At 30.0% G+C, this 72,089-nt stretch overlaps 1 protein-coding gene across 1 annotated transcript; it reads right to left on the reverse strand.

Moving 5' to 3' along the window:
• Positions 1 to 22,538: 22,538 nt before the first annotated feature.
• Positions 22,539 to 25,379, reverse strand: LOC117930342 (replication factor C subunit 3-like). The gene is made up of 5 exons (XM_034850961.1): positions 24,759 to 25,379; positions 24,420 to 24,530; positions 23,456 to 23,650; positions 23,215 to 23,351; positions 22,539 to 22,638 (listed from the first exon to the last, which is right to left on the reverse strand). Exons 1-5 carry the CDS (start codon positions 25,377 to 25,379, stop codon positions 22,539 to 22,541), a joined length of 1,164 nt encoding a protein of 387 aa, XP_034706852.1.
• Positions 25,380 to 72,089: the final 46,710 nt, after the last annotated feature.

Genomic DNA, 72,089 nt, shown 5'->3' on the forward strand with positions numbered 1-72,089 from the left:
TGAATGTTTAAATATTAGGAAAGTTGAGATATTAAGAATATTGAGATATTAGGAATATTGAGATATTAGGAAAGTTGAGATATTAGGATATTAGTTGTTATTTCCTTATATCATTCTTTCCATGTATCATTCATTCCCATTCTTAGAATGGTGATTACCCTCTATATATACTCTGTACATGAACGAATGAAAGAATGAATGGAAAAAACTACCATTTATCAATTTGAAGATGGTATCAGAGCCATGGAACTGAAATCCTGGATATTTTGTTGCTATGGTAGTTCGACAACGATCATCCATCCTAAGATAATCCCTAATATTGATAAGTCAACCTTCAAATGCACTCACTGCAATAAGATTGATCCCACCAATCTGGATATCCCACAATTTCAAAGCAACGATTCTTGGTATGACCAGGAAAACAATGAGGAACCGAGGGTTTGAACCATGGACCTTTAGATCATGTTTAGGCTATCAACACTTTGTTATTAATGATAATAATCGTGATCAACGGAAGAAGGATTCCAAGAAAACCTCGATTGCAACTATTGCCGAAATAAAAACAAAGGCTAATGTTGCTGAGAAAGCCTCTGCATTGGTAGCCGCTACAGATCATGGTGGTAAGTTTTTAAATACTTTTACACCTATTATTAATAGTGCATGGATAATTGATTCTGGTGCTACAGATCATATGACTTTTGATTCTAGATAGGTTTCACCCCTTAGACCTTCCTCACAAAAAATTGTTTCCACAGCCAATTGTAACACAACCTCAGTCATTGGGGAAGGATCCTTAACTCTTACTGATATTTTGAATTTGGATTCTGTTTTAGTTGTTCCATCTTTAGATTACAATCTTTTGTCAGTTTCTCAAATCACCGCAACCTTATCTTGTATTGTCATTTTTTGGCCTGAATTTTGTGTGATTAAGGACATCCAAACAAGACAGACGATTGGTTGTGGTATTAAGCGGGGAAAACTCTATTACTTGGACTTGCAGTCAAAGGATTCAAATAAGTTGCAACAAGCCTTGATGGCAGATGGATCTGAGGGGGAGAAGAAAAAGTCTAAAATTTGGCTGTGGCATCAACGTTTGGGACATGCTTCCTTTGGTTATTTAAAAAAATTGTTTCCTAGTTTGTTTGCAAAGAGTGATATTTCTGGTTTCCGTTGTGATATTTGTGAATTGGCTAAAAGTCATCGTGTTTCGTTTCCGTTAATTTTGAACAAAAGTCTGTTTCCTTTTATGGTTATATATTCTGATGTTTGGGGCGCATCCAAAGTCCCAACTTTGAGTGGCTCACGTTGGTTTGTTACTTTTATTGATGATTGTACCAGAATGACATGGTTATGCTTGATGAAGACCAAAGATGAAGTGAACTTATTGTTTCAAAATTTTCATAAAATGATTGAAACTCAGTACAATGCAAAGGTTCGGGTTCTGCGTAGTGATAATGGTGGAGAATATCAAAATTCTGACCTTCAAAAGTATTTGGAAGGACTTGGCATCATTCATCAGACTACTTGTTCCAATACACCCCAGAAAAATGGAGTCGCTGAACGGAAAAATCGACACTTGTTAGAGGTTGTTCGTGCTTCCTTGATAGCAGCAAAAACACCGATATCTTATTGGGGAGAAGCAATCACATCTACCGCATACTTGATCAATCGGGTACCTTCCAGCTCAATTAACTTCCAAACACCTCTCCAAGCTCTTACTAATGCCGTAGTTGCCCCAACTGTCCCAAATCTACCTCCTCATGTTTTTGGTTGTGTGGCATTTGTGCATCTACACAAACACCAACGCACCAAGTTAACTTCCCATGCATTGCAATGTGTGTTTGTTGGATATGCATTGCACAAAAAGGGATATCGATGTTACCATCCTCCAACTCGACAAATGTATATTACAATGGATGTGGTGTTTCATGAAGATTCGATGTATTTTTCATCTGAGTCTGAACTTCAGGGGAGTACCATAAGGAAATTCAGACTCTCGATTATGATTATCATATCTCTGAGGAGAATGAATTTGGACAATTTGAACTAGTGAACCAAGAAGCGGGTGAGTTGGATATGAGTGGTCAACAATTTGGGTCCGAAGATGTCTTCACTGAAATACCAAACCAATCGTCGTCTGTTGAAGGTGTTCTTAATTTGGAACCTGATCCATTCATGAAACGGTTACCACACCGTCATAATAGAGGTATTCCTAAACCCACATATGAACCTGAATTGTCCACCAAAGTCAAATATCCCATAAGCAACTATGTGTCTAACCATTGTTTGTCTGAATCAAATAAGTCATTTGTAAATCAATTATCTACTGTACCTATTCCTAACAGTGTGCAGGAAGCCTTAGCTGATCCAAGGTGGAAAGCAACTATGAATGAAGAGATGAAATCATTGCAGAAGAATGAAACATGGGAACTCGTAGAATGTCCACCAGGAAAGAAGCCAGTTGGGTGTTGTTGGATCTATACTATGAAGTATAAGACAGATGGTAGTATTGAACGATTTAAAACAAGACTGGTAGCAAAAGGGTACACTCAAACTTATGGAATTGACTACATAGAGACATTTGCACCTGTAGCTAAGATCAACACAGTTCGAGTATTACTGTCTTTAGCTGCAAACCTAGATTGGCCATTACAACAGTTCGATGTGAAAAATGCATTTCTGCATGGCGAGTTATTTGAAGAAGTATATATGGATCTTCCACCAGGATGCATGGTGTCAGAAAAGCAATGTCAGAAGGTGTGCAAATTGAAGAAGTCATTGTATGGGTTGAAGCAATCCCCGAGAGCATGGTTTGGAAGGTTCACAAAGTCAATGAGAGCTTTGGCTATCGTCAAAGTAATTCAGATCACACTTTGTTCCTGAAAAAGCAACATGGTAAGATTACCGCACTCATCGTATATGTGGATGACATGGTAGTTACAGGAAATGATCCTGAAGAAAGAAAAGCTTTACAAAATTATCTATCTAGATAATTCAAAATGAAAGATCTAGGTCCTCTGAAATACTTTCTTGGGATTGAAGTTTCTCGATCAAGTGAAGGAATTTTTCTGTCTCAAAGAAAGTATGCCTTAGATTTTTTACAGGAGACTGGAATGTCGGGATGTCAACCTGTTAATACACCAATAGAAGAAGGTCTGAAATTGTGTATTGAGCCTAATCAAGTATCAACCGATAAGGGAAGATACCAGAGACTTGTGGGGAGATTAATGTACTTAGCTCATACAAGACCAGATCTTACTTATGCATTGAGTGTAGTGAGTCAATACATGCATAATCCTGGAGAGCAACATATGAATGCAGTTATGCGTATTTTGAGGTATTTGAAGAATGCTCCTGTGAAGGGAATTTTGTTTGCTAAAAATGTTAATCATCAGAGTATAGAAGTATATACTGATGCTGATTGGGCAGTGCAGTGGATGATAGACGATCTACATCTGGTTACTTTACCTTTATAGGTGGTAATCTTGTGACATGGAAAAGTAAAAAGCAAAATGTCGTTGCTCGTTCAAGTGCAGAAGCAGAATTTAGAGGTATGGCTCTAGGACTTTGTGAGGCATTATGGATAAGACTTCTCTTACAGGATTTAGGTTACCTATCTAGGCAACCAATCCAATTGTTTTGTGACAATAAAGCCGCATGTGACATTGCTCATAATCCAGTACAACATGATCGTACAAACCATGTTGAGGTGGATAGATTCTTCATTAAGGAAAAGTTGGATGATAAGATTGTGGAATTGCCTAAGATTCGATCAGAAGATCAATTGGCCGATATCCTCACCAAAGCTGTCTCAAGTCAAGTGTTCTCAAAATTTTTAGACAAGTTGGGCATGTGTGGCATCTATGCACCAACTTGAGGGGGAGTGTTGAGATATTAGGAATGCTTTCCATATATCATTCTTTCCTTATATTATTTAGTGTTGAGATATTAGGAATGTTTAAATATTAGGAAAGTTGAGATATTAAGAATATTGAGATATTGGGAAAGTTGAGATATTAGGATATTAGTTGTTATTTCCTTATATCATTCTTTCCATGTATCATTCATTCCCATTCTTAGAATGGTGATTACCCTCTATATATACTCTGTACATGAACGAATGAAAGAATGAATGGAAAAAACTACCATTTATCAATTTGAAGACTAACATGTATTAATATGAGTTATATGGATAATTGTAATATAATCTATATTTTGTGATTCCATAAAGAATCTTTGGGAATATTTTATCATAGGAACTATTGTAAAAATTTAGATAATATCCTCGGGTGGTAAGATGATAAGCAAATTTATTATAGTTGTGAGCAAGTAATGGTTGGTTTGGACAAAAAAATTATTTAGGAAATCCTAATTTAATAAATTTATTTGAAATTATATTTCAATTTATTCCAAAAAAAATTAGGGTGTTTGTCATATGTGATTTATGGCTTTCCATTTACAATTTTGACAGCTTTTAGTTTGTGATTTTGATACTTGTAATGAGCTTGTTAGGGTATTAAAATTCCTAATAATGTAAACGAGTGTAAAAAAAAAATTGTACAAAAAAATTATGTGATACATGGTGCATATTGGTGATTTTATGGTTATAGAAGATTATGAATTACGTGGGTAAAATTGATTCTAATAAAATATAGAATAAGATTTTATGTTTATAATGTAATAGTGTCATTCTAATATTAAATGTGAGAGACTTGGAAATATTGCTACTTTGTGGAGATCACAAACAAGTTTGAAGTTTTCCTAAATTATTTATTTAATAAAAAAATTATTTTGTTAAATAGAAAAACTCAAGTTTGGGTTGCAATCTTCATAAATGTAGGTATCTGAATTATATAGTATGATGTCATTTCAAACATTCAAAGTTGATGAAAAAAAAAATTATTTTAAAGTTAGGTGACATGTTTGTGTGATTGATTGCTTAGTTGCATGATATGCATATTAATGTACTTAATAATGTAAAGATAAATTACTGTGCATATTGCAATGGATATGAGGATGAGTTAAAAGATGTGATGAGGCGGTCTAGAGATGGGATTAGGATGTTCAACATGTCAGCTCAAGTGGCATACCACTAGATGGTAATGAAAAATGAAAGAAATATGAAATTTCATCTCTTGATATTTGTATATGTGAGGTTTTGCAAAAATGAATTGTAATATTGGAAATGTTTATGAAGATACTTTCGTGTGTTTAAAATTTTAAGATATAATTATATTTTAATATTGTATGCCATGTCATTACATTTTAATAAGGGTTATTTGGACGGGTGGGTCAAGATACTCAACAAATTGCAAAAATGACTTTCTTATTAATTTTGTTAAAATTTGACATGTGGACAAGTTTACCTTTCTACTTTATTCCCCTCCAAAAGCATTTTTTTTCCCTTTCATTTCTTTTTATCCACTTTAATCTTTCTACCTATTTGTATTTTCGGATCTTCAAAAGATCCAACATAAATTCATCTCTAAATTGTCTCTCAATACCAAAACTTTTTTTCTTTTTTCTTTTTCAGCTACCTATTAACTCATTTTCATTCGTTATTGTCTCACTATGTTTTTTTCTAAATTGGTGATGCTCTAAGATCTTCTCTCATTTCATGTTGTCTTGGTGATTCTCTCTCATAAATCATGGTTCCAGTATTATTGTAACCATTAAAAAAATTAAATAAATAATTAAAAACAAGTTGAGAGATATATGAGAAATCACTTTTCTTTTTATTTTCATTCAAGACATTGTTAGTTCATAAACTTAATCTAAATTAAGAAAAAGTTTTCATGATATACAATGATTAAGTTCATTTATAAAAAAACATAACTAGGGTTGAGTTTTTAATTATAACGATTACTTGAACTGTACTATAATTAAATTTCATTTAAAAAGATCTTGACTTGATTTAAGTTTTGCTTCATCCACAAAGAACTTGATTAAAATTATGTTTTTAGTCAAAATGTTCTTTCAAATGTAAATATAGTTAAGTTTCGTTTATGAAATCATAGAGTATTAAGGTTAAAGCCCCAATTCTTTAATCAATTAAGTGTGATTTAAGATTTTTGTTAAAGAACATGCTAAAAATCAATATATTTCAAAATAATTCCAATAATACCAACAAAAATCTAGGGTTATTTGGTTAAAAGTGCCAAAATAAGGTGATATTTGGAAAAATGACCTCTGCCTTTTTAAAACCTGAAGAATGACCCCTTTTGGACTAAATTACCCCTAAAAACAGAGAAACCTTTGAAATTCAAAAGAGTAGAAAGGAAGAGAAAGAGAATGAACCAAGGGTTCTCTCTTGAATGGTAGATTGCAACGCACTCTATGGTCTTCTGATATTTTTTTTTTGTTTTTTTGTTTTGTGCAGATTTGTGTATTGTTGCTTATTATCTATGTAAAAGGATTCTAAAAGGATATTCATTTGATTGAAATGTGAATTTTTTTCCTCTAATTTTTGAAAAAATGCGGGAAAAGAAGAGAACAAAATGAAGTGGAAGAGAACTGAAAAGGATCTTGAAAAAAAGAGAAACCTTTGAAATTCAAAAGATTAGGAAGGAAGAGAAAGAGAACGAACCAAGGGTTCTCTCTTGAATGGTAGACTACAACGCACTCTATGGTCTTCTGATTTTTTTTTTTTTTTTTTTGTAGATTTTCGTATTGTTATTGATTATCTGTGTAAAAAGATTGTAAAATGTTATTCATTTGATTGAAGTGTGATTTTTTTTTTCTCCAGTTTGTAAAAAAGACATGGGAAAGGAAGAGAATGAAGTGGAAGAGAACCGAAAAGGATCTTGAAAAGTATGTTTATTACTTTAAAATAGTTTGTTTTTTTAAATTCTCCTCTTTATTGATTCCATACATTCGCTTGAGGTGTGTGTTTTCTTTCTGCATGGTTTCAGAAAAAATGAGGGAGAAAGTAATGGGTTTATACATTCAATTTTTGTTAAGCATAAATATAAGGGTTTTTCTTAAATTTGTTAGCATATTCCTCTTTGATTTTGAACTCTGAAAATACATTAGTCTACCAAAGAAGATATCTAGTTGAATTGAAAAAAAAAATGTCTTTAATTAGATTTCTTGGCTATTTTATTTTGATGTTTTGCTCTAGTTGTTAAGATTTTGAAGCATGATGTTGTGGCAAATGTTCTGTTTCTATAGTGTAGAAATATAGTAGAAAAGTGACAAATGTGTTGACCAATTTGGTCTTCTAAAGAGTTGAATCATAATCAGAGAAATAGAATTTTCCTTCATTTTCATATCTCCTCCCTGGTGATTGGAAGAAACATTTCATTCGTCCCATAGGAAAATAAATTTGTTTCCTTAAACCCCCCAGGTAGAGATATTGAAGATGTTGCTGAAGTCTTTTTCCATGAGTAATGTTGGAAGAATGGTTTTGATTTCTTTTCCAAAATTCAAAACCTTTTTTTTTAGAGTAGTTTTGGCTTCTATCAAAAAGTGAAAACAATACTTCTTCTATGAGCATTCATGTCAATTATTCTCCTTTTGTGTTGCTTAACTTTTAAGTAATGGAACCAATATGATACACATGAATAGTCATTCTTTTCTATTAATAACAAAATTGGAGATCATTGTAATAATTGTAGTCTTTGTCAATTGGGTGTCTAGTTTTTTAGCAGTTTGGGAAAAAAATCTTTTCCTATTTGTAGTTCTTTTCCCAAGGGATAGGAAGTTGGTTTAACTGAAAATCTCAATTTTCATCAAACAATTTGCATCCCTTGCCTATCTATAGTTTCCATTTTGCTTGTATAGATTGAGAAGAAAATCCCTGTTTTCCCTTGGATATGAACCAACATTAAGAAACACTCCATCAAGGTCTAAACCTACTTTGCTTTTACTAGATCATAAGTGACATTTGCTAAATTTGGGACTTAGTTGGTCCTACAATGCAAACCACAACATTGAAATAGTAATCTCTAACAAAAGTCATGACAAAGAATAATCCCAACTAAGGACTGAAATGTTATTTACAACTAAAATTTTGAGTTAGATGATGCATATGCATAGCCAAAATACTTATACCATATGCTTTTTATAAGTAAGAATGGTCCTTTAACATTGCTAACATCACATTTTTTGTGTTCATGCAGTGGTGATTGTGGTATTTTTTTTTTATCAAATTTGCAGAATACCTGATGCACAACCATCCAATGGATACATTAATAAGAGAACGAATGGATTGGTTTCATGAGAAGATGACAGTGGAGTTATTTTTCCATAAAGAACTTCCTATGTGATCCTACTATTGTAAATGGATTGTAATTGGATAGTGGAAGATGTTTTTATGTAATGACATTGAAGTTTTTTGTTTAGCAAATTCCTATGTTATAGCACGTATTTAAATAGTTACATGTTTTTCTTACATCTAAAGAAATGAATGGTTGCAATTTTTATTTTATTTTTTATAAATGTGACTGCGTTATGATTATTAACATGTTTGAATTTATTGTAGTAAGCATAATAATAGAAACTTATATTTCAATGTAGAGCTCATATTTTTTTTGCTCAAACTTAACGAGTGTTAAGTTACTTGTAACATAAACTTAACCCTAGTGCAGTTCAAGTGAACATCCTCAATTAAAACTTAACTCCTATTAAGTTATTTATTAAAAAAACTTAACTACAGTTAAATTCAGGACATTTGTTTTAATTCAAACTTAACGAGTGTTAAGTTACTTGTAAATTAGACTTAACCCTAATGCAGTTCAAGTGTATATCCTCAATTAAAACTTAACTCCTATTAAGTTCTTTATTAAAAAAACTTAACTTTAGTTTTGTTCAGGTAATTTTTTTTAACTGAAACTTAACCACTGTTAAGTTCTTTGGAAAATAAACTTAACCCTAGTACAGTTCAATTGAATATCCTCAATTAAAACTTAACTCTTACTAAGTTCTTTAGTAAAAAAACTTAACTTCACTTTCGTTCAGGTAAGTTTTTATAACTTAAACTTAACCATTGTTAAGTTCTTTGTAAAAGAAACTTAACCCTAGTGCAGTTTAGGTGAATATCCTCAATTAAAGTTGTATATATGAATGATCTCAACATACATAATGTGTCTGATCTCAACATCAATAAAAGATTAAAACATCTCCAAATATGTATGATCAAATACTAACAAGACTAGTATTCCAAAAAAAAAATAAAGAGTTCACTTGTCATTTCAAATGAGTTGGTATTGAGGGATAAACTTAAACTTCATTTTTAAGCTTTAAGTTCATCATTCAATTAAAAGAGACTGAATCAAACTACGATTACATGTTTTGTGCCCCTATTCACAATATACAAAAAAAATTACAATATCAAATCTTTTATATGCCCAATCATCATCTACAAAAAATTCACCATAAAATTGGCTTAGTGACAGTTTCATTCATTCTCTGATTGTAAGAAGCAATCTTGCATGCCTATTTTAGTGTGTCCACTATTATCATTCTGATAATGCAGGGAGAGTGGTCACTTGCATGACTTTTGATTATGACCATAATCACTACATTGACCACATTGTCGTCTGCGCTTATCCTCTCCACCCGAAGGGATTCTTTCCTTCCTTTGTTTTCCTGTTGGCCGCCTCATTTTTTATGTTAATAAAACTCTATTGCTTATATCATCAGGTATCATCCAATCCCTTTGATGTCCAGAAGGATAGATGGACTCAGCATATGAAGATAATAATCAATTCACTGTGTAATATTTGGAGCATAAAGGATAGCATGACATATGTGCATATCTACAAGCAGCAATAGCATGTGAACACAGAATGTGATCAAGATCAAAACGTCGACATGTGCATGAATGATTATGTAAATTCACATGATCACTGACACCATTATATTTAACATTATACTCCATCGAGTTGATTGCTTCAACTTCATATGTTGATGAGGTATTGTACCGTACACGAAGCTCTCCATCAGCCCATGTTGTTAGCTCAGTTGTCATTGACAATGCTTGTTTTTTATGGTTTGCAAACCATTTTTGAAGTAAATTTCTTAACTCTTCAATTAACTACAAAATAGGAAGATCTCTTGCATCTTTTGAATATTGGGTCTATATTGATTTCTTTCTCAACCCCAGATAAAGTATGAGAGCCAAAATCAATGTTGATGATTGATTCATACCCATTATTGCCACTTCTTTTCTCTATTGTGATACATAATGGAATTGGCAACTTACCATAAGTACAATTTAAACAAATGAAAATTTTCACATCTCTTAGCTGTATAGGAGTGGATGGTATATTGCCATTGAATACATACTTCATTGAAAGATTGTTCTTTGTTGGATCTACTTTCAAAATGTGACAAAAATCTTCAATATTTCTTCATATGTTGTAGTCTTCTTAAGTTCAATACCTTTACCTTGGAAACCTTCAAAGTAGTACATGTTTCCATTTTTCACCTAATCTCCTTCATACAAAAGCATTATTCCCACTTCATCAATCATTGTAACAAAAATAAATAAATAAATAAATTGAATTATTGATACAAAAAAACAATATTAAAATAGTAGTTATTTGGATAAGTAACTCAATCCCGTAAAGTTGTCGATTAACATCTTGAACTGTACTCAACTATCTTCAAGTTTTATATATAAAGAACTTAACACTAGTTACGTCCAATTTTTGCATGTTAAATACGAACTTTACTATTTTCATACAAATCTTTTTAACAAAAAATTTCACTCATGATTACTCTAAAATTTTCATTTTTTTTCCCTACAACCAAATAATGTTGAGAATAGCAAAACTAAGGTATTTTTTTTTCCCAAATGGGTTTACATACCTTCATTCGACCTCGCTATATGTTTTTCTTTAAATCTGCTCTGCTTCTATTACCTCAATTTTGATGATGGGTTGTAGTAATGGTGTATAGGGACGTACTCACAATGTTAGTGAGAGATATGCAAATAGATGTAGTACCAATGAGAGAGGTAAAACTAAAATGTTTTGCTTTTGGAGAGACATCATGTCATTGGTGAGAGATCTTACTTTTCTCTGTTTCTCTACTCTTTTTTGCTTCTCTTCACTCAGTTTTATTGATTAGTTACAAAGATGGTGTATAGGGATGTACTCACAATGTTGGTGAGAGAGGTAAAACTAAAGTTTTATGCTTTTAGAGGGATATCATGTATTTGGTGGGGATCTTATGCGTTATTGGAAGGAAATAAATAAGGGTTAAAATGTCCAAATTAGGTCATCTCTCAAAATAATTAACTGGTGAGGTTACTTTTACAATTTTACCTTTATTTTGAGTCACCTATCCAAATAACCCAAAAATCTAAAGATTTAACCATTGACACCTTTTTATTCAACCTCATCGTCAGCATTATTGAGGTTCATATAAAACACCAATAAACCCTAACCAAGAACAAAAGGAAAATTGGAAGATAAGAATAATCTTAGAGAAGAAAGAAATATGAGAGAGCATTGCTCTTTATTTTTTTACATGGTAAGACTTTAATCTTCAATCCATTGACTTTTGTTCTAGGTTTGAACTTCACTGAAAAAGGAGGTAGCAGAAATAAGAGGAAAATGGGTAATAAATGAAAGAGAAATGGTGTGAAAATAAGGTAGCAGAAACAGAAGGAAAATTAATAAGAAATAAGAAAGAAATGGTAGGGTTATAGAATGGTCAAAATGTCTCAAATGAGTCATTTCCCTGAAGAATGAAAAAGACGGGGTCATTTTTCTGATTTCAAACTTATTTTAGCCTTTATACCCCTTTTAATAATATATATTATGACATTAAATTTTAATAAGGGTTATTTGGACAAATAGGCTAAAATAACCATAAAATTATAAAAATGACCTCCCTCTTATGTTCTCCATAGCCTTGATCCTTCTATTATAGATTCATTTCCCACTTTTATATATTCAACTGTTAATATCATGAACAAAAGTACGGCCTAGAATGCGACATTTGCCTATCCAAATTCAAGGATGAAGATATGCTTTTCCTTTTGATAGTTTGCTGCCATGTTGTTCATCATGATTGCATCGACCTTTGGCTTGGAGCCCATAACACATGTTTGGTTTGTCGTAGGAGTCTGGATGTGCCATTGAAGTTGCTAGAAAAGTCCCAGCCAACAATAATACCATGCACAACATTGATGAGAATGAGTCACTGAATGATGCTTGTAGCATTGTGATTAAGGACGACAACGAGGACTATAGAGGAGGAAGCAGCATAGGAGGAGCTACCAATGCCCACAATTTAAAAATTGTAGAGAATACGGTGGGGAAGTTTTCAAGGTTACATCCCACAGGGCATTCCATAGCTTGGACAAAGGAGAGAAGGATAAGCATACATTGATATTGCCTGAACATGTGAAAGCGAAGATTACAAGGGGGCATAATTCGAGTTGCACCACATGTTGTGCTAGCATAAGCTTTAATACCAACAGTGTTAGATCAAGAACACAAAGATAAAACAATCACACATGGTACATGAGGTTTTAATGTGATTCGGCCAACCATGCATATATCCATAGATGAGACAAAATATTTTCATTATACCATAGAGAATATTACAGAAAAGAGAATCAAATATAACTATTGGGTTCTTGAAACATTTCATATTTTCCCACTCCTTGTATCCACACCCTGAATCACAAAAGGGCCTAAGCCACGAATCCTCTTGCTCCACTGGGTATTTCCTATTCTTCCTCACATCTCTATCCACCTCATATAGTCTTTACAAGCTCATCTTCATCTCATAACTTTTTCTCCTTATGGCCTAAAATATTTATAAAAATGTTCTTAACAATTTTCCTTATTATATAAGAAAATCTAATATTATAATAATATACAACTTAGGAAATATTCTATACAATATTCTTTACAAAAAAAAACTTTACTAATTAGGAATTTGAAACACTTCCCAATAGTGACTACTCTAGTTATTAGAACACAGGTAAAGGTGGCTTTGGTGAGGTTTCAGGATTTTCAGGCAGCAATGAAGACAATGTGTAAAATTTTTCCCTTTTTCTTTGCTCATTTGTTTTTTTGGTTTCTTTAGCACTAGAGATATTAAGGTAGTAGATAAATTCATCATCTCTTGTTTTGCTTTTAAAGTTAAGTAGGAACCGTTAGCATAGCTTGTTAAAAACACTAAAATTTAAGGTTTAATTCAGTTATAGATTTTTTTTTTTTAGTTGTTTCCTTTTTTTGCTTCTCGTTTGTTCCATTTTTTTCCCTTCTTTTTGAATGGAGAAAAGCAAAACCAAACTCTTACCACATTTCTGATGCAGGTGAAGATGGTATATTAATGAATGAGAAGTAGCTCTTCAGGAGTTAAAGTTTTGAAGGTCACCTGTAAAAGAAAATTGAACAAATTAACCAGCCCATGTTTCAGAAAATAATGCTAGAAATCATTTATCAGAACCAAAATGTGAGAAATGAGGATGATTTACCAAAGTTTTTTCATCATAGTACCGTATTTTGGATTGTTTATTCTGATTGTACAGGACTTAAATAGTTATAAGGACAAGATTAAATCATAAAACATAATATAGATTTCTGCTAAATAAGTAGCTTCCTGCTTGCTTTTTTCCTTTTTTTCCCTTCATCAAACCAAGTTTCACTGCAATTATTATAGATGGATGATTCCGGTTGCGAGCATCAATGGATTTGCTTCATCTAGTTTCATTGCTTGCTCTGATACATCTAAAAGAATTATATGCCTTTATTTTTATTTTTTGTCAAGACTTACAATCTCCCTTTCCTTTCCCATACTACCTTACACTTGTTATTATACCTTCAAGTATCAGTCCAAGAAGAAGCCACTTTCACCATTCCATTCAACTTGGTTGCATCACTTATATATATGAAAGCTGGTTAAACCTTACACTCAATTTGAGAATTCTTCTGTCCTCTTTGTCGGGAAATAATTTTGTAGAGGCTCATGAACTTCGCTATAGATTCTGTCAAAGAAAAGCACAGGCTGTAGTTAGAACTGTCAATGAACACTTGAGAAAGAAATGATATCCAATAACACCCTTCTTTGAAATCCCTTTGTGTATACACTCTGTGCTAACATTCAAATAATTATATACACCTGAGCCAAGTATTAATCGCCACTACTAGAAGAAGATCCAATTACCTTCTATCCTCAAAAATAGAACAGCATTCCTTTTCCCTGGTTCTTCAATTCTTTTACCAGCTACTAATTCACTTTGAACACTACTCAAGTTCTGACCAATAAAACCTCCATCCTGATTTTCAGTGCAACACCGACGTCCAAGTGTTAGGTGAGTAGACTTCTAGTATAGTGGAAACAGGATTATAAAGTATTAATTTCAGTTAGGTTGACACGATATACCTGCCATAAATGAGTGACTATCACCTGGAATTGGTAATTCAAAAGCTTGTTTAATTCTTCCACGAAGCTCTGCAGATTATGAGATACTTCTCATTGCAATAATTGAAGAACTATCACCAAAAAGCAGCTTAAAAAAATTTGGAGTCGACAGATTTTACCTTACAAATGATCTCAGGAGATACATTGTGGACCATAAAATTTTTAAGCTTTTCTCTGACGATGTACAACCTGTCGTCCAATGCATTTGTTGTGAAAAAATCATAACAAAAAACAATAATAGGAGGAAGAAAATGAGAGGATGAACATGAAGAATACATAAATGGTTTGGTCTAGAGCCTATATCTATGGGTAAAGATGAATAAGAACTTTCCTGTTGGAGGATATTAGTGGCTTAAAATGTTCAAAATTTAAAGCTCTAATTACACCAAAAAGATAATCTCTTTCTACATTTTCTTACATAATAATATTGCATGTTGTAAACTGATTGCATAATTATAAAAAACAAAAAAAAAAAAAAACAAAAAACAAAAAACCAAAAAAAGAACTATTTTAAAAAGAAAATTTCATATTTGGATACTTCCTTTATGATAATGGGAAAGTTTGTCACCAAAGAATATCTTAACAAGAAAACATCAATGAGTTAAAAATTATCTTAAAATGAAATTTAAGGGACTATTTGATAATTGTTTTTGAAAATAATTTTTGAGAACAGTTTTTGAAAACTTTTCTCTAATGTTTTATAAAACAAAAGTCTATTTGGAAAATTAAAATATTTTTTACTTGTTTTAATATTTTAAAAATAATTTTTATGTTTAGTATTTTATTTTTAATCATTCAAAAAATAGTTTTTGTTTGCCAAACGCGTTTTCTTGATTTTTTTGTTCTAGAAACAGAAAACTGTTCTCAAAAGTAGTTGCCAAACAAGTCCTAAGTTTCTAATAATTTTTATCTTGACTCAAATTTCTAGGTTTTGCACAAACTCAAATCTTCCATATGGTTAGAGACCTTATATCCAAATCTCCAACATAATTAGAATTAGTTTGACCAAGAACTCTCTTAGAGACGTCATTACTTCTCTCATATCCTAAGCCAATATAAAATATGCCTTTCAAGTATTTGAAGATCCATTTCATTACTTGCTAGTGGATCTTGCCCCAACAATCCATATATCTATTTACTTCACTAACTTCATGTGAAATATATGACTTGTTGGCATCTTAGATCTATGCACAACATAAACAATATCAATTTTAAATATTAATTCTTTAGGGTTAAAATACTGACCTTCTTTAGGTTTGGATGTTCCCAAACCTTAAGTTCCAAGAGTTGAAAATGACCTTAAATACCTAGAGATCTTTTGCTTGATGACTTCTCATTCCTAATATGGAGATGGTGAAGACCTCACAAAGGGTGGAGTCTAAGGTTCCTTTCTCTAAGTGGACAGGAAACAAGACTAAAGCTATAACCCTAAGAGAGGTATTTATAAGCTTCCCATGAACTTAAATGACTTAAACCCACCTTGGGCTTTAGTCTTAATCTAGCTTAAAAGGGTTTTAATTGATTAATTAGCCTAATTAGACTCCAATTAATCAATTAGCTCAATCTAGGAATACCATTCACAAACTCATGCATAACCTTGCGTATTTACTAAAGCACTCTTATGCACATAAGTGAACTAAAAACCCATATAACCCTCATGAACCATGATATTCAAGAATATGAGCTCAAACGGGGACCATTGGAACCCATAGGAAGATACTAGCTCCCGCATAATCCAATTTTAAAGTTGACTCAACATCCCATTACAGAGAGTCAATTGCACTCTAGTATCCTATGTATATTACAATAAGATATAAGAACTTCGGTTTGTGACCTATTATTCATTGTGTACAATCTTCCCATGAACTGGCGTTCATAATCTAACAAGATGAAAGCTATGAACCTCTTATGATTGCCTCTATCATCCTTGAGTTACAAATCTTTCTATTATGTGTTCAACTTATATGTCTTAGTTCATAAAGAGCTTATGTCAAGTTCCATTTAAGGAACTATTATGACCATAGTTTACATGAACACATCTCTTTAGGATCACTCAAGGGAACACATTGTCTAAAAGTTCAAGAGATATCATGGTACCTCTATTGAGAATACCATAGTAACCCAATCCATAGTAAATATATGGTCACTTTAAGATCTCACTAATAGATTAAAACCACTGCTAACTTTGGCACAAACTAAGTGTTCTCTCAAGGTAGAGAGACAATACCACATAGCATTTAGGTTAAATCATGATTACTTGATAGCTTTATGTTATGACTCACTATAGGTCTTATCCAATATGTAACTATACACAATAGTATACTCACCATGGGAACCCCATCTCAATGCCCAAGATCGGTCATTTCTCTTATTAGGAGGTAATATACTATAGTCTCAAATGGATTACCTAAGTACTTCACGAACTGGCTATGAACAAATCATCAACATGTAAGGAACCCATGATTTGGATCTTTAGTGAAACTCATAATGTATCCAATTTGTGTATAACATAAGAGATGTCGTGACAAACTACTCAACATATATAATGCATAAATGGGATAGAGAAAGGAAAAATAGAATAATCCATTTATTATTACATCATGTTATGCTTTTAAGGACTCTGTCCTAATATAAGTCATAATATGCATATTTCTTCCAACTATACCAACATAAAGAACACTTGACATGTGCTCTACCCTTCTCCTTGGTCTTTGGTGATAAAATACCTGAAAGTTTGAGATAATCTGCCAATGGAGAAACCATAAGCTTTGATCCTTGCATTCTAAAGTATTCCTACATTTTCTCAATGTACTTTTCATGTTATTAGTAAAACTTGCCCACTTCTTGATTTTGATGAACCTTTATATCTAATATTTCCTTTAAAGTTTCAAGGTCTTTCATTTTAATCTTTCCATAGGTTGAGTTTTCAATTTGTTGATTTCAAACATAGTCTTGTAAGTAATTAATAGCACATGATAATCCATCAATCATATTCATTGCTATAATAGCTACTACAAGTCATAAAAATATCAAACCTTTTATATCATTGGGTAAGAGATTTCTTCAAGTCATAAATAGATATCCTCAATAAGAAAATATGGTCTTTTTTTCTTGGAATGATGAGTTCCTCAAGTTAATGCATAAACTGTTTCTTCTAATTTACCATACAAGACATCAAGATTTTTCCACTTTAAATCACATATGGTAACCAAAAAACGTAAATTCTGATTGAGTTGTGCTTCACAATGGTTGAAAACATTGCGTTGAATTTGACACTCTCCTTTTGTGTGTAACCTTTTTCCACCATGCATACTTTCAACATACTGCCTCCACTCCTAGAATTCATTCACTTTTTGAAAACCCATTTGGAACCAACAATTTTTTATTTACTAGAATTCTCAATTAGAGACTAACTGTGGTTCTTCTAAAGAGATTTGATCTCCTCATTCACCAATAGTAATCTATTGTGCAAACTTTCTACTATTAATGAACTCATGGTAAATATGAGGTTCCTCATTCCCTATTTTTTTTCTATCATATTAAGTGCATAAGCAATCAAATCTACATAAGCATACTTTTGAGGTGGTTCAATCAATTTTCTCATTTTGTATCTAGCCAAAATATATTGTTGATATTGTGTTGCATTTTCTTTCTCACCGAGATATTGCACCTTTTTATAATTCAACTTCTTTGAAAACCTTGTGTGTGTGTGTTTCTTGAAGCTTTATTCTTAAAGTCCACATTTCTTTTCATCAAGGATTGTTTTTTTTTTTTTTCATCAAATTATCCTTCCACAGACTCAACATATCTAACTTATGCAAAGGTCACATCCCTACTCATTTGAAAGGATTTGAATCTAATAACCACAATCTATACATTTTCACATCATTTGAATCTAATAAGCATAATAGCAAAAAACTCTCAAATTTTTGTACTTAGTAGGGGAGCTAGACCATACTCTTTAAGAGTCTTACAATCAATAGAAATTAAGTGAAATATATTTACAAGACAATATAATAAATTAATTGCACTTCATCCAAAATTCCTTTAACCCTAAATTTGAAAGCATTTTATAACTGTAATACCCCAAACCCAATTTAGGAGTAAAATCGTAATTTAGAAAATAATTAATTAATTAAATTAAATTAATAAGGGTATAAAAGTCTTTTCACTTTTAAAAGACTTAGGTATAAATTAGATTTTCCTTATCTTCTCTGTTCAGAAAACCCTTTTACACGGAGATCAGATAGCAAAGTGATGAAGATTTTGAGGTTTAGGGTTTGAAGATCAATTTTTCAGGTAAGATTTTAATCATTGAATTAGTATTTTATATTCATTAATTAGATTTGAATACTTTAGAAATCCCAATCTAAATTAGGGTTTGTTTATTTAATTTTTTAGATGAAAAGATTGGAAATTTATTAATGCGGATTAATTTATTGATGAAAATAGGAAAATTTCAATTGAATAGAAAATAAATAAATGAAAAAATTAGTGGAAGAAGAGAAATTTTAGATTTAGAAAATAAATAAATAAATCGTTTGTTGAGGCTTTAGATTGGAAAAAAAAAAACGTAAATTAAATTAATAAAAAGAATAAGAGTTGCATGTTTCTGGATTTTGGAATTTCATGAACTATGTTGGGCGGCAATTGGAAAAAAAAAAGGAACGAAGACTTGGGGTGTGAGATTATTGAGTGGAAAAAAAAAACCGAAATCGTGAGAGGCGATAGAGTGGTGGTTTGTAAGTTAGAGGGTGGAATAAATTAAAATAATAATAATAATAATAGATGTAGTTAGTGGTTTGGAGTAATGGTGTTGTAGGTAATTGAAAGTAATAATAATAAATGTGTGTGTGTATATATATATATATATATATATATATATATATATATATATATAATGGGTGAAATGATGGAATTGTGGTTAAGTGACAGTTGGATGATGGGAATAATAATAATAATAATAGTTTTTGGTACAAGTTTTAATTTAATTTAAGTATATGAAGAAATAAATAGTTAGGGTAAAATTAGGAAGGAATATGAATTTGATAAAAAAAATTGGAAACTTGCTAAATTAATTTATTATTGTTTATGAAGTTGAAAATAATATTATCTCTAATAATGTTAACATATGAAATTAATTAGAATTACTAAAAAAACTATATAAAATATTGTTAGGATTGTTAAATTTATATCTTTAGATAAATAATCAATAATAAATGTTGTGTATGATATTATGTTAGGTGAGGAGTAAATTCTTCAAGATTTTGAGTGTTTCTTCAAGGTAAAAGAAATTAATGCAAATTTTTTAAAAGAAATAATTTTTTTTTTATATTGTATTTTGAAATATGTAAAAATATTATTTTTATGTTTATGCATGGATCAAATATATGTTTTGTATGAAAAATATGTTTGAGTATTTTCTTGGTTTATGAAAAATGAAAATTGTGGAGATATGATATTTTGTTTTGTAAGTTTGAATTAATGAAATGAAGTGTTTGACTCTGGTTTCTATAGCCCTAGTCAACGGGTTACCATAGTTGACCTTATGGCCTTAGTCAATGGGTTATAATAGTTGACCTTATGACTATAGTTAACGGGTTATAATTGTTGACTTTCAGTTTTGTTCACCTTAAATTGAACAAATTTGAAACTAGTTACTCATTTGTAAAGTTCCACTTAATTGGGTATAATTTGTTATTTGATAACTATTGTAAAGATATTTTGAATGTATTTGATTTGGTTTTGATGAGAAATTGTTTTGGAATAGATATAAGAAAGTTTTATTAAAAAGTTTGATTATATTAACATTTTGAACTCAAAAGTTTTTATGAAAATAATTATATGTTATATCTCCGATTTGTAATTGTAATTGAAAATGTTTGATCCACGAAACTATATTGATGTTCCTTATTGAGTTTTAAGTTCACTCTCCTTCGTTGATAATTTTTTAGGTACTCTTAATTCGGGCGAGGAGTGATGGCTAGGCCAAGGAATTTTTTTTCTTTGATAGGATTTTGGTGCAACTTTATTTTGGACATTGTTTAGATGTTAAAATTTAATTCTCATTTGAATTATTTGAGTTTGGAGTTATTTGGATAATAACACTTTGGTTGATGTGTTAGTTTTTAAAGTTGAGAATGGGAATTATAAAATTTATTTATTTTACTACTCTGAACAGAAATTTAGTAATTGGTAATTTCCAATTACAAGATGAATGTTTGTGTTGTTTCCACTTTGAGCCTTTAGGCTTGAGATGTGAAATGACTGTCATGCCCTTAGAATGGGTTTTGGGTCGTGACAATAATTGTACTTTTTTTAAAAGAGTTCTATTCATCTATTTTGCAATAGCTATGGAGAATGCTTAATTATGTGATGTTTCACAATACATTTATTCTTGCTAAACTTGTTGAACTCTTTCCCATAGAACTCCATATCATTATTAGGTCTAAAGTGCTTGATCTATTTTCCTATCTACTTCTTGACCATAATTTTTCATTGTTTAAATATCTCAAAGACATCATTTTCATGCCTAAAAATATACATCTAGTCATTTCTAAAGTAGTCATCAAAAGGTCAATCTATATCTTCCAAATGATGCAACTTGGGAAGGACCCCCAAAGATCTAAATGTATGTAATATAATATACATTTAATTCTTTGAGCAATTATTAAATAGAATCTAATTACTACCATCAACTGAACCCACCAAGTTGAAGTCCTATCTTTAACTATCACCAAAAAAAAATCTCTAGTTTTCATCAAACATTATGTGCTCAATATCTATATTTCCATAGGCACATTACACTTGTTTTTTTTTTTTTTTTAACTAATTCCAACAACTCTTCTATTGATTAAAGGTACGTTTCACAAAGCAACTCAAAACTATTCCTTTTAAGATCATTTAGCTATGAGAACAAAGAATGTCATCCAAGGATGCCCTTAAATTTGTTGTAATTTCTATAATTAGATGATTGAACTGTTATGCTAGCGTAAGCTTTAATGCAAATAATGTTAGTTTAAGAACATAAAGATAGGACAAGCACACGAGGTTTTAATGTAGTTCAGCCAACCATGCCTACATCTACGGATAAGAGAAAATCTTTCCACTATACTATAAAGATTAAATATTACAGAGGACAAAACCAGATACAATTATTGGGTTCAAAACATCTCATGTTTCCCTACTCCTTGTATCCACACCTTGAATCATGAGCCTCCTCACTATACCGAATGTCTCTCATTCTTCCTCACGCCTCTATCCACCTCATATAGTTTCTATAAGCTCATCTTCATCTCATAACTTTTTCCCCTCATGACATAAAATATTTATAGAGATATTCTTAACAACTTTCCTTATTCTATAAAGAAATCTAATATTACAACAATATATCAACTTAAGAAATATTCTATACAAAAAAAAAAATCTATATTAATTAGGAATTTGTGACATGTTCCTACCATTTCCACCTTGGAGCAAATTTCATTAAGTCAATATTCCATCTCTCCATAATAGATTCTTTTTATATTACATCCCAATGGGAGTGCAATTGACTCTACCTTCAACTGAAATTCCTTTTGTCTTCATCATGTGCTTTGTAATCTTTTGCCCTCTAGAAATCTTCAACTTAGGCTCTAATACTAGTTTGTTGGTGCCAACAGATGCTTTAATGCAAATAATGTTAATTCAAGAACATAAAAATAAGACAAACACACAAAGGTACATGAGGTTTTAATGTGATTCGACCAACTATGCCTACATCCACGAATGAGAAAGAATCTTTCTACTATACCGTAGAAAACTAAATATAACTATTGGGTTCCAGAAACATTTCCCACTCTTTGTATCCACACCTTCAACCATGAGCCCCTTTACTCCACTGGATGTCTCTCATTCTTCCTCACATCTCTATCCATCTTATATAGTCTTTATAAGCTCATCTTTATCTTTTTTTCCTCAGACTTAAAATATTTATAAAGACATTTCTAATAACTTTCCTTTTTTTCATAAGAAAATCTAATATTAGAATAATATATAACTTAAAAAATATTTTATACAATATTCCTAACAAAAATAAATGTATATTAATTAGGAATTTGAGACACTTTCCAACATGAACAATATTTAATTAAATGATGATCATCAACTACTTACTGTTTTGGGCCTTGCTTATCAACGATATTTTTTGCAATATTTGCAAGTTCTTCTTCCCAACCAGTCAGAATCATCTGATCTTCCTTGAAGGGATAGCTGCAACCATAGCATGGGGCTATTGCTTAGGCACACAGACAGAAAGAATACAATGCTTGAAATAAATGGTTTTATTAATTTGGAATTCCATTATATTTTTCACATAAAAGTGTCAAATAAATGAGAAAGAATATGATCAAAGGAACTTGTTTTGTAACAATCCATCAAAATATTAGAAGACACTATAATGAGAGTGGCAAACAATTAAAAACTTGGAAGAATATATATACCCCTCCTGTGAAGGACTAATGCAGCCTTACTTCATTAAACTGACACAGCAATGCCATGGCCTACGGGGTAGGGATTTAAGTTAATATCTCGGTGTCACGTGCCATCAAATTTGATTCCAAGTATAAAATATAGAGCTGTATAGTTATAGTCACCATTCCAATGCTTGAAAGAGTGAAAGATCGTGGAAATTAATGAAATGATTTGGGTTTGGAACTGATGGAAGGCCTATATCGTGGATGCCCCGATTTACAAACAAAAGGTAAATTCTAAAATTTTCTCCCAACTCTTGCATCGAAAGAAACTGAGGTTTAAAGTAGCATTTGCGAACTTATTTAATTTGCTTACTTCAATTGCCAAGTGGCCTCAAAGGAACGAATAGCTTGTTGAATACTATGCTTAGACTTCTCTGCTATATTCTCAGCCAATCTGGGAGGTAGTTCTATGCCTTCGCATTTAGCAATGAACTCCAACACTTTAATGATCTAAAGAATAAAAAAGAGAGATCAGTTAGAAAAATGGCGCAGAACCTAATATACCATTAACTGAATTAGCATCTCGACAATGGAAATTTGTGGCAATCAATCACCTGCTCCTTCGATGGTGGTAGAATTTGAATAACTGTGCAAAGGGACTCGATATGTTGAAGCTTGGAAGCCCCAGAAGAGCAAAAGTAGACTTTGTAATGGCCTTTGTAAGTCTCTAAACAACTCTGAATTTGGAGTTGATCATTCATGGATAGCATTCCAGCCCCATATAGAATTATTGCTGCAGAAACATGTATCTAGAATGGTTATACATTTTTTAAAATTTAAGACCATTACCATTTTACCCTATGATCATTGGTTACACAATAAGGTATGTATATATACCTTGGTTGCTTGTATCATCATGGTTGAATAATGTGTGTGTTTCTTTGATCAGTTCCACAACAACATGAGCTGCATAACTTTTTAGTTCTGATATATCGACCTCTATATGTTTTGAGGATACTTGGACACTTATTTGGATGCTTGAAACCGGTCCTTCCTGTCAGATAGTATAGCTAAGATCATGAAAGATGGATCTCAGGAGTGCATTGATCTAAAAGTAAGTTTCAGAAAAGAACTTTGACTAAAAATTATGTCACAAACTAGAAAAGAATCGGTTGTCATTATGGTGAAGTTAAAAATGGGGACATGGTGAAGGGTGAGATGTATTCTGTTGCTGAATTAGGTACAAAGATGGTATTTGAACTGGGCATCGGACATTTCCAGTGGATACTGATAAAAGCCATTCCCTCGTGAACTTTCATCCCAATGTATGCATCCAAACAAACCCTTTTCCATGCAAACCCAGAAACAACATAGAAATAAGTTTGTAAGAGCAAGTCACCTCTACTTTGAATTCCTTAACTTCCTCCCTTGTCTGATAAAAAAAAAAAAAAAAAGTAATAATCAAATAACCATTAATAAATCCAGAAAACAGGCAAAGAAGAAAAGAAAGAAAATGGCTAAGAAAGAAAAAAATTACTATCATAGCGCACATTGTAACTGGAATTTGCAGCTAATTACCTCTATTCCATGAGTTCCAAAATCTTCTCTAAGCAATGCCAGGGCCATGGTTCTCTTTCCGACCCCTGGAGATCCTTGAAATATGCAATGTCTAGATAGTCCACTGCTTACCTGAGGAATCACCACAAGCAAAAAAAAAAAAAAAATGTAATTAAAGTCCCATTTTCCGTGTTATAGCGAACTTAATACTGTCCTCATATGTTTTAGTCTAGGGAAAATTGTTAGGAATACTACTAATTCTTATGTAATATTTCTATCCATATCTAGGTTTAAGACCTGGATTTCATGGAGAATACGAAGGAAATTTGACAAGGTGCAAAATAATAATGTTTAGCATACCAAAAGACGGAGCCTTTCAGCTACTTCTTGATGGCAGATGAAGTCACTCAAAACATTGGGTCGATATTTAGCTGCCCAGTTGAATTTCCCATCATCCTTAGGCTTTTCCGCATTACAAACCAACACAATAGGCATCGGTTGAGCTACTTCTGATGCTCTCTCTGACAAGGGCTTCTTGTTCAAATTGACATCGACTCCCTTCTTCTTTTTCTTTTTCATCTCACTTGTTGCGGACTTATCTGCTAATTCTCTAGTTCTCAAGGAATTCTCAGTTGATGAACTATATGGACCTCCTCCACCTTGGAAGCAAGAACTCCATTTCTGGAATCCAAGGAAAGTAGACCCCATAGAAGCTGAAGTAGCTGCAGTGTAATGGTTTTCTATTCCTGGATTAATGTTACGCCCTCTAAGATCAGATACGGTGGAGTCCAATTGCCCTCTGTTGTGGGGATCAGTGCACTGAACATCATACGCAGCTTCAGTTGTTTGGGTCAACTCGCTGAGATAGATGTTTCGAGTTTTCCTTCTGGCCTTGCAACACCACATTGAAGGAACTCCAGACGTACTTGATTCGGAGGAAAAACTCCTCGAGGAGAATGGGTAAGGATCAAGCTTCGGCATTCTAATGGTATTGCTAGCTGGTGATTCAGGAGAAAATGTGAGAGAAGATTCACTAGTCGATTACCTTTAAAAATTAAACACATCACCAACATATCTAATCTATCCATTGTTAATTGGGGCAACAGTAATGACAAATACGGTCCGGGGAGGAATACAGAATTCAATGAATTTCTAAAGTTAGGACGTTAGATAATCACTAGACAACTCCGATGCAACCTAGGTGGGAGCAGTTTGGCTCAACTCGATCAAATTATTAATGTTTTTTTTTTATTAGAAATTTAGATACGATGTACTATATTTTATTGAAATGGAAGGAGTTTCTAACAGAAGGGACAAGTGATCAAGCAACACATGTCTCTTGATTTGGATTTTTTTTTTTTTTTTCTGTTCAGACTTTGATTTGGGATATGTCAAAAAAAATGCGCAGTTCCATAAAATTTTCCTTTGGTGTCTACAAAACCTTAGTCTTTAATTATAAAAATAAGAAATTTTATTGATATGGAAGGAGTTTCTACCAGAAGGGTAGTGTAAGCAAGAAACGCATGTCTTTTGATTTGGAATTTTTCTTTTCTGTCTGTTCACACTTCATCTAGGATATGCGAAAAAAAAAAAGGGCCGTTTGATAAAAGATTCCTTCCGTTTCTACACAACCTTAGTCTTTAATTATAAATTAAGAAATTTTAACATTGGTTTCTCCCTTAATTTCCTGTACATTAATTTCAAACTTCATCTCCATCTGCTCTTTACCTTCTAGGCTTCTTATCCATCTGTACTAGTAGACACATTCAGGTTGGTATCTGCGTTAGCTTCTTCACACAAGAAACGTTGACAGAAAGCAATGAACAAATTTGATTGATCAATCATGTTTAATTAGAAATTGTTATGATTAGAAAGTAAACTTAAGTTCAAAAAGTTTTAAAGGTGTGTTTGGAACGTACTAGCTAGGAATAGAAATGAATATTTGTTTTTATTTTCATTTATCTTTGAATAGGAATGTATTTGATTATTGCAATTCTAGCATTTAGATTTATTTAGAAATGTAAGGTTGAAATGATTATTTGTTTTTATTTTAATGTTAAAATATTTATTTTCATTTAAATAATAATAATAATAAAACTCTCTCACTATGTTTTCAATATAAAAAAAATTAAAAAAAAAAGCCTATTTTGGTGTGTGATTTAAAAACATACTTGTTTTAAAATTTTATGTCACGATTGATTGTTGTTCTTGAGAAATAATTTTTCAAAATAAAATAAGAAGTTTAATAATTTTTAAAAATAATTTCAAACACAAAAATATATATAATGCATATACAAATTAATAGACATAATTAATGTTTTAAATTCTTTAATAAATCTTCTAATTTCTAAGAATAATTTGAAATTCAAAAACTGATTAATTAATTATAGATTAAATAAAAATTTCCAAAGATTAAATAAAAAAATTTAGAATATCATGCCCATAGTTGAGTATTAAAAGTATGCATGTAATGGAAATTTTGACTTATTTATACCTTGAAAAATTAAACTTTGTTTGTTTTTAAATTCATTTAAAATAAATAGTATTAACAATTATTAATTTTACATCATTATTATTTATTTTTATCAAAATAAATCAATTAAGCTTTCATAAGATATTAATATCCATATTTTTATAATATTTATAAAAATATAATTTATGATTTTATTATAATATTAATATTCATATTATATTAAAAATATTTATTTATAATTACAAAACTATTTTTATTTTTAATAAGACTTGAATTAAAGTTAGTTTATATTATATAAATAGAATTTACAATTTATTTTTATTTTTTTACAAAATCTAAATAAAAATAATTTATCCAAAAAATGTTTTGATTTTTAAATTTTTTAAAAGCGCTTTTAAAAATAAGTTGTATTAGTGAATCAAAATACCTCCTATTAAGAGATCAATCGAAATCCTACTTATAAGTGGAATTTTATTTCCTTTAGAATCATTTTTTATTCTATTTCATCTTCACTTGAATTATCCAAACATGAGAATGGATGAAAAGAGGAATGAGATACTCATTCTCACTCCCTATTCTCATGTACGAAACATGCCCTAAAAGCTTAGATTTGATTTATTTTTTAAATATCAACTAAAATATTTTTTTTAGCTTATTGATTGATAGATTTTAGTTTCTCTGTCAATAATTGACTCATAAATTGTTTCTATATTTTTGTTATTGAGAAATTTTAATTTGTTAGTTATGACTATTTATAGGTATAAGGTTGGGTAATAGTTGAATTACAACGCTGATTGATGACAAAATCATCTTTCTTCATTAGTTTTCTTCTATGTAATAGTTATACTCTAATAAATTGGTATTAGAGCAATGATAAGTAGAATATAACCATCTTAGTACCTAATAAAGATCATTTCAACAATTGGAGTATCAATATGAAACTAAGTTTTATTTGATTCACAAAGTGCATGATAGATTGTAGAGAAATGTTACAAGGAGCCACAAGGAAATAAGACAACAAAGGTTTTATCCTTATCTATGAATGGATAGATAAAGACACCTTTAAGAATATTTCAAGTGTAATCATTAATGTAACAAGAAAGCATAATAGATATTACAAAACACATAAAAGAAGTAATAAAGTAAGAAGTTCATCTTCAAAATCCTTAGAGGAGAATTGGAATGTTTAATTATGAAAGAATTAGAATCAATTTCTAATTATATTTCAAGATTGTTAATATTTGTGAACCAATTAAAAAGAAATTGTATAAGTTTAAATAATATCACACGATTTAAAAGGTATTTGAATCTTTAGATTCAAAGTTTGATTGTGTTATTGTAATTATTGAATGGTCTAAAGATTTTAATCCAATAACCATTAATGACCTATATGAGATTATTGTGAGCCCATAAAGAGATCAAATAGGAACAACTAAGAAAAATGATAAAAAAAATTCTTCAAAACAAAAGTTATCATTAAAGGATAAGAAAGAAAATCTTAGTAGTCATAAAAGAAGTTAAAATAATCATGACCAAGGAAATAGAGAAAGAGGTGGTTTACAATGAAGAAACAAGCCAAAATTCATATTCTTCAAGAGGGTGTAAAAGAAAGTTCAATTCATGAAAAAAATTGAAAGAGAAGTTATGATAAATTTGAAATTGATCAATATTGTAATTGTAAAAAAATTGATTATTATACTTATAAATATAGAAGTGCTACTAATTAATAATGTGGACATAAAAGTTTATTACATTGAAAAGAAAGATTAAGAAGAACTCAATTTATTATTAGCATATAAATTGAAGAAGTATAGAGAAAAATACATATATCTTGACACCAAAGTAAGCGGATGCATAAATTCAAAAATATTTTCATAGAGCTTGATGAATTAAAAAGCAGTCATGTGACTTTTGGAGATACATTTAAAATTTTAGTAAAAGGCAAAGGTATATTGATTTTATTTGTTGGAGAAATGAAAGACATCAATTTATTTCACACATCTAGTATATGCAAAACATGAAGAAAAAAAAAACAATATATTAAATTCAAGCCAACTCTTAGAGGGTGTGTGATAAATCAACTTAATGAATTAAAATGACTTAATAATTTAAATTAAATTACTAAGTAAATTAAGCATGTTTGGTAAAATAATTTAATATCACAATTTAAAGTTAGAAATGTCTTTAAGTATTAAGTCAAAATAGTTAACTTATTTTTAATTTCAAATTTTTTTTCTCATTTGTCCATATCTAACAATAATGTATTTAACAATCATAACTCTAAATCCATGACTCATTTTTTATAGTAAATATTTAAAATTTATCTTATATATCTAAAATACTTTAAATATGGATGTTTAATAAACAAATTTATTTCTTAAGATCAAAGAAAATAAATATTAGTTAAAATTAATGATGATAAACATTAATTACATCTAATGATGGTAAATATGTCATTTGATATTTTAAAATATTAACATAATTTTACCAAAGAATCTTAATACTTAAAGTAAAAAAATAAGTAATAGGTTTAAAGTTAATAACTAAAGTATAATTTAACTAAAAGTCAACTTAAGTCATTAAGTTTTACCAAACACTCACTTAGAAAATGAAGAGCCCTACAAGTGGAGAGCCCAAAGTCCTAAAAAAATCTCACCTATAGGAAATCGAGTGTCACGAGACACAAGTGGAGAGCCCTACAAACTTGGGGTAGTCTCTCAACCATCCACAAATAAGGCCAAAAAGGTTTGTACACAGAGATTTTGTTATTAAGACAAAACAAAGAAGTTATAGATGCATTATAGTGCTAAAAGAGAGAGTTAAGGGATGGAGGGAGAAACAGAGATCTATTTGGATTAACATAACCACTCAACTTTCTTGCTACCCTCATGTGAACAAATAAATAGATAAGATGATGTCCTACAAAAACTACACCATTAATAGACAAAATCTTTAGATTCATTCCTATCATTTTCCTTTCCACTTCGTTTGGTTATTGAGAAAGCGGAGGGAAATGAGATAAAAGTTGGAACCTCATAGTCTTTTGATAGTTCCCGGCCTTCTTTAAGATTCCAAAGTTTTTATTTATTTTCCCAAGCTTTCTTAGGAAATTATTGTCGTGATTTAGCTTTTTGTCTTCAAGTAAAGCTCCATATCTTAATATCCTTTTTTTTTTTTTCTTTTTATTGATGTTTTCTTATTGTTTGTGTTCCTTAATTTTCTTAGCATTTGAGGATATATATATATATTAGGTTAATTTGCTATTGTAGATTCAAATCTTCAAACTCATCCACCATCCTAAGATTAAGGGAAGATCACTGGTTCATATCTTCTTTTCTTAACTAGAGTGGATTTGGTTAAGTAGATTTGTATTTTAACAAAGATGGTTCTGTTGTTAAGAAGCTATAGGTGAGTTTGTTTGTTAAGCACCATTGATCAAGATGTTTTGAACTTTTTGTTGGTTCATATGCATTGTACTTTCTAACATTATCTCTTAAATTTTAACATCTTTTAATTTCCTTTTGTTAATCGGAGTAAATCACTTGTTGATCTAGTGGGATTTACTCTTAGTCCAAAATGCAAGAATGTTGTCCTAGAGAGCAAGAATGCAAAAATTGTTAATGATGGTGTAACTTGGCCAAAGAGGTATAGTTCTTAGTTTTAAGTTCTAATTTCACCCTTTTAAGTTGAATAGTGGAGCATGCCAACAGGCTATAATTTTGTTAATTTTTTATTCAATTACTTTTTAGCACATACTTCAATTTCATAGCCTCTTAAAATAAGAATGAAAATAATTAAGAAATAGGTCTCCAATATTTTTAGTAGATCCAAGCATTAATTTTTAACTCATTTGCATAATATATATTACAACTTTCTATCACATACAATGTGCTTGTTGGTTTCCTTAAAGACATGCATATCAAATTCAAGTTCTTATTCCATTATTTCATTTATTTAATCTAAATTTCTGTTCATGAAATTAAATTTTATGTACTAGTTATATTTGGAATTGAACTTTATAGAATTATAGAACATCAAACATAATTGAACTACAATTAAATTAAGATTAAATTATGTTATTTGAATTTAGGAATTTATATAAAAATGTAAATTGATTAAATGAAAATATTATTTTTTTTTATTAGATTTAATTCTAAAGGGTGACTTCAATACAAGATTAAATTAGGAGTATGATAGACTTTGTATTTTTGTTATAATGTGGGGTTTAATTAACTTAGTAAAATTATAGGTATATAAGACAATATTTTTTTATGGGAGAATCGGTGGGTTACAGGTGATAATGGTTTTAAAGGTTACTATGTTTACAAATTCCTAACAACTCCTCCAGTAAGATTTGAAAAGTTGACTATTTCAAAATTCCAATTATACTTTTTTTCTTTTTGTCTTCTCCTCTTATTCTGATCTAACTTTACCTTTTTATTGCTTTTCATTTGCATTCTTTTAAATATTATTATTATTAACTATTAATATTATTATTTATGATATTAGTATTTTGAATTATTCATGTTATTAGTAATATCATTCTTATTATTTTTATAATTATTATTGACCTTATTATTCATATTTTTAATATTATATTAAAAATAATATTATTATATATTTATTATTACTACTACAAAAAAAATCCTAGAAGATAATCTATATATTTTTTTAATTCTTAAGGCTTGTAAGATTTATTTAAAAATTATTATTTTTCTTTTTTTGCTTTTTATGCTTTATATGCTACATTAAGACTAATTAAAGTATTATTGTTATTATTATTTGTTGAGATATTAGGAATGCTTTCCTTATATCATTATTTCCTTATATCATTTAGTGTTTACATATTAGGAAAGTTAAGATATTATGAATATTGAGATATTAGGAAAGTTGAGATATTAAGATATTAGTTGTGATTTCCTTATATTATTCTTTCCTTGTATCATCATTTCCCATTCTTAGAATGGTGATTATCCTCTATATATACTCTGTACATGAACGAAATAAAGTATGAATGAAAAACTATCATTCATCAATTTGAAGATGGTATCAGAGCCAGGGAACTGAAATCCTGGATATTTTGCCGTAAGGCTAACAATTATCCCTCCTTTGTGAGAGAGAAAAAAAAAATGAGTGAAAAAAGGTATATTGTTTTTCAATCTGAAGGTACTTTCAATCCAGGAATTATTTTGACTGAATCAAACTATGACGTTTGGTCACAACTCGTGGAGATGCATATTGCCGAACGGGAAAAACTTTCCTACATCCAAGTGTGCAGGAAGCCTTAGTTGATCCAAGGTGGAAAGCAAGATTGGTTAGCTGATATCTTCACCAAAGCTGTCTCAAGTCAAGTATTCTCAAAATTTTTTTAGACAAGTTGGGCATGTGTGACATCTATGCACCAACTTGAGGGGGAGTGTTGAGATATTAGGAATGCTTTCCTTATATCATTATTTCCTTATATCATTTAGTGTTTAGATATTAGGAAAGTTAAGATATTATGAATATTGAGATATTAGGAAAGTTGAGATATTAGGATATTAGTTATGATTTCCTTATATTATTCTTTCCTTGTATCATCCTTTCCCATTCTTAGAATGGTGATTATCCTCTATATATACTCTGTACATGAACGAAATAAAGTATGAATGAAAAACTATCATTCATCAATTTGAAGATTATTAACACCTCATTGATATGATTATCTATGATATTAGTTTTATATCATTAATTTTATTATTAATATTATTAATAGAGCTAATTTTATATCCAAGTTATGGGTATGAAAAAAAATACATCGATCTAACAATATTAATATTTCAAATATATAATATATATTAAGACATAATTTAATTTTAAATTTTTTTAAAACAAATGCATGTGAATAGTTGCTACATACTCCATAAAATTCTCTTTACAATAAATTAATCTTAGAAGTCATTTTTTTTTTAAATTTATGATTTTTGTTATAAAATTATTGCTATTGATAGTTATATTACAAAATTAAACATTTCAAAATTTATGAAATTTATATAATAAAAAATATAATAATTTATATTTTTAATTATCAAAATGAAACCATAATTTGTAAAATTATTATATTATATATTGTTATTATTATTATTATTATTTTGGATAAGTTATTTATATAATCTTTAAAATAATAATTAAAGAAACAATAATTTATGATTAATTATTATATTATTTATATGCATTAATATTAATATTATTCTTATTTAATGGGTTAATAATAATTATTAGAAAAAAACAAAAAGGCAAATTATTGGTACAATACTTATATATTGAACTTACAACATCTATATTAAAAGTATAATATATTATGACATGTTTTAATTTTGTTTTTTAAAAATTATAAAAAAAATTATTATAATATTTTCTTAATAATTATATAGCCAAGTTAAACAATTCAAAATTTCTAAATTCTATTTAATTATAATATTTCTTAATAGTTATATAGTAAAACAAGTAACAAAATTTATGGAATCTATGTAATAAAAAATATAAAAACAAATGTTTTATTGTAATATTCTCTTAATAGTTATATTGCAAAATTAAACATTTCAAAATTTTATAAAATCTATATAATAACTTTATATTTTTAGTTATAAAAATGAAACAATAATTTGTAAAATTATTATTATTATTATTATTATGGATATGTTATTTTATAATATTTTTAAAATAATAATTAATGAAACAATAATTTATAATGAATTATTATATTATTTATATGTATTAGTATTAATATTAATATTATTCTTAATATGATTGGTTAATAATAATTAGAAAAGAAAAAGATAAAATGAAGAAAAGACAAAGTAGAGAAAAGATAAAGTATGGATATGTTTAACTTTAAAGTGGAAAGTATTAAGGGTATATTTGAGTTTTTATATTTTGAAGGCTTATCAAAGTTTATAATCCTTTTAAGTCATTATCAATAATAACCCACCCTATTTTGGTAATTCTCTTTTTTTTTAATTTAAAAATTAGATTTGGTTGATAAGTGGAAAAAATAAATGAAATTATTAGATTATATATGTAGATTTTTAAAAAGTGAAAATATGATAAAATAAATTATATAGTTGACATGATTAGGATTTAATGTAAATTAATGGTGGGGAGTCTTTATTTTAAAAAAATAATAACAAAAAATAAAATGAAAGTGATGAAAGAAGAAAAAAAGGTGGGCATAAAAAAATAAATAAATAAAATGACGGGTGAAAATGATAAAAAATGATGTGAAAGCCACACTTAACTAAAGGGAAAAGGGACATAAAAAAAAAATTAAAAATTATAGAATGCAAGAGACTGGGTTTTTGAGCCACCAAACATATTTTGATCTATACGAAATTTTGAGAGGGTGTTCAATTCACCAAGATGAACATTGCTATGACATCTGATTTAAAATACAACGGTTAGATTTTTGGATTTTAGTAGGGTGATTTGTCCCCAAAACTTTTTTTAAATTCATTTTAGTAGAAAATTTTGTTGTTATTGTTTTTTAAAGTTAGATATACTTATTATGCTAATATTTTAGAAGTGGTTTTATATATATGATTATTCTTTTAATTTTTTATGAATATAAGATTTTTTTTTTTTTATTGCTTTTAATGGAAATAATGTTAAAGGAAAATGTAGTAAGTAATAGTTGATAACATAGTATATATAAATTAAAGAGGCATATTTATGTGAAATATTGGAATTATTTGGATTGTCGTTGTGATTGTAGAAAATGAAATAGTGATAATTTAAATTGTAGAAATTTCGAGTTTATTCTATATCAAAATTGTGTGAAATTTTGGGTGTTGTTATATGTTTAAAATATTTTTTTTATATTATTGGATATTATTATTTGATTTAAAATTGAATAACAATAGTATATCACATTTATTTTGGCATCTATAGTTATATATATACAAAAAAAAAATTTTAAATAGTTGTATGAATTGGAATGAGAATGAAGAGACCTTGAAAAGAGTAAAAATGAAAAAAAAAAAAAAAAAAAAAAAAAAAAAAAAAAAAAAAAAGGAAATGAAATGACCTAGAGAGGTTGAATTAAGAAGTGAGTGAGGGTGAATTATGGATGGGAGAGGATACAAAGTGGTGTGAAAGCCATAGCTAACTATGAAGAAAAAAAGGGGAAAAAAAAAAAACAGACAAAAGAGGGATATGCAATGCAAGAGGCTATGGGTTCTCCATGATAAAATTTTTCATTTTGAGCCACCAAACATGTTTTGATTTATATGAAATTTTGAGAGGGTGCTCAATTCATTGAGATAAACATCACTATAAAGTCAGATTTCAAATCTAATGGTTAGATTTTGAATTTTCATAGGGTAGTTTTTGTCCCCAAAATTTCGTTTAATATATCTTAGTAGAAAATTTTGTTATCATTATTTCTAAAAGTTAAATTTATTTATTATCGTGATATTTAACAAGTGGTTTCATGTATGATTTTTCTTTCTTTCTTTTTTGTGAATATATGAAATTTTTTTATTGTTTTTGAGTGGAAATAATTTGAGAAAAACATAATAATTAGTAGTTGATAACAGAGTTTATATGAATTAAAGAGGGATACTTGTGTGAAATATTGGAATTATTTGGATCTATCTCTATAAGAGTAAATTAAATTTTAGGATGATTATATATTAGTGTTGAAATAATGAAAATTATTTGTGGGAAAATAAAATAATGATAATTTAAATTGTAGAAATTTTAGGTTTATTTCATGTCTAAATTATGAAAAATTTTGAGTTTTGTTATGTATTTAAATTGTTTGTTTTATATTATTAGATATTATTATTACTTGAGTTGAGATTAGACAATAATAGTATATTGCATTCATTTTGCATATAGTATTATATGTATGAAAGATAAAGAAATAATTGTTTAAATTGGAATGAGAATGAAAATACCTTGAGTAAGGCAAAAATGAAAAGAAAATAATATAAAAGAAAATGAGAAATAAAATGACCCAAAGAAGGCAAATTAAAACAGGAGTGAGGGTAAATTAAGGAGTGATATGTGGACCCACATTTTTCATGTGCATTCCCACTTATTTTTATATTTTTTTATAGGAAAAATAAAATAAGAAACTAAAACCCTAAGAAAAAATGACTCCTTAAACTTGGCAAAAGCCTATCTACGAAAAACTCGAGTCTAGGTATGAAGATTAGGATACCTATCAAAAAGGTACCTCCAAAGAGGTATCACCCCTTTAAGCCCTAACGAGGTCTCTACTAGCTAAGTTGAGGGGAACATGACAATTAGTCAATTGATTATAGAGACCTAGATGGGTTAAGGTGATTTCGAAAGTCTATTAATTCTAACATACGATTCAAACCACAATCATAAAGAAATGATAATATATGTACCTGGATTTGTAACATACATACTATCACAAACACCAAAGTTTCAAACAGCAAGATGTATAACATACAACATGCATTCTATTCTATTCAAAAGACTAGGCACTAGTCAAAGCAAACCAAAACACAATCAAGCATGAGGATAAGGATAAAAGGGGGAGAGGAACACTTGGATAGCATGCATAATTTAGGGGATGCTTCCAAAAATGCTAGAATGGGTTAGAACAAATATAATGACAAATAATAATGATGGTGAATCTTAATACATATTGTATATACATAATTCAAATGAAGTAGCAAGAACTTAGCAAGATTGAATGACAAGAAACAAATAAATTTGAAGATGTACATCTCATGCAATCAACAAAACAAGCCTTTACAAATGCAACAAAGGGCCAAAATAATAGCATTTACAAGAAAAGTTTTAATTAAATACCTAGAAGCATTATTTGATCATGGAATGAATTATACAATACCCTCATTATGTTCAATATACAATAACATGGCCAAAGTTGAGCCAAGATAACTCAAATATCTCCAAAATAAATAACAAAGTCAAGCAAAGTACAAGATCATGTAGTTAGAATGGGGAGCATCACAAAATAAATCCTAAAAAAATATCTTGAAGTGGAATTTAATGAAAAAACTTTCAAGAAACATCTCTTAAATGTCTAGAACAACTTACAAAAATGCAAACATTCATTCAAATAACATATTTAAGCAAAAAAAACATCCAAAAGTTCCAAAAGGTCCAAAACTAGGCAAAAAACATTAACTAGTGTACACTGAATTTTAAAAAATACCTAAAAGCCTTTTAAATTCATTAAAAAAAAATTATACAAGTCAATTAAGATGTCTAGATTGTAAAAAAAAAAAAAAAAAATCCAAGGTTAGAAACCATTCAAGAGAATTTTTAGAACACTATAATTGATCAATTGTCCAAATTCAGTCATGTGCAGTAAGTGTGACTTTGAAAAATCATATCTCCCTCAATAAAACATATTTCTTTAATATTTTTTGTGTCAAAATTCAATTTTAAGAAGTCAATAACTTGGGAAAATATTAATTTACATTGATAATGTAATGACCGGGTATTTTAGGCCACGTTAGAATTTCTAGTTTGAAAAGTCTTATATTGAATAGTGGTTGAAAAGTACAAAAAAAGAAAGTGATTGGAGAACACGTGTTAATTTTGGATTTGAAGAATTCGAAATATTTTATTGGTCAATTAAGTGAGTTGAAATTTTTGTACCACGTCAGCTTTATGGTAGAAAATTTCTTAGGATCTTAGAAATTGAAAATTTCCAAAAATGAAAAGAGAAAACGAAAAAAAAAAAAAAATGAATTCATTAAAATTAACTAGAACCAATTAAGTAAAAATTAAATTAAATTACTTAATAATAAATTTGAGAAAATTAACATTTTTGGACTAGTGTTTAATAATTTATTTTGTGTGTTGTTTTAAAAAATGAAAATGAAATGAAATGAAAAATGAATTAAGAAAAGAAAGTGAAATGAATTGAAAAAGAAAAAAAAAATCAAAATAGTATTAAGGTTTTTTGAATGGTGTTGGGTCATGGGCCACTTGGTGGCTGTAGGGTAAGAAATGAAAAAGGAAAAAGAGAATAAAAAGAAAGGGTTTTGCGGTGGCTTTCCGGGTGCAGGGGGAGAGTGACAATGTCGTCGCCTTTGGCCGGCCGTTTGGATGACTGAACGTCGTCCTTTTCGCATGAAATTTTGAGGGAAAGTTCTACTCAATGCAAGGAACATCTCTACGATGGCTGATTTCATTTTCAACAGTCAGATTGTTAGATCTGTGGTAGGGAAACTTAACCCTAAAACTTTTATTTAATGCACCTTTCTTTAAAATAAAAAAAATTATAAATCTCATTGTTTGAAGGTAAATAAGTAATATTTATAATGTGAGAAAGTTTATTGGGTGATTTAGAAATTTCCCTTGGGATTTTTGTATGATAATGAAAGTATTTAATTATGAAAAATAATTATGTTTGATTGTTGGAATTATTAGGATTGTTGAGAAATAATGGAATGTTGGTGGAAATTATGCTTAAGTGATGTTTGAATTATTGAAAATTTATTTGGTTGTTTTTGGTAATTTTATTGTAGAGAAAATAATTATATTTGATTATTGAAATTATTGGGGTCGTGGAAAAATTATAGAATTTTGGTTTATATTATGTTCAATTGAGATTTGAATTATTGGCAATTTATTTGATTGTTTTTGGTAATTTTACTATGGAGAAAATAATTATAGTTGATTACTGGAATTATTAGGGTTGTTGGAAAATTATGAAATTTTTGTATGATTGTAATTTCAATGATATTTGGACTAGTTGGAATTTTATTTGATATTGTGATATTTATGAATGAGGATAATTAACCTCATTGCATTTCATTTGCATCATGGTTGTCTGAAGAAAAAATAAAAACTGTGAAAAGTGTATGAAATGAAAAAAGAAAGAAAAAAATAAAATAGTAATAAAAAATAAAGGCTCGTGTGAGGCAAATTAAGAAGGGAATGAGATCCCTAGGGTGAAAGACCCAAAAATCTACCCTGGGAAGACTCCGAATGGGAAGTTTATTTGGGTACGGACACGTATCCTTCAGTGAAAGCCCGAGAATGTCAGTGCATTGTATGATTGTATTTCACATATCTACATGCATTTTATTTAATTGTTAAAAATTATTAAATTGTTATAATTATAGAAATTAAAATATATGGGTTGATCAATTCTGATGGAATGTTTATTTTGTGTTCACTTGAAACTTAGTAATTCCAATTAATCCCCTTAGGTGTAAGACACCCTACTAAGCAATGTGGAATGCTCACTCATTCCTTCTTATATCTTTTTAGATGCAAATGTAACTTCTAAGGATCCACAGATGGGGCAGGGAGGGCTTCAGGATGCCCTAAGAGATTTTGGAGCAGCCTAGTGGATTGTAGTGTATTTGTTATGTTGGTTTATTTTGGAATTTGTATTAGCAAACTTTAAAACTATATTTTTGTAATGAAACTTTTTTCTGATTAATTTGTTCAACTGTGAACTCTTATTTCTAGACTTTAATGATAATTATTATATCTTGTTGCTCTTGAGTAGTGGTTGGTATATTGATAAATTGGATTGTTAGTTGGAGAGAGCTCTAGTGTGATTTATGTTTAGAAGAAGAAAAAAAATCAGAACATTTTGGTTGACTACCAGCGTGGATTAGGAAAAACCCTTAAGGTCAAACCTTTGACCTAGGATCATGGGCCAAACTCTGGGTCACCCGGAATTTGCGTAGTGATAGATAATATCAAAAGTAATTTAATTTTTCAAAGTTCTCTAGAGTGTATAGAAGTAGGCATAAATAAAACATGTTAAAAGAGATTATCATAATTCGACTTTAAGAAAAGCTTTGTGACTCAAATAACATTCCAAAATCAAGTTCAAGAAGTAAGGAACATTGTACAATTTTTGGAAAATTTTTTAAAACATTATAAAATTATCAAAACGAATTTTTAAAACTAAAGGGTCAGTTGTTGAGTTGAAATTAGCAACAAGGATAAGTTTTGAAAACAATATTTCATGTTAGGGTTCCATCAAGTCCCCATTCAATATTCATAAGTTTAACCTATGTATTCCCATTAACTTGGGAGCACAAGTTCAAACCTATATGAATAAAAAACAAAGTTTAGAAAAATAGGGAAAAAAATGCAACTTGGATAAAATTAAGTTGCATATTTTTTAAAAGAAATTAAAGTGAGATCTTTGCCCAAAAAACCTAGAATGGATTTCTTTAAAAAAAAAAATTAAAATGATTTGAATTCCTTTGAAATGATTTTAGGAAAGCAAAAGGAACCATGGGAATCAATAAATCCCAAAACATTAGGTACAAAATAGACATTTTCTATTTCTAACTTAAAAGGATTTGAAAATAGGAAACATCGACTTGGATTCCCCTTTTTGACTTCCTTTCATTTGGAATCAAGGAGCCACATCCATGATGGAAAAAATTTATTTTCGACTAAAGAAAAATAACTTTTTTTATCTAACTCAAAACAATTATTTTATTTGAACCAACCAAAGTTGTAAAACAAATAGATCAGATTCAATTAAAACAATTATTATTCACATTAACTAAAATTGAAAAGCGAAAAAATAAGATTCAATCAAGATGACTACTAATGAACTCAAACTACAAATTAAATATTATGGAGTCAAACAAAACGATAACCAAAATTTTGAAAACAATTAAACTAGGATAGGGCTTAATCGAATACAAAATAGTGAACTCAACATATAAATTACATATCATGGAACCTTTGACTAAAATTTCCCAAGGCAATTAAACTGAGATAGAATTTAATCAAATGAAAAAACCTAGAAGAAAGAATTTGATCATATAGGGTTGGTTAACTAATAAGCTGAAATGACTAGAATATGATAACATGGAATTAATTTAACTAAGAAACTACAATTCTAAACACTCAAGAACTAAATGAGACTAATAAAAATAAATAAAGTTATCAACTTGAAAACACAAATATAATGACATGGAATTAATTAGGCTAAGAAACTAAAACTCTAAAACACTCAAACTGAATATTTATGGATCAAAATTGAAATTGTCATACATGAAACATGGGAACAAGAACATGCAATTGACTAAATTAATTAACTAAAACTCTAAAAATTCAACTTCATATTTTATGGATCAAAATTAAAATTAACAAAACTTGAAAAACACCAAAACAATAACAAGTAATTGACTAAATTAATTAACTAAAAATCCAAAAAGCTCAAATTAAATATTGATAGATCAAAATTCAAAAATAATGAACTTGAAACATGAAAACAATGACTTAATTGACTAAATTAATTAACTAAAACTCTAAAAAAAAAAAAACTCAACTAAATATTTATGCATCAAAATTAAAATTTAAAAATTCAAACTCATAGGCTATTAATTCTCTCACATGAAACGTGCATATATTATAGGGAAAATTGGGCTTTAGACCCATTTGGCTTTGATAATTAATATAGAGTCCTTCAAATACCCATAATTAATTACAAGGATGAGATAGAAATAGACAAAAATACTCACTTGACTCATTTTTGTCTTTATTCTACTATCACATGCCACCATTCTTTCTTATTTAACCATTTTTGGATTTTTCATTATTTTTTTAAAGTCTTTTATAAATAATTGAAAAATCAACATTATTTTTTTTTTAAATTATAAATAAACAAAAATTATATTAATGATTCAAAGACTATTTTGGAAAATACTTTCTAAAAAAATATTAATTTAAATAAATAAAAATTATATTTTATATTTATTTTTATCTTTTACATTTTAGAAGTAAATAATTTAATGATTAACATACTATTTAAAATAAATATATTCACTACTTTAATTTTTTTATTAAAAAGTATTTTAAAGTTTTTTTTTTACTATTATAAAATAAAATTTTTAATTTTTGCTAATCTTCTTTCTTCCTTATTTTAATAACTTTTTGAACATGACTTTTAGTAATAAGTTATATAAAATGTTACAAATTTGTGTATTAAGGATTTTTTTTTTCATGATTTGAATTAATTGAAAATTTATTAAAATAAGAAAAAGAAAAAGAAAGAAAGAGGATGGATGGAAAGTTTTTATTTTAAGTACTCAATTAAAATGTTTTCATATAACCTAACTTTACAAGTGGATTATATCAATACATAGTAGAGATTGAATTTTTCTTATATAAAAAGGTTGAAAGGTATATTTACTTATTTTAGATGAAAACAAGTAGTTAAAAATTATATAGATTATATCAGAGTTTGGTTTTAAAATATTTTTCTATTTTTTCTTTTTTATTTTTAAAAATAATTTTTATTTTCTATATTGTCTCTTTTTGAAAATACTTTTAATTAAAAAATGAAAACTATTTTTTAACATGAAAATTGAAAACCTTGTTTAGTACTATTTTTTTATATGAAAATAAAAAAATAATAATTTTTTTTAATTTATTTATTATGCCACTGTACAATTGTATTACACTAACTGTATAAGAGAAATATACTAAGTGTACAAAGGTGTACAAGGCTACCCTTTGTGAAATATCATAATCGATTATGAGTCATTCTTTTATTTTTTTTATCACTCACGAATTGTACATATATGTCATGCACTTTATTTAATTCCCGTATGGAAATTCCAATATTTTTTCTAATAATAATATTTAGAGAAAAAAAAATTTTAACCTTAAATCATTTACCATCTTCTCAACTAAATCATTAGAAATATGGTTAAACACTGCTACGTTGACACATAACTTAGGAGGGATATAAAAATTATGTCATTGTACAAGGGTATTACACTAACTGTACAAGAGAAATGTACTAATTGTACAAAGGTGTACAAGATTACCCTTTGTGAATGATTTTAATTGATTCTAAACTACTTTTTTTTTTCCTTGTCACCTAATGATTGTACACCTATGTCATGCACTTTATTTAACTCTCACATGAAAATTTCAATATTTTTCCCAATAATGGTATTTGGGGAAAAAAAATTGACCCTAAGTCATTCACCATTTTCTCAACCAAACCATTGAAAATATGATTAATACACCTACATGGACATATAAATTAGGAGATATATGAAATTTGTGTCATTGTATAAGGGTATTACACTAACTGTACAAGGTGTACAAGGTGTACAAGGCTTCTAATAGGTTTTGTACGATTTTTAAACAACTTGAATTTGACATTAAGACAATTATTGATAGTTTTGTTTTTTTTTTTTTTTACCAAACTATGTCATTAAGACATTCTCTACAAAAATTAACACATAAGAAATAAAATTAAAATCAATCATGTTTGAATTGTTCATTATAAGTAAACTAAATGAAATATATATTTTTACTATTTTGCCTTTATAAATATAATTTCATTGTTATCAATAGAGATTTAAAAAATCATATTTAAATAGCATTAAAAATAAACAAAAATTATTTTTATAACATTTTTATTTTTTAAAATCATTAATTTAAATTATGAAATTAGTTTTAAAGTTAAAAATATTTGTTATAATTATAGTTTTGAAGATTTCATGATTTTTATCTTATTACTTTGAAAAAATTGCTTTAAAAAGAAAGTATTTATTTTAATGGTTTTAAATATTTAAATCTTTATTGAAAAATATTTAGGATTAGTGTGGAGAGCAATTTTGGAATTGAGAAATTTTGAATATTTTGAAGACCTTAATTTGGTCAATTACCCTATTTACACTTTCAAAATTATTGGAAGGTTGGTAAATTAGTCTTAGAAATATTGTCTTCTTGATTAATATTATATATATATATATGCATGCGAGTGTTTACATTATTTACGAAAAAATAATAAACACCATGTGTTTAATTTGCAAGTTAGAAAAAAAAATTAATAATATTTTATGAGGTATTTAAAAAGTATTTATTATATGTTTTATAAATTTGAAAAATATAATATTTGATGATATCTAATTTACAAGTTAGAACAAACAAAAATATTAATATTTATGAGGTGTTTAAATATTATTTAATATATATGAGAATAATATAAGTTTGAAATAAAATAATATTTATTATATATTATGTAAGTTTTCAATATATTTAAAAAATATTTATTATATATTATGTAAGTTTGAAAAAAAAAAGAATAATATTTGATGAGGTATTTAAAAGTTATTCACTTCAAAAATACATTTGGTAATAATAATTTTTAACTATATTTCATATTTGATAAAGAAAAATGATTCTAATTAAGTTGGTTCCACTATTAAATAGGTGAGAGAAGGACAAAAGAGTCAAAGAGAGAATGAGAAAGGTGAGGTGATTTGTTAGTTTTTTCATTTAATGATTAAGGGTATTTTAGGAATTTTTTAAAGACAATATCTTCACTCTCAATTTCTACTCTTTTATCGGGTGTTGAGCTTAAATATGGAACAGATATGGACCATAGCTTAATTTTTGGGCCCAGTTGGGCCCAAAACATAATTTTCCCTATATTATATTCACATACATTAATTTCTTTTTATTTACTTTTTATTTTTTTATCAGCAAAGTCACTAATATTAATATTCATTAACAACCATACACATCCCAAAACTTTACAAACATATTCAAATCCGATCACATTAAATTTCCGCTCACTTTGAACATTAAAATAAATAAAAAACAAACCATTAATATTAGCAACAATGGTCACATCAAATTTCTATCTACTTTACATATTAAAATAAATAAAAAAAGAAAGGCAAACCATCAACATTATATAACAGGCTACATTGATTTCGTCTACTTTGAATATTAAAATTAAAAAAATATAAGCCATTAGCATTATCACATTTACATGGCTCATTCATGTATTTTTTATTCAAATAAAAAAACAAGGCAATTAAAACTTACCTTTATGATGTATTCTGATGGTTATGTGCAGATCGATCAGGTAGCATGATGTTAGGAAACCAATCTAGTGTTGCTGTTTGCAAAAGCCTTTTAGAAAATCATGGAGATGATGCACAAGTAGAGGTCATATGATCTTGAGTTGGTGCGGAACGTAAATGATGCACATCTCTCTTGGACAAGATGCAAGTGTACGGTGGAGCCTTGTGGTGCATTGCTATGTGTGCACTATGACTCCAAGAAAAACCCCGGGAATCTTTATTGTCCTTAATGCAGTCGTGTATGCTATTTCCCAAAATATGGTGAGGTCCTCCTCCCAATTCTGATGATTTCCCCCACTTTTTCCAAAGACGTTCATTTTTCTCTCCAGCAAGCTGATTCCCCTCCAAAATGTGGACCTAATCTCCTCTCCACAGCCTATTGTGCATTCCCTAAGCTCGATCTTTTTCTCCAAAAAATTCCCCAACGCTCCTTCCAAATCACTCGCCTGTGTTTCCTCCCAAAAGCTCCCCCGGAAATGTGTTCTGCTTCATTATCTTGTCTTGGGCTTCTCTTGCAACCTCAATACAAAACTCCCGTGCAGTTCTATGGCAAACATTTCGAACCAATATATTGGAGCACAGACACAACCAAAGGAACCCTCCATTGAGTTCATTTTCTTTCACAACCTCACTTCTTCGGTCCCAAAAATTTGTTCATTAATGACATCACCACTATTCACCATAAACATAGCAATAAACAAAGAAAAGGAAGACATAAACAAAGGATAAAACCAACTAGAGAACTATTAACCAAATCCCCCATCTCATGCTGATATTACCAAAACCTTTAAGCATCGAGCATCAAATGTAAATTTGGGTTCCAATTCATCATTAGATTTAAATTAGAAGAAATAAAAAAACAAAATAGTATGCAATCTGCAATCAATCCAAGATTAGCAAGACAACATACAATCTCTTGTAATCACATTCAAATGACAAATAATGCTCAAAAAATTGGCTAAAAATAGGAGTAAAATAGTGTAAAGAAAACTGAGAGACATAGAGATTACATGAACCTTGGAGAGTCTTCTGCTTCTTCTTTCTTTCTTCTTTTTTTTCTCTGTTCTTTCTCCTCTAGTTCTATTTTGTACCAGAGAACTGGGAACTCAACAACAAAACTAGAAGAACTCCTCTCCAAAAAGGTTTTACTGGGATTCAAGTGTCTTGTGTCCTCTTCCAAAAACCCACGAAACCAATGAGTCTTACACCCTTTTTTCCTCTACTCCCATTTTGTTATCCTTCCTCTTCCTTTCAGTCTCTCACCCTGCTCTCTTCCAAAATCCTTTTTCTTTCTTCCCTCTTTTTTTCCTAAAAAATCATAACCACCCCCTTCCAGCACCAATCAACCTTTCTAAAAATCCCCAAATATCCATTTTTCCATTTTTTTTTATATCAAAATATTTTTCTTAAAAATAGCCCCTCCTCTGTTTTTTTTTCTTCAAAATCTCATCTTTTCCCCATGCAGAAACCCTTTCGAAATCTAGCCTCCCCCAATTCCTATGCAACAACCCTTCGGAAATCCTCTCACTCTTCTTTTCCAATCATTTCCCTTTTTTTCTCTTTCCTCACCTTTCAAATTATGGTGGATCGTGCCTAGTTGCCTGCATGCACATAAAGAGGATGACATGCACCTAAATGACCATGCATGGCCATGCAAAGGTGGGACCCGAAAAACTTTGGTGATTGGTGCAAATAGGAATAACGCAATTTGAAAATTAAATATCAAAATTATATAAAAATTAATATGTCAATTGCATGTATATTTAAATAATATTTAATCACACATGTGTAAAAGAAATCAAAGTGTGAATCTCTTGCAAAAATAATAATGATGAAAATACAATAAATGAATAAAATAAATAAATAAAAAGATATAAATAAATAAATAAAACACAAATATAAATATCATGTTTGCAATCCTATGAATTAAGATGTTAAACGAACACAATAGACAATAATAAAAATTAAAATTAAAATAAAATAAAAAATATCAAACTCGTACAAATTGAAGATCAAAAATTGATCTCAATCAATCAAAGATCTAAAATCTAACCCAAGCTCACTTACACTTAAAATCAAGTAATCAAACTGAAAAACTAACCCAAGTGAATTAGGCATATAGAAGCATCCAAATGGAACCTATCCTCAAAAAATATCTAAATGAGACCTAAACTTAGCTTGAAAGGTAAACAAATCAAGAGAGAAGTACAAGCAGACACCTAGTGTCACAAGTGCTAAGTGGACAAAATGGAAGGTCAACAAGATACAAAGTAATGTCACAATCATAGTTAACTAGGGGAGATAGGAAAAAAAATGTAGTTTAAAAGGTTGTGAATTCTCCATGACAGAAGTCTTCATTTTAAGCCATCAAACATGTTTTGATCTATATAAGATTATGAGAGGATGCTCAATTTGTTGAGATGAACATTTCTATAGATTCGGGTTTCAAATCCAATGATTGGATTTTGAGCATTTGGTAGGGCAATTTGTCCCTAAAATTTCGTTTAATTCATTTTAGTAGAAAATTTTGTTGTCGTTATTTCTAAAAGTTAGATCTACCTATTATAGTGGTATTTTGCAAGTGATTTTATATGTATGATTATGTTTTAATTTTTTTTTTTTTTTGTGGAAATATTAGAGAAAAATGTAGTCATTAGTAGTTGACAACATGGTTTGTATGAATTAAAGAGGGATATTTGTGATAAATATTGGAATTGTCTCCATAAGATGAAATTAAATTTTAGGATGATTTTTTAGATAGATATATCAATGTTGAAATAATGAAAATTATTTGTGGGAAAATGAAATAGTGATAATTTAAAGTGTAGAAATTTCAAGTTTATTCCATATCTAAATTATGAGAAATTTTGGGTGTTGTTATATAGTTAAAATATTTGTTTTTATATTATATGACATTATTATTTGAGTTGATATTGGACAATTATAGCACATCACATTCATTATACATCCATGGTTGCATGTATGAAAAAAAAAATGATTGTATGAATTGAAATGAGAATGAAATGACCCCAAAAAGGGAAAATAAAAAATAAAAAGGAAGGAAAAGAAAAGAAAAAATGATAAATGAAATAACCTAAAGAGAGCAAAGTAAGAAAGGAGTGAGATTCATAGTATAAAAGATATAAAAGCTTGTCTCAAAAAGACTGTGAATGAGGAAGGTGTTTAGATATGGACGTGTATATATCCTTCAGTAAAAGTCTAAGAATGATAATGCATTACTTAATTGCATGTAAGTATTTGCATCATATTTTCATTTGGAAGAAGGATTTATATCAATTAATAGAATGACATCAATTGTATGTTTGTATATATTATTAGACAATAACATGATTTATTTATTTTGTATAAGATAATTAGAAATATTTTATATGATATATATAATTGAAATAAGAAAAGTGACAATCTAGATTGTTTTAATTTTATATGGTTGAAATTTCATTTAATTTAATAATGTAAATGGGATATTATAATTTGACATGCAATTGTGTTGTATTAATATAGAAGTTTTAACTCCTTTGAGTGCAAAACACCTTATTAAGCAATGTGAAAATGTTCATCCCTATTTCTTTAACATTTTTAAACACATGTACAGTTTATAGAACCATAGGAAGATTAAGGAGAGTTCTAGAAAGTTCCAAGGAATGAAGGAACAACCTAAATGATTGTTTTCAATTTATCTTACTTTTTCTAACATGCATTGATATGAGTTATATAGATTACTATAACATAATATATATTTTGTGATTTCGTAAAGAATCTTTGAAAATATTTTATCACATGAATTGTAATAAAAATTCAGATAATTTCTTGGGATGGTACAATGATTAGTAGAGTTATTATTCTTGTGAACATGTGATGATTTGTTTTGGACAAAAAAAAATTATGTAGTAAATTCTAGTTTAATAAATTTATTTGAAATTATATTTTAATTTATTGTAGAAAAATCAGAGTGACTATTAGCTTGGATAAAGTAACCTTTAAGGTCAAACCTTTAACCTAGGGTCACAGGTCAAGTTCTAGGTTGCCCAAAATTTAGGTACAAGATTAGGATGTTTTGCATATCAAGCTCAAGTGGCATACCACTAGATGGTGATGGAAAATGAAACAAATATGAAATTGCATTTCTTTATATTTGTATGTGTGAGGTTTTGCAAAGATGAATTATAATATTGGAATTGTTTATGAAGATATTTTTGTGTGTTACTACGTTGTATATTACGACATTACATTTTAATAAGGATTTTTTGGATAAATAGGCTAAAATAAACTATAAAATTGCAAAAATTACCTTCCTCTTTAATTTTAGTGAAAGATTACCTATTTTGGACACTTTTATTCTTTTTATTTTGTTTCCTTCCAAAAACATCAAGTTTCCCACTTAATTTGTTTTTTTTCTTTTTTTTTTTCTTTTTTTCTTTTAATTTTTTCCTTTCCCACCCCAATTTTGATCCCAATATGGCCCCTTTCACTATATGAACATTACCTTCCTACCTTTTTGTTCTTTCATTATATTAATTTCACTATTTCTTTATAATACATTTATCTTTTCAGTTCACTTTTTTTTACTAAGATTAATTTCTCATTAATAGTGTCCACTTAAGTTGTATGGGAATTAAGTTTGGTTTACAAAAAATCTAAATAAGATTAAGTTTTCAATCATAATGATAGTTTGAGCTATACTATAGTTAAGTTTCATTGAGAAAGAGCTTAATTAAGGTTAAGTTTTCCTTTAATCTATAGAGAACTTAATTATAATGGCCTAAATTGCACCATGGTTAAGCTTCATTTAAAAAGAACTTAAATGAGATTACGTTTCTATTTTATTTTGAAATCTTAATTAGAATGTCCATCTATTTGATCTCACCTTCAAAACTCAATAAAACCCCAACTACAAGAAACCCTACAAAAAACAATCACAAAAATCTCCAACCAAAATCTCAACAAAAAATAAAAAACAAAAATCTATAATAAAAAGCAAAAACAAAAATCTTGAACAAAACTCTAACAAAAAATTTCAAAGAAGTTTAAATGAAAGTGCAAGACAAAAAAAAAAAAAAAAAAAAAAAAAAAAAAAAAAAAAAAAAAAAAAAAACAACCTCAAAATACCCTAAAAACAAACAATAGCCCCCAAACCCTAATAGAAACAATTACAAACCCTAACAAAAAAATAAATACAAAAAATCTCAACTAAAAATAACTATAAAAATCCCCAACAAAAAAATATAGCAAAAAACTCTTATAAAAAGCAATGACAAAAAACCAAAATAAAAATAATAACAAAAAATTGTAACAAAAAATAACTGTAAAAAATAAAGAAAAAGATGGAGAATATAATAATCTTGAAGAAGAAAGAAAGATGAAAGAACTTTTGCATTTGATCTTCATCCTTTAAGAGATCATAGACATAGTGAGGGAGATAGGTATAAAAAATGGACAATGAAGAGAGGAAGAGGAAGAAAGCGGTATAAATTTAGAGGGTTTTCTTAGGGTTTCTTTTTTATTTGGTTTAAGGGGTAATTTGGTACAAAAGGGTAATGCATCAAAGGAAATATAATGAAAGGCTATTTTTACAAATGAGAGATTATTTTGCCTCTTTTAACCACATATTCCTTTTAATAATGTATATTTAATTTTTGGTTGGTGAGTGCGAATTTTATGCATGCATGTTATATAAATTTCATAGAACATATTTTTATTTACCATGAAGAGTTATTTGGGTTGAAAAGAGATGTGATTAGATTTAAAATAAAGTTAAATAATTTTTTTTAGACCCTTAAATGGTCAACTGGCAAGCCAACTAGTTTGCTAACTAGGAGACCTTGTTTTTGTTATATCTTATTTATCACATCTCCCTTATTGATTTTAATTGACAATATAGTATGATTGCTCGTGTTATATGCATTTTAATGGTAGATATGGTATGTTGGTGGATGGTAAGAAAGATATTTTACAAAAAAAAAAAAAAAAATGTTAAAGGTAACTCAGGGAATTTAATTGATTAAAGGTATCGAAGATATGTAAGACATTTATATTGAGGAATTTTAATAGGAAATTAAAATAAATTACATTATTATTATTGGGACATTTGAGACTTCATAAATGAAAATATTTTAAGCAAAAAAATAAAAACGAATAAAAAGTAAAAATAAAAAAAAATAAAAAAACATTAGTGTATTTTAAGTTTTAAGATATATGATATTAATGAATTATGGGTCTATAGAATGCATGGAAAACAAAAGGAAATAAATAAACTCTGAGAGGATGAATGAGAAATTTTATCCACAGAATGATCTTGTTAGTACATTAAGGAGAAAACCCGGATCTGGCTGAAGAGAAAAATGATAATAGCCTAAGGGATAATGTCAGTAGTGAATTTAATCGACTTGATTTCAATGTGGACCTTTAAGAAAGATATATAGAACCCTTAATCATTGCATGAGATAAGATTGGAAAATCCAAACTAAGGTAATGCAAAAAAAAATGCATTAATAAATATAGAGGATAACAAAATAGAGACTTATCCTAAGACCATATTTATGTGGCACCTAGAGTTTTGCATGGACACAAATAACGTTGAAAATGAAAGAATTGTGTGAGAAGGCTCTAATACCAAGGGAAAAAGGAAAAAAAAGAACAAAAAAAATTAGAGAAGTGAGAGAGATGCAATGCAAGAGATCATGGGTTCTCCATAATAAAAGTATTCATTTTAAGCCACCAAACATGCTTTGATCTATATGAAATTTTGAGAAGGTGTTCAATTCATTGAGATGAACATCGCTATAAAGTTGGTTTCGAATCCAATGATTCGATTTTTGGATTTTGATAGGGTGGTTTTGTTCCAAAAATTATGGCTAGATTTATATATTGTAGTGATATTTTGCAAATGATTTTATATGTATAATTATTCTTTCAATTTTTTTTTGGGGGGGGGAGTATATGATTTTTTTTATTTAGTAAAAATAATGTTAGAAGAAAATGTAGTACTTAGCAATTGATAACATAGTTTATATAAATTAAAGAAGGATATATGTGTAAAATATTGAAATTATTTTAATTTTCTTTGTAAGATGAAATTAAATTTTAGGATGATTATTTAGATATATATTATTGTTGAAATAATGAAAATTATTTGTAGGAAAATGAAATAGTGATAATTTAAATTGTAGAAAATTTAATTTTATTCCATATTTAAATTATGAGAAATTTTGAATGTTGTTATATGTTTAAAATGTTTTTCTTATTCATTTCTTTTAATCAAATTGTATCTTAAATTAAGAAAATTTTACATACTAAAAAAATATCAAATAAAAAATACATTTAAAATTTTGTAATTGATAATACTATTTGTAATTATAATAAGTTTTTCATATATAAACCATACTTTTAATACATGAGTTATTCTTCATATATTTCTCACATTCTTCTTTTACATTTTCATAAGTAGATTAAAATAGAAGAGAAATTTCAAGTTGAATAAAAAAGGGATATTCAATTTTAGAATTTTATGGGAGAATCTAAAATTAGGAAAATGAACATATTGTAATTAAAGGTTGAGATGAGGAAATCTAGTCTTTTTAAATGTTTAAATACAAACTTATATTGTGAATTTTAATATAACAATCTAGTTTTCAAGTACTTATATACCATACTATTATTTATGGATATCAAATAACAGTCTTTCTCTATTGAAATTTATCATCTATGTGGGGTTTTTCCTGTCAAGTTCACTTGCAATGCAAACTCTTTTATTTCAGACAATAATGACATCACCGTATATGGTTTTAAAAGGCTAAAACATGATAACATTGTAAAGACACCTATGGACACTTATCTTATAAGAGTTATTGTCATTTTCACGACCATATAAAGCACTTGCACTAATTATACAAGACATTTGAATTACTATATAAGAGGTAAACAAATAACTCATTATGAAGTAATTTGAGTGTTTTTGAACAACTTTCTTACTTGCTTCCCTCACCTAAGGACTAGGAACAATATTCCTACACATTGGCACATCATACCATCGTTTGATTCACATTTGAACCCACATACTAGGCAATTCTAATGCTTATCCCACTAACTATGTTCAACTTATCCTTCACCAAATCAACTTATCTCTTCATTTCTCTTTCCAAACATTGTGAACACGCTTATGCTAGGCATTATTGTCATTTCTACAACTATATAAGGCACTTGCACTTATCATGCACCCATATCTCTTTATTTTCTCTCATTTTCTCAACTCCCAAACAACTCTCTCATTGTTTTCCTCCCTATTTTACATTCTCTTTTCTTCCCACATCCTTGTATCCCCTTTTCTTAATCTCAACATTTCTAACACATAGATCCACCCCATGATAGTCGCCATGGATGCTAATCCCCTTCATACATCAATCCAGCACCATGGCTATGACTCTATACATAGCACAACCGACAACCACACTCCATGAATGCTCAGATCTCACAATGCCACAAACCCGAGTTTGACATTCTTTCAGCATTGTGATCATTGAAGTTGTGTTCTAATCTTGTGAGACCACAACCCCAACCTCAACATTGGCTTCCTCTTGGTGTCACCATCACTAAAGTAAATCTCCAATCTCATGATGCCATAGTCCCGTCGTCGGCCATTGCATCTTCTCCGTCTCACTTTGTGGCTCATTATGGTGTAAATAGATTTGAATGCAATAAGGTTTGTATATTTTAGTTTTTTAGATGATTATTCTGTAGTTAGACATGGATGTATTGGGATTTTGATATATTAGTTTTAATGAAAATACTTTGTAATTTAATTAAATTTGTTTGGTTGGTACCTTGGCTTACAACCTAGGTAATGTTTGATTTTCTATGGATTGATTAAGCTTTATTTGGGCGTATTTAAGATTGAATATGAATTTTTATTTTATGGATTAAGAATAGTTTTCAATGTTAATTTTATTTTACAAAATTTGGATATTATATTTTGCAAATGAAATGAATTTGTTACAGTTAATTGTTAAAGACTTTTGAGACAAATTATGTTTATTTTCAATAATAAAATTTTTTACTTTTACCAATGAAATATTTCATTAGCAAAAAGCTTGAGTGACAAAATTTTGGTTTTCTCGAAGAAAACATTAGGCGATGAAATGAGAATTTTTCATTGGGATACTTTTAGTGACAAGGATAAGGTGAAAAACATGATACGAAATATTTTTTGTCAAGAAATGTTTTTGCAGATGAAATTCATATTTTCAGTGACAAAATATTTCATCCCTAAAAGCCTATTTTATTGTAGTGCACTTGCACTAACTATATAAGACAATTAAACTAATTGTATAAGAAGAATACAAGGCAACTCATTATAAAAGAATTTGAGAGTTTCTCAACAACCCTCTTTCTTGTTTCCCTTGCCTAATGATTGGAAACAATGCTCTTACATATTGACACATCAAGCCCTCATTCAATTCATGTTTGAGCACACATACTAGGCGATTTTAATACCTATGCCACTAACTATATTTGTCGTATCCTCTATTAAATGAATTTGTTTTTTCACTCCCACCAAACCACTTTAAATATTGTACACACACATCCTATATAAATTATTCTCATTTTCACAATAGTACAAGATACTTGCACTAACCGCTCAAGGAAATTGAACTAACTAATAAAAGAGATGTACAAACTGTGAAGAAATAAGTGCTTCTTAACAATTCCTTTGCTTGTTTCCCTCACTCATGTACTGGAAAAAGTTTTCTTATATATTGACACATCACACCCTCATTTGATTTCACATCTAAACGAACTCACTAAACAATTTTAATACCTATATGACTATGTGTTTAACTTATTCTCTACCGAACCAACTTGTCTCTTTCTTCCTTCTTCCAAACCATGTCAAATATAACAAGCATACCTGTGTACACACATCTAATAGGAATTAATAGCATTTTTACAATTGTATAAGGCTCTTGCATGAACCATATAAGGCATTTGAACTAATTATGTAAGAAATTTGAACTAAATGTACAAATGACCTGTAAAGCCCCCTGTTGTGTATAGACTTGTTTTCTCCATGGAGGTTATTTGAATTAATTACTTACTAACCATAGGAAAGCAATGTTTACACACTTCCAACCAAATCATAATCATTTTCTTCAAATTTGCACCGTATGTATATGATATTTATACTAATTATACAAAGTAATTTTATTGATTAGACAAGACCTATGCAATTTAAAGTAGTATAACTTGAGAAAAATTAAATAGAAAAAATAATTTCTAGATTGCATCTAAAAGAAAAAAAATGATAAAAATAAAAAAATATATTTTACTAATTAAAATAAAAATTTTATTGAATTTTAGATGTAACTCCTTTTATTAATATTACATTTTTATTTAAAAAAAATCATAAAAATCTAATATAAAATATAAATAAGAAAAAAAATTATACATAAAAACAAACAGAAGGAACATATTGACATGATAATAGACTTTTAGTTCTATTTTTAATTTATTTTTACTTTTCTAATTTAATTAAATTTTTTATATTTTATAATTGAAATTGTTGGATTTTTAGAAAACAAAAAACAAAAAAAAAAACAACAACATTTTCTATAATTTAAATTTATTTTTAGTTTTGTTTTCATTTTCCTATTTAAGTTTATTATTATTAATATAACATTTCATTGTTAGTAATATTCTTAAAAGTAACCAATGAAACTTTCATTGAAATTTAATATCAATAATAACATTTTTAAAATACAATTTTCATATGTTTGAAAGGAAGCTTAACTAATTTTTAGAATTTTTGCATATATTTTATAATTTTCATATGATATATACTCTTATTATATGAAATAAAAAGAATATTGAAATTATTTAAAACCAATTTTAAAATTTTGATTTAAAATCTTGTTTTAGGAAACAATTTAAAGTTGTATATTGAAACATACATTTCAAATTACGATTTTAGTTTGCATGTGAGACTACTTTCTCCTTTTTATGAGCTTTTAATAAATATTTTTAAAAAATAAAAGGAAAAAACATATATAAAATAAGTAAGGTGTACCATAGATGATACAACCTAATCACAGAGCATAAATTTTCATTCACCCATGAGTCACTATTCACATAACCTTTTATCTAACTTCCTGCTCTTAGGAATGGCTTTGCACCATAACTTACGAGGATATTTTTTGTGCTAGTCATTTCCTTCAACTCTATTATATAACTTTCCTTACCTTTGTGTTTAATTTTACACCTTTTATTAACTTTTGTCCCATTATCACCTATCGGTCCTCGTGAAGCACAATGCTCTTTTCTTTTTCCATCCATTCATAAAGGTACAACTTGGTCGAGTTGGTTTGTCCCAATCCCAATCCACCTCGACAAGCAAGCTTAGGCAACCATTTTCAATACTAGGAATGAGCTTGGGTTAGGTTTTTTCAAGTCGGGTCAATGTTTAGACAACCTGAATTTGATTTATTGTTTTTAAAATATTTATAATTTATATTATCTTATATAATAATATTCATTTTTTTATATCATGAAGAAAAAAATATCAAATTATATTATATTGTATACTTTTTCATTTTTTAGAAAGATAAATAAATTTATTTTTACTTTTATGTTGCAACTTGAAATTTTATTTTATTTACTATTTGAATTTTCATATAAATACATGGAAAAAAAATTAATTATAGATTGATTTCGAATTATACAATCCAATCAAATCCAACTAACCCAAGTCTAACCCAAATTCAATTGTAGTTTAGAGAAATAAGATTGTGTTGAGTACCTCGAGTTAGACATTAGGTTGTATTGAACTCAGGTTGATTGTTTCTTAATTCAAGTTGGGCTCGGGTTAATCATCAACCCAATCAACCTACCCAAGTTATAGCACTTTCGATTTATATTGTTCTACCTTCTATCCTTAACTCTAAGATTATCTATAGTAAATATCCCAAACCAAATTTTTTCCTTCTTTTAAATTTTATTTTTCTTTGTTTCTATCACAAGGAGTCCTAGTCTAATATTCTGTGTCATTATTATATTTTCACCTTAATTTTTTTATTTACATTTATCTATTATATTATAGTGTTAAATTTTATTTCCCTTTTAATAATGGACTAGTAGTCTTATTTGTGTTGGTTTTTAATGGTCTCACATTATTTTGTTCTTATTTTCATGTTGCTGACATTTTATTTTAATAGGCTTATTGGAACTATAATTAGTGATGATATGGGGCTTACCATAGACAAAGTTGAGAGGAGCTTTTGGGCCATGCTACCAAGGTGGTGCTTACCAAGGATACACCACCCTTGTTGGAGAGAGACTACAAGTATTGTGAAATCAAGTAAAAAATAAAACATACAAAATATAAAATTACAAAAATAATAGATTCATGCATATATATATATACTACTAAAAAATTTTCTTTTTTCTTTTTTTTGTACAAATAATATTTTATCATGAAAATTTTTCATGTCTAAAAATAATCTTTTGCATTTTTTATTTTTATTTTTGCTTAAAAATAATGAAATTTTTTTCATACCTAAAAATAATTTTTTTCCATGAGCTTGTGTTTGTGGTTAAAGGGATTATTTTGCGATGAAATTTTTTTCATATGCCTAAAAATAATCTTTTTCCTATGAATTTTTTTTTTCCTAGGGGTAATATTTTGTCACAAAATTTTTTCATAAATGAAAACAATGTTTTGCAACAAAATAGTTATTAATGTTTAAAAGTCATCTTTTGTCCTCACTTTATTTTTTTAATAAAAAAATCCTTTTGTATTTTTATTAAGTCCTTGTCAAAAGATGTCATCTAAGGATGGCAATAGAGTGGGTTCGGGATAGTCTCCCATTTATTTATATCTATTTTCATCCTTGCCCAAAAAAATATTTAAATAGGGTAAGGCAGGCAAGTATAGAAAATTCTCATACCTGCCCCACCTCACCCCGTTTAAATTTTTTCAACAATTTTCAAATTTATTTTCAATTTTTATGTAGAATTTTAAATTTTATTAAAAACAAATATAATTTAGAAATAAAAAATGTTATAAATATGTATAATTTATTTTTATAAAAAGTAATATTTTGTTTATATTTAAAAAGTTGAAAACTAAAAAAACAAATCAACTAAAATAATGTTTTATTTAAAATTATATATGATCGAGGCAGGGCAGAGTGGGACAAACTCATACCCAAACCAACCACGAGTTTGTCTCAGGATTTTAAAAAACTTCACAAACTTGCCCTAAATTTGTTTATATTTATCTTAAAACCTTTCCATTAAGGGTGAGGTGGGATGAGTACCTAAAAAAATATGTCCAATTGTCATCCTTAATGTTTTCACCATCTTTGAAGACAAGTTAGGCGTTCATATTCATTCTCACTCTACCTTGAAGGGGACATATTCTAGAGAAGAATGAGAGAGGATATAGAATGGTAGGACACAATAGCATAACACAAAATGATAGGACATAGAATGACAGGAAGTAAAATGGTAAGATGCAGAATGGCAAGACGTAGAATGATAAGAATTAACTTCATGTAATATTTCCATAAATAAAAAATAATCAAATATTAAAATATTTTATTATCCTAATTTAGGAAATAATATTTATTTTAAATAAATCAAGAACAATCTTAATTATATTTTATTCTCTTAATTTAGGAAATAATATTTATTTCCTAATATTTATTATTTCTTTCTTTCTATAATTCATAATGCATTTTTGTATAAATTTCTGGAAAAAAAAACCATAAAATTTATTCCTTCCATTGCCAAATTATCAAACTCTTCATAGCATCACATACAATTAAAGGACTAGGCTTGAACTTAGGTTTTCTTTAAAGGTGGTAGAATGCCCTAAAAGCCTCGCCCTATCCGCACAAACGATGTTTTCCTCTTTCAAGAAAGAAAAAATCCTTAATGTTCTAGCCCTCCATCTTCTTAGTTTAATTTCAATCAATCTACATGCCACAAATTTTCTACTATGGTGAAATCAAATCATCCTCATGGCTTCGATGTTCTAACCTTTCATCGATATTCTACCATTTCATCAATGTTATTTCTAGTTTGATTTCAAAGAAGTTAAACATCACAAATTTCCTATTGTGACAAAATCAAATCATCCTCTTAGTTTGTGGCATTAGTCTTCTCCAACATCTCTTAGATGGAGAAAAACCCATTAAAGAAATTAAAGATGATGAGGAAAGCAAAAGTTTTATCCTACAATACCAGTTATTGATCAAGAATTATAGATCTATCACTTATGAGTTCTTAAAACCATGAAAGAACACATTCTAAGCATGATCTTTGGTGTTAATATGGTATATAAGGTTTGAACTTTTCTTAAAGAGTAATTGCTTCCTATTACATTTGAAAAAAAAAATTATCTCTTGGAGATTATTTAAGAGACTTCAAATATATATATATATATGACAATCTCACTTCAATTAAAAGCCAATTTTAGACCAAAGCAAAGTTTGTCAATTTGCTCATGATTTAAGATAAAGGTATGAATTTTTTTTCTTCTTTTTTTTCACCTATTATGCTTTTCTAACCAATTCATAATAGCTCTTCAAAGACATAAGTAATTACTTACTACCAAAAAAGAGGAAAGAAAATGTTCTTAGAAGATGCATAAATTTTTATTTGGACAACATAGTCATGATCGGAATGGTTGAGAAGGTAGAATTTGAGGTGAAGATGTTTCATACTTTCTATGTGTTACAATTCTAAAAAAAAGGAAGAATACTTTTATGTTTTTATCAAGTCCTTGTCAAATGATGTTTTCCCCATGTTCGAGATAAGTTAACATCCATATTCATTCTTGAAAGAAAATAAAGGAATCCTTCCAGTCAACACCTTCCAAATAAGTTGACATCCATATTCATTCTTGAAAGAAAATAAAGGAATCCTTCCAGTCAACACCTTTCCAAATTAACACATTCAGCAAGCATATATTCAACAAGCAAATTTGCCTCCTTACCTATTGTAATTCCTTGTATATTTTTGGAATATATTCTGCTACAAAGTCATAACATGTAATCACCCGTAATTAGTGTAGAATGTCTTACTCCACTCCCCTGTAATCTATATATATTACATACAAGTCATACATGAATAGACAATTCCAATTTTCATCAAAACCTGTTATGGTATCAGAGCCGTAACTTTCCAACGAGACTTAATCCTTCCTCTTCAGTTTTTCCGTCCAGTCCAACCAAATGGCCACCGCCTCAAACAACCTAGAAAGCAGTACCCTTGTTACTTCTACAGTCTCAAATCAAACCACCTTAATAACCATCAATGTTGCGCACAGTCGCCATTGAAACTTGTCAAAGGCAACTATGTTTCATGGCATGCCCAGTTTAATTCTCTTCTCTATGGGTATGATCTAGTTGGTTACGTGGATGGTTCATTCCCTCGCCCTCCAGCCACCATCTAGGCCACACCAACATCACCACCTAAACTAAATCTGGCTTACAAGTTGTGGATGAGACAAGATCATCTCCCCCACCTTGCAATCATCGGTCCGTTGATCCCAGCATCGTTCCTCTCGTCACAGGAACTAAGTCTCTGCAGAAGCTTGGCCTTGTCTTAAAAGGACCTATGCCAAAGCTTCAAGAAGTCGGATTCTTAATCTGAAAACCACTCTTGCAAGAACCCACATGGACACTATGTCAGTTAGTGAGTATCTAATGACCATCAAGCATATGGCTGATGAACTTGCCTTGATTGGTGCTTCATTGAGTGAAGATGAAATCCTCTTTCATGTCCTTAATGGCCATAGTCCAGAATACAAAGAACTTGGTGTTGTCATGCATGCAAGGGATACTCCTATTTCATTTGAGGAATTACACAACAAGTTGATTGAACATGAAATCTTATCTCAAGCAAGATAGGGAAAGGAAAGAAAATTTCAGTGCCACTGCTCAATACAATCAGAGAACATCGAATAACAGATCACGTAATAGCAATCTGCACAACAACAAAGGGAATTCATCAGTTTTTAAGTTTTAGAACTCCAATCAGCTTCAAACAAACAACAAAAACTTCAATCAAAGAAGTAACTCCAACAGGAACTACAACCGAGAAGGCAATCGCCACTCCTCCAATCAACCACGAGTGTAGTGCCAATTATGTGATCGTTTAGGTCATACTACCAAAACCTGTCGTTCGAAACCTCCAACCAGTTTTTATGAAGCCTAGGCATATTATGCCAATAATAATTGTCAAAACCTCAACAACAATTAGGTTTTTGACTTGGGCGCCTCTCATCACATTACTTCAGATCTGTAGAATCTGGCTATTCATTCAGAATATGGTGGCAATGAAGACATAACCATAGGTGATTGTACTGGTATACCCATAACCCATACGGGTTCTATTACTCTTTCTACACCCACTCGCAATTTTACATTAAATGATATTTTGTGTGCACCATCCATTCATAAAAATCTTTTATCTATTTCTCAATTTTGTAAACATAATCAAGCTTCTATTGAATTTTTTTTCCACTGATTTTCTTGTGAAGGACTTGAGCATGAGGGCATCAATTGTGCGAGGACGGAATAAAGGCAATGTGTATGAATGGCCATCATCAACCATCTCATCAAAATCTTTTCCACATGCTTTCATCACTACCAAATTATCGCTTAACCATTAGCATCAACGTTTAGGTCATCCTGCACTCAAAATTTTTAAAAATGTTGTGTCAAGTCATTCATTACCTTTATCTGAAAGAACATTTGATTTTTGTGATTATTGCTTATGTAATAAAAGCCATCAACTTCCTCTTGGGACTTCTTCTTTGACTAATTCTCGACCTCTTGAATTAATCTACACTAACATATAGAGTCCTGCACCAATTACTTCCTTTGATAATTATCGCTACTATGTGATTTTTGTCGACCATTTCACCAAATACATTTGGTATTACAACCTTAAATTTAAATCTAAAGTTCCCCAAATCTTTGATAATTTTCAAAATTTGGTTGAATGTTTTTTTACTACTAAGATTAGCACAGTTTATTCTAATGGAGGGGGCGAACATCAAGCTCTACATTCTCTCTTAGAGTAGATCATGGTATTCAACATCTCACTTCACCTCCCCATACTCCACAACTTGTTGGGACCGCGAAACATAGACACCAGCACATTGCCGAGACTGGTCTCACACTTCTACATCAAGCCTCTATCCCTTTTAGCTATTAGTCTGTTGTCTTTTCCATTGTAGTTTACCTCATCAACTACCTCCCAACTCCAATTCTTGAACACCAATCTCCATTCTCCAAGTTATTTTTCACTAACCCTAATTATCTTAAGTTCAGGAATTTTGGCTCATTGTGTTATCCCTGGTTAGAACCCTACACCACTCATAAGTTAGATCCAAGTCACAACCTTGGGTTTTCATTGGTTATTCAACAACCCATAATGCCTATCGTTGTCTTAATCCTCACACCAAAAAGATTTTCACATTTAGACATGTAGTACTTGTTGAGAATGAGTTTTCTTTTTCAAAAATTCACTCCCATGACCTAAGGGTAACTAAAAATGGGTACTCAGAATGGGTTGGCATTAATTTTTCCACACATTCTTCACTACCCTTAAACCAAGGGATTCCCATTCTTAATCCATCATCATCCCACCATTCACCTTCTTTCCTTGCCAACCAAGAAACCATGCAACCATCTAGCATACTGTGGACCCGCATTTTTCACGTGCATCCCCACTCGATCGGCGAGACTCGCTTTTTATTTGTGAAAAATTAATTTTAGAAAAGTTGGAGTCGCCACCTATTTTATTTTTATTTTAAAGGGAAAATAAACAAGAAAGAAAAACCCTAAAAAGTGACTCCATAGTTTTGGAAAAAGCATGTCTTTGGGAAACCTGAGTCTAGGTCTGAGGATCAGGTTACTCATTGGGAAGGTACCTCTAAAAGGTAGCACCCATCTAAGCCCTATAAAGGTCTCTACTGACTAAGTTGAGGGAAACGTGGCAATTAAATAGTTGATCATAGATACCTAAGTAAGCAAGGTGATTTCGAAAATAGCATGCCAAACAAGATCAAATCACTATAAAGGAGAGTTAGGGTGCGTACCTGAACCACTTCTTAAGCGCTATCAAAAGATCATCAAATGTTAGTTTGAAAATGTGATACAACATTTGTTTTATCTAAGCAAATCAAGCATGTATCTAAACACCTAAGAATCACATCATGTATGGATCTAAATAGCATACGTGCCCACATAATTCTCGAAAATAAGTGAGGAAGAGCATACCTGGGTAGCAAGCTAGTACTCCTTTATGGGAAACAAGATTAGCCAAATAACATATCCAAAATAATCTCATATATACCACAAAATGAAGCACAATCAATCGAATATCAAACAAGAAATATTTAAGGAAATATCATGAATGTCGGGCCCCTCTCCAAAGCCCTAATTAATTTTGCATGAGTTGATTCTATAAATTCCATTATTTGGAATCATAAATTTTGTTCATGCTTATTAAAATCAAGAGGAACAGAAGATTGCGGGCGGAAATGGATCCGGTGAATCGAGAGTGTCTGACGAGTCAAGCTGTCTGGGGAATTTGAATTGTCGGTTGCGGATGCTCTCCGGGTAAGCGCTATCAGAGGATCCGGACATGTCTGACCGGGGAAGTTGAATCGTCCTCCTCTCTCATCCGACGTCAGGCGCCGGATGTGAAATATCTGGAGAAGGTAGAACGTCAGCCGGACAGAATTCCGGATGTGAGATATCCGAAAAAGGTGGAATGTCGCCGGACAGAATTCCGGATGTGAGATATCCGGATAAGGTGGAACGTTGGCCGGACAGAATTCCGGATGTGAGATATCCGGAGAAGGTGGAACGTCGGCCGGACAGAATTCCGGACGTGAGATATCCGGAGAAGGTGGAACGTTGGGCCGAACAGAATTCCAGATGTGAGATATCCGGAGAAGGTGGAACGTCGGTCGGATAGAATTTCAGATGTGAGATATCCGGAGAAGGTGGAACGTTGGCCGGACAGAATTCCGGACGTGAGATATCCGGAGAAGGTGGAACGTCGGCCGGATAGAATTCCGAATGTGAGATATCCGGAGAAGGTGGAACGTTGGCCGGACAGAATTCCGGACGTGAGATATCCGGAGAAGGAAATAGTAGAAGATGTTGATCAGTAAGCATAAATAACCCCACTTCAAGTATTAATCCATGGGTTAAGAGCGGAGGGAATTATGCAGAATAGGATTTAAACGAAAAACCGAGCGTGATAACATTCAAGCATGGAGTTCTATATTTCCAAAGACATCAATGACATATAAAATAATCAAAATCGAAACAAGGTGGAATAGTAAACGACCAATCCCAGCATAACAACTTGTGGCCCTTTCCGTCCACACCAAACAACAAGACATTGAATATTTCTAAATGACCAAAATGGAGAAATCAAATATGGGTCAGAACACCCAGAGTAACCAGAAGCATACCTGGACAAAGTCGGCTGCAATTGCTCTTCTTCCACCCTTGTGCGCTTTTCTGCCCTTGACAATCCAAGAATCCTCACCGTTTTTCTTCCTCTCTCACGTATATATATCAGCCTTCCCAAAGAACCCCCCAAATCTACTGGAGGAAAATCCTCTTTTTCTCTTTCATTTTTATGCAATGCATGCCTTCCTTTTAGTGCCAGATCTCGGTATCGAATCCCCTTGCTATTCGTGCCTTTAATTAGAAAATCATAAAATCTCGTCTTTCTTACCATGTATCTATCCGTCCATTGAGATTGCATCTCTCTAAAAAAATCCTTTTTGTATGGAAGTTTCCATATATTCTTCTATGGACAGCAACCTTTTCCTTTTCCTAAAATTTTGGTGATCTTCCCTCCTAATAGATGGCAACCGTTTCCTCATGCAAGAAATAAAATAAAGATAAAAATAGAAAGAAAAAATAAAGTAAAAATAAAATGAAGATTAAAATCAATAAATATCATGAAATTGAAAATCAAAAGAAATTTAAATCACGCACCTAAAAATAAAAAATTAAAAATAATTAAAAATAAAAATAAAAATCAACCACATGCAAGCCATATGAGCCATGTAACCACCAAAAATACGAGTCATGCAACCGTGCAAACCATGCAGGAACATCTAAAGGTGACCTAGGGTGTGTCCTAGTGCGCTAGGGCGAACGAAGTGGACCAAGTGTGCTTAAGTGGGTGCCTAATGAACTAGGTGTCTTAAAGTGATTGGGATATTGCCTAAGTGACCTAAATATGACTAAGAACTATCCTAAAAAAAAAAAAAAAAAGTTTAAGTGGGTGTGTCCTAGTGCGCTAAGGCGAACGAAGTGGACCAAGTGTGCTTAAGTGGGTGCCTAATGAACTAGGTGTCTTAAAGTGATTGGGATATTGCCTAAGTGACCTAAATATGCCTAAGAACTATCCTAAAAAAAAAAAAAAAAATTAAGCCTAAATCAAAACTATCAAGGGTCACAATAAGGGGCTAGGCAATCTCTCTACCAAAGTCTTCGAGGTGGCTCAAAAAAAGGTGAGTAACGTGAGTAGCTATGGGCCATTAAGGAACTACTGTAAAGTATCGAACAAGTATCTAATAGGACATGTGCTAGGAGGACAAAATTGAGGGTCTACACATACCTCATGCACCAACCTCATCCCCGTGCTCATAGAATGATGACTCTCAACCTCAAGTAACTCAACTATCATCTCCACCTTCTCTTCTACTAGAGTTCAATAGTCCTACTCGCATTATTACCCATTCTCATATCAATATTTTTAAGCCAAAAAACATGGATGATTTTTACACCTACCATGCAACCATCTCACAAACACCTGATACCTCTGAACCAAGATCATTCTCAGAAGCAAAAAAAATATTCCTCAATGTCATAAAGCCATGAATGAAGAATTTGATGTGCTTTTGAGAAATTCCACTTGAACCCTTGTACTTCCTCAACCCACACAGAACATCATTGGATGTAAATGGATATTTCGAGTAAAGAGAAATCTTGATGGTTCAATTGCTCAATATAAGGCACGATTAGCTACCAAAGGTTTCAATCAATGCCCAAGTGTCAATTTTCATGACACATTCAACCCAGTTGTGAAACCCACAACCATTTGTGTGATTCTCACCATTGTTGTCTCAAAAGGGTGGCACTTACATCAACTTGACATTAATAATGCCTTCCTTCAAGATACAATTGAAGATGAGGTCTTCATAGAGCAACCACATGGTTTTATTGACCCTCAAAATCCTTCCTATGCATGTAAATTGAGAAAAGCAATCTATGGTTTATGTCAAGCTTCTCGGGCATGGTATAATGAGCTGCACGGGTTCTTACTTGATTTTGGGTTCATTAATGCTCACATGGATACCTCACTCTTCATATTTCGTCATGGCAACTTAACTCTTTTGTTGTTAGTATATGTGGATGATATAATTCTTATAGGTACCTCTCATGGCTTCATTGATCAGTTTGTCACTACCTTAGCCGATCGATTCTCATTGAAAGATCTCGATGCTTTAAGTTACTTTCTTTGAGTTGAAGCAATTTCTACCGCGGAAGGATTCCTTTCTTTCCTTTCAATTCCTATTCTAGCTTGAGAGGGCATATTAAGGGAAAAAATAAAAGAGACATAGAATGACAGGACGAGGATGATAAGAATCCACTTCAATTAATATGTCCATAAATAAAAAATAATCAAATATTAAAATATTTTATTTTCCTAATTCAGGAAATAATATTTATTTTAAATAAATAAAGAGCAATCAAATCTTAATTGATTCTCTTAATTGAGGAAATAATTTTACTTTTCTTAATTTTAGGATATTTATTATTTCTTTCTTCTATAATTCTCATTGCATTCTAGTATAAACTTAAAAAAAACAATAAAATTTATTACTTCTAGCCAAATTATCAAATTCTTTACGAAGACTTTGCATCTCAATCATTTGTAGTTATGTTTCAAAATTTTACTAATGTCATATGAGTTAGGACATGTTGAATTTCAACTTATCAATTATCTGCTTCATTTAGAAATTATATGGTAAAGAAATGCAGGATTATAATAGGATATTAATGCAGTTCATTCAATTGATGACCACTTTTCATATTGATGCATAGCTCTCCTTGAATATGATAGAGCTTGAGATAACATATTTTGATGCCATAACTGGATATTGTAACTTCCTATATAGTTTGCCTAATCAACCTAATTAGTATTACTCTATGTTTTAGGAAGAGATCTTGAGCCTGTACCTAACATTTTGATCAATCAGACATACTAACCCTGAGAGGACATTGTTTGAATCACTATTGAGGGGGTCTTCCCAACTTAGTATAATAGTATATTGATGGATGAACTTAGAGAATCTAAGAGAATGAATTAATCCCACGGCGTTTCTGTAACTAATAAGAAAAAAGGACTCTTTTAAGTTCATGAGATTATTAGTTTATTACTAAGAATTGGGGGTGGTTATGTTGCATACCTCTTCATGCATGCACAAGCATTACAAACAGATCATGGCTGTCACACCAAAAACTTGAAATTCTTTAACTTCAATACCCTAGAAACTTCATAGTTTCCTCTCCACCGGATATACATTATTGGTCTGAGCTTAATAACATTGCAACTATTGAAATAGTTCTCTTTCAATTCTTCTTTGCTTTCTCCCTGCTGTAAGTGTTTCCAATTGTGTCGTTTCCCATGCTGGCAACCCCTTTTAGGGTTTTCCCGTTTATATTGTATTACATCATTTTCATTATCATTTTCCTTTCATAAACTATTGACTAAAGCCTAATGAGGGAATTCTTGGCTTTCTGCATCAGCCAACATCATATACCATAGTATATTTGTAGGTTTTAGAATCTAGAAGTGTTGGAAGCAACAACCAAAAGTTGTATATGAGACAACAAAAATGTCTACTTTTATTGAATGATCAATGCAACATTTATACACAAGTTTGCAACAAAAAAACAATAGAAAAGCAGCAAAAATAGTTGGAACTAACAGCTATTTCCTATAAAATAGCAACAGCAGCATAACAGCTTCATGAAACTCTATCAGCTTCATTGACTAAGTTGTTTTATGGTTGCAACCTCAATTTCAGCATCTCTTTACACCTCAGCGGCCTTCTTAATAGATTCCTAAGCTTCCTCAATTCAAAAACAACTTTCACACGTCTTCCAGCATATTTGTAGCTACTAAGGCATTTTACTCAACACTCCTCCTTGACTTGGGAGCTACAAACTCCAAGTCTTTTTCTGAGAAATTCAAACCTAGCTCTTGGTAGAGCTTTTGTTAGAACATCAGCATTTTGTACTTCTATTTTACAATGTACCAAAGTTACTTCTCCATCATGTTGTATTTTTCTTAAGAAATAAAACTTGATTTTGAAGTGCTTTGTCTTGCCATGGAATACTAGATTACTTGCAATTGAAATTGTAGCTTAACTGTCAACAAAGACTTGTGTGCTCCCAGTTTGCTCCATGTTTAAGTCTGTTAGCAGTTTTCTTATCCAAAGTGCTTGATTTGCAACTACAGCAGCAGTGTACTCTACTTCAGCTGTGGATTGTGCCACGATATCCTGTTTTTAGAGCACCAAGAGATAACACCTGAACCAAAACTAAAGCAATAACCTGATGTGCTTCTCATATCATCAACACAGCCAACCCAATCACTATCAGAAAATCTAAGAAGATGAAAATTCTGCACCTGTTTGAACTTGATGCCAAAGTCAATAGTGTCTTTTATATATCTTACAATACGTTTTGTTGCCTGCAAGTGAATTTCACTAGCACAATGCATGTATCTTGAGAGTAGACTTACAACATGTACTATATCTAGCCTTATTGCAGTCAAATACATCAAGCATCCAATCATGCTTCTGTATAACTCTTCATTCACTTTTTCAGCACCATCTTCTTTGCAAAACTTTTCTTTTTATTCATAGGTGTGGTTGTGGGCTTGCATTCCTCCATCTTGAACTTTTTTAGAATTTCCTTTGCATACTTCTGCTGACAGATGAATATCTCATGCTGATTATGATGCACTTCCATTCCCAGGAAATAAGACATGTCTCCAAGATTTTTCATCTCAAAGACCTTCTCCATTTCAGCTTTGAATTTATCCATTAAACATTGATTGCTTCCTGTTACAAGCAAATCATCAACATATAATGAAATAATAAGTATGTCAGCATTAATTTTTCTAATATAAAGTATGGATTCACTCTGACTTTTTTTAAACCCCAGACTAAGTAGATGTGCATTAATCCTGTTGTACCAAGCTTTGGGGGCTTGCTTCAAGCCATACAAGGCTTTCTTTAGTTGATAAACCTTGTCATCTTTGCCTTTTACTGCAAATCCTTCAGGTTGCTCTACAAAGATTTCCTCCTCAAGGTAGCCATTTAGAAAAGCTGATTTTACATCTAGCTGATAGATTTTCCAACCCTTTTGAGTAGCTAATTACTACTCAAAAAGTGTTATTTTATAGATTGTAATTAACTCTTTTAAACACTTTTGAGTAGTAGTTATTACCTTTTAACTCAATTGACATGTTAAGGACCCTTGCAATCGTTTCTAACCAAATTGTGTTAAGTTTTGGTGTTTTTGATAGCTTTTTTATCACCAAAGCAATCCAAGATTGAGGGAGAGATCTGTATAATCTATGAAAAAGCAAATAGAAGCTCATTTACATGAAGAATCCAAGCTTTGGAGCTTTGTGGTCCTTTGCCAAAGCCAATCAAGAATGCAAGGAGAAAAAACAGAGAGAGGAATCTAACATGAAGAAATTCAAGAGGGGAGCATCTGTAGGACACATTTTGAGCACTTTCGGGAGTCCATTTTATACATACTATATATTGTTTCGAAGCTCGGGGAGTCAGGAGTCCAACACTTCAAACGGTGTGCAAATTGGAGTTGAAATGAAGAATTTATGACCATTGGAAGACAATTGCACCAAGCTGAAAGACAATTTCGCAAGTTGCGAAATCACAATTTCAACTTGCGACATCAAAGTTCAACTTGCGAAATGGACAATTCAACTTGCGAAATTTTTGCAAGTCATGTTTCAACTTGCGAAATCCACCTGTGTAATCCCAAATATTTGCGACTGACTCTGTTAGAATTTTTTCTTTAGATATTTGTTGTTTAAATCCCTATTTGCTCCTTGTAATCCACGAATCATAGGATTTCTTAGTTAAGAAGTAAGAAGGAAGGGTGAATAACCTTTCTATAGAATCTATTGTAATTTTTCTTTTAAATATATCTCGGGAGCTTTTTCTTAGAGACCAACTTTTGTATAGTTTTGAAGAAAGTAATACATAGAGCTTTGCTCTGCCTTACCTACTCATTTTGATTATACTTTTCTCACTAGCCAAACAAACTCTGAGGATGTTTTCTCAGAGGATGAGTGGCTAGGCTTTTTGTTTCTTGGAGTGAACGAAGTCGGGGAAGGTTCCAAATGCAAAATTGGAAGTTTTGTTGTTTCAGTTTTTAATAAAGAGAAAGTGTGACCCATTAATGGTTTTTATCTTTTTTGTTAACTTAAAATTCCTTAAAATCACTTGGGCCAACACTTGGTAAGGCAAGTGGACTCCGTCCATTGAGTTACACTAGTTTATCTCTTGCGAGCCTTTGGGAAGTGGTTTAAATGTAGGGTTTTCTAGAATAGCCAACACTTGGTAAGCTTTTGGACTTCAAGGAGACATCCATTAGTTATCTCTTGCGAGCTTTTGACTGGTAATCTAAGGTTAAGGATCACCTTGAATGGCCAATACTAGGTGAGAGGTATGAACCATTGCAAGATGATTCAGTGACAGGGAATTAGTGTTTGAATCCATTAAGGGGAAGCACTTGTACCACACCGGTTTGGGAAATAACTATATGTTAAATCCCCAATACGAGGAAAAGATTCAAGTGACCGGAACTCTCTTTTTGTATAAGGAACCTAAGCCTAGTGATCTAAAAACTCCAAGAAGTACTTTTCTTTGTAAGTAATTTCCGTTACTTTATTATTGGTTTCACTTAAAAACCAACCTTCCCAAACATCTTAATGTTTTTTTTTAAAGCTAACCTTGAAAAGAAAAAGCACCAATTCAGCTTTGAAATAATATCACTTGTAATTTGAAAACCCATCATAGTGAACGATCCTAAAGGCACTATGCTATGCTAGCTAATGCTACCCTAGTTCATGGTGAAATAGGTTTATAAACTTTGTTGATTACTCCCGTCTGAGGACCGAAATCAAGGCACACCAGTTGATTGAACACCAATCAATAGGACATACACTAGCTGGGCATACGAATCAAATGGCGCTGCTGCTGGGGATGGTGTCAACTTTACAGTGATATCACCTTTTCAGAGTACTTGTGATCTTCATCACAAGTTTGGTGATTTTTCTTTCATTTTACTAACTCTTTTTTATTGTTTCTTTTACTTGTTCATATTTTAGTCTATCTTTTAATTTAGTTTTAGTTAATCTTAGTCTTTTTGCAATTTTGTTTTCTTTTGTTTCTTTGTTTTTGTTACTAGTTGTGTATGTCATATTGGATACAAGACAATGGAGGAAGACTTGTGAAAATATAAACACCTCATAAAACAGAGCTGGAATTGTGTTTGAAAATCATGGAAGCTACACCTGAAGATTAGCACGGTCACCAGGACAATCCTAATGCATTCAGATCAATGAGGGACCGCATGCATCCACCTCGTATGAGCGCACCATCATGTATAGTGCCTCCTACAAAGTAGCTAGTAATCAGACCGTATATTGTGTTGCTTCTACCTATTTTCCATGGGATGGAAAGTGAGAATCCCTACGCACATATCAAGGAATTTGAAGATGTTTGTAATACATTCCAAGAGGGAGGAGCTTCAATCGACTTGATGAGGCTAAAGCTATTTCCTTTTACTTTGAAGGATAAGGCCAAGATTTGGCTTAATTCTTTAAGGCCAAGAAGTATCCGAACTTGGACTGATTTGCAAGCTGAATTTCTCAAGAAATTTTTCCCTACTCATAGGATAAATGACTTGAAAAGGCAAATTTCAAACTTCTCAGCTAAAGAGAATGAGAAATTCTATGAGTGTTGGGAGAGATACATGGAAGCTATCAATGCTTGTCCTCACCATGGTTTTGATACATGGCTATTAGTGAGTTACTTTTATGACGGTATGTCTTCCTCAATAAAGCAACTCCTCGAGACTATGTGTGGAGAAGATTTCATGAGTAAGAATCCGGAGGAAGCCATGGATTTCTTGAATTATGTTGCTAAAGTCTTAAAAGGATGGGATGAACCAAACAAAGGAGAAGTGG

The sequence above is a fragment of the Vitis riparia genome, chromosome 2 (genome assembly GCF_004353265.1).
Source record: "Vitis riparia cultivar Riparia Gloire de Montpellier isolate 1030 chromosome 2, EGFV_Vit.rip_1.0, whole genome shotgun sequence".
In the NCBI taxonomy this organism is placed as follows: Eukaryota; Viridiplantae; Streptophyta; class Magnoliopsida; order Vitales; family Vitaceae; genus Vitis; species Vitis riparia.

Bases quoted from the DNA above. Each gene is read 5' to 3' on its own strand.
- LOC117930342 (XM_034850961.1), bottom strand. From the start codon at position 25,379: ATGCCGAAGCTTGATCCTTACCCATTCTCCTCGAGGAGTTTTTCCTCC. The intron at 24,531-24,758 runs GTATGCTAAACA...GTGATTCCTCAG, and splicing joins CTGAAAGGCTCCGTCTTTTG to GTAAGCAGTGGACTATCTAG. The intron at 23,651-24,419 runs GTAATTAGCTGC...TAACCATTCTAG, and splicing joins TTGGAACTCATGGAATAGAG to ATACATGTTTCTGCAGCAAT.